The 72,089-nt window shown below is 39.3% G+C and overlaps 1 protein-coding gene across 1 annotated transcript; it reads left to right on the top strand.

Moving 5' to 3' along the window:
- The first annotated feature begins 36,890 nt into the window (after positions 1-36,890).
- MBIP (MAP3K12 binding inhibitory protein 1) lies at positions 36,891-53,912 on the top strand. Its single transcript, XM_075713041.1, has 10 exons — positions 36,891-36,951; positions 37,551-37,774; positions 42,165-42,284; positions 44,017-44,238; positions 44,341-44,437; positions 45,912-45,977; positions 47,675-47,827; positions 50,343-50,440; positions 51,778-51,816; positions 52,993-53,912. Exons 1-10 carry the CDS (start codon positions 36,891-36,893, stop codon positions 53,101-53,103), a joined length of 1,191 nt encoding a protein of 396 aa, XP_075569156.1. The 3' UTR covers positions 53,104-53,912.
- The last annotated feature ends 18,177 nt before the right edge of the window (positions 53,913-72,089 follow it).

Here is a 72,089-nt window from a genome sequence, read left to right as displayed (position 1 = left end):
AGCATTCATTGAAAGGATTTTAGGCCCCCTGATTCCATGACTTGTACAATTACATTATCTAGACATATTACTGTTACAATTTTTTTTACCACCATGGTTCATATAGGATAAATCCTTATATGAGAAAATGGTGATAGAACTTAGAGTAATTTGCTGAACTTTCATTTTTCATCCTGCTAAAGTCATAAGAGTTTCACTTAGGTATTTGGTTTTTTTATTCATACTATCAAGTTTTATCAGTTTCCTGATTTTTGTATCTAATGTTCAAGTATTACATAAAGCAACATAATGATGTTGCTTCTTTTCCTTATAAATAAAAGGGCTAAAAAGGCAAAGTTGCTTTTTTTCTCAAGTGCTAAGAGTTCCTGCTAATTAATTCTTTGCTGTGAGCTTACTCAATTAAAAAACCCAAACAAACAGCAGCAGCAACAACAACAAAACTTTGCCATAAAAAGTGATGTTTTTTAGATATCTTAGGCAGCCTATTGGCACTAATCACATGGTATTCCCAGCAATGTGCATTACACCCAAGGTATGATTTCTATATTTGCATGCTTAACAATCAGTTGTTTTCCTTCTCTTTTGGAGACCGCAGAAAGCGGGTGATATGCTCTGCTCTGGTTCTTCGTACTCCTCAACACATGCCTTGGCAAAATATATTTCAGAATTTTCCAAATGTTCCTTTTTGACATGAAACACAAGTTGTGCCAGTTATTAGTACTGTGCATCCCACCCTCTTCTTCAGTAAAGGCTACACCAGGAGAAGAAAGCAATAGCTGCAATAGAGACTGTGAGCATGGCCTTCTGCTCTTCATATCCTCTTTGGCACAGGACCAAATAACAATCCTTCACCACTAGTGGAATTAGGACTACTAGAAAGCAAAGGGCAAATTCAGGAAAGACCAGTCTCCATCTTCTACATGGTGAGGAAGTCTGTGTTCCTTAGAATGGGTTCAATAACTGATTTGAAGTCACGATCCTTTCAACTTTTCTGCAAATACAGTTGAAGACTTCAAGCTGAAATGCAAATTTCACTGCTATTTGGGTTTTGTACTGACAAGTTCAGAAAAGACCGGAAAGTCGAACTTAGAATAATTTTTTGGAAAGCCTGTGTTGTAAGATTAATTTTATAAAATAAAAATAGTGATCTCAAAAAGCTGGAAGCATTTTTGATGAAAGAGCTTTTTCCTTATGCAGTTTTAACTAGACTTTTTTTTTTTTAAATTTTTGCTCAGATTTAATACTAAATTGTGCTTAATTTCTTTCTCCATCTATCATTAGTTTTACAGCCATTTTCCACCTGTATTTGGGTTGATCCTTTCTACTTCAGCAATTTTTTTATCAATTTAATTGCACTAATACTAGTAGAATAACTCCTGCCTAGTGCTTGTCCCTGCAAAGACAGGTTCTGGCTTTATATTCCAGGACTTTTGTAAATGACAACTTTTTGTGCTAAGTGTTTGCTTGAAACTCTAGCATGGAAAATATTGAGGGGAAAATGACTCCTTTATAGCCTTATATTAGAAAGCAATGGCCTCTGTGAGCGGAATAAAGTTGCTCAGTAGGAAAATAACTTCCACCTAGTGGCTTTCCAGAAAACTGCCATAATAGTGAATTTCTTGTGAAACTCAAATTTCTATTTTTACATAATTTGGGGGTAATCCTGCCACCACAACCTGCATTTGGTTTTCAGTGAACTCAAACGCACTATCTACATGTATGTAGTACTTAGTATATAGTTCACAGTAATTTTAGCATCACCATGCTTGTGGATTTATCCTAACATCAACATCATTCTGAAAAACTTTAGACTAAAACTTCTTATGATTTCTAATAGCAAACTGATTTTATTCCAGCTTTTCCATTTCACATTGAAAACATATTTAAACACCAACTATACTAATATCCCCATACCCACTTCAGAAAAAGCTCTCTGTATTATCTCTGTACTTAAACTACCAGCTCATCAAAACTGTATACATAAGCATTTGGGTAGTGTGGCTTAGTGGAATATAAATGACTCATAAATCTGGTCAGATATGAATCCACTGTTTAATTTAAAAAGGAATTATTCAAGAGTTTAGTATTATACATCTGGCAGAGCTGAATAAAGAAAAACTCCTGGAAATGAGAACTCAATACATTATTTCTCATGCCATTGAAACAATAAGTATTCTGGATCAGTGATTTTAATACTAATTTACACGAGCTGAGAAACTGGCCATGAGGCTAGTCTGAGTATTTTCTTTTTTCTGGAACACAAGTATTAAGAAATTATTTTTGAATTCAGGCAGACAGAGATGAGTTTCTGTACTATGCAATTAGTGTTACATAGCATTCATGTTAAGTATCAAGGATATATGTATTGGTTGAAAAAGACTCTGACGAATGGCATTGCCTGATAAATAATTTTGATTTGACTCATTAAATTGCTAGCTATGTGTTAAATACCGAAATGTAATCCAGACTTCTGTTTTTGCAAAAGTAAATTTTTCCAAACAAAATAATCAGTAGAAATATTTAATATAGCAAAGGTATTTGTTAGAATCTAAGAAGTAAATAGAGAAGCTCATAATAAGCTGCAGTGAAATTAATTTTATAATTTGTAAATGTCTAAGCTAAGATAAATGCAAAAAGTAAACAAGCAAAAAAAATCATAACAATTACAGTAAATTTCAGATTTTTTCCCTTTTCCAATAATATAAAGTATTTAGTAATATAAACAAGGGAATTAACTGTTTTCCTGCTGCTGTTTTGTCCTTTATATAGCCACTATCTTTTATATAGTCGCATATCTTTTTGCAAAATTATTAGAAGGTGAAGGTGTCAAATTCTTTGCATATGTGTGGAAAATTATGCTAGATGCAGAACAAGAAGATTGTGCTTTTTAAGTTAACTACAATTCTCTAAAGTATTAACACACATATTTAATTAATTTACTATAGTTCTCCTGTCAAGTAAATGCAGAAATGTTAATCTCTTAATATTATCAACATATGTGCATTTGTACTTGTAACATTATCTTAAGCTAGCTGGTCACCCTGTACATATCTCCTGTAAACTCTGATTACATACACTGTACCTGGGGTTTTGCCAAAGCGAAAAAGAAGGAGCTGAGTCAGAGCAGTCGAATTCAGACTTCAAATGTTTCAACTGCCATTTTAAAAGGTCCTATTGTATTCTGTACTCACAATACTTATGCTAGATAGAAAAGTTGTTTGATTTAGTTTTGTGTGAAATGGGTAAAAACTGAGTTCAGAATCAACCAGCTGCATGCAAACTTCAATTAACTAACTTAGTCTGGTGCTTGGGAGTCAGGCGGATGGAAATATTTTTTGTATGTGTGTGAGTGGTTAAACTAGTAAATTAACATTATGTTGAATTAGCAAATTACTATATGGCAATTTTCATTAGTATGGGTCTTATGAACGGAGTTTTTAGTAATTTTTCTTTACATCATCCCTAGTGAAATATAATATTTAAGCCATTATCTGTCAAGCTGTGCACTATGTGGACTAAGTCAATTCCATTACATGAAGTATAACAGCACGACGTGAGGAGAATGAGGCTTTAAGTGTATAATGGGAGATCCACAAAGCCAGGCAGCCTTCCTGAACCCTGACCATGGCCTCTTTGAAGCTCAATCACCTCTAAATGTGGTAGGAATTCTCTTTAGAGTACTTTAAAGGGTGGGGAGATCCTATTCCTCTCTTTCAAACCAGCAAGAAACAGGAGATTGCCCCAGTGGATCCAGGAGTGATGGGAGAGGAGACGCAGGCCTCTAAATCAGTGCCTGCCTGTTGTCTCCTTCTTGCCCTCTGAGGCTGTAAGCCTATGCAATAATCTTTTCAAAATCTTCCATTTTTATTCTGATGCTGTGTAGTGAGGTGCCAGGAAGAGTTTGAGGATTGCAGTGCACCCATTTCTATCGGTCTTAAGTTTTCATTACAGCTCTGAAGCAGAATGCCGGTGCTTGCTTATTTACTATAATGGGTATATATTTATTCAGGCTAGCGAATTGCAATTAATCTTGTTTATGGAAGGCAAAATTAAACAATTAAGCAATCAAACATACTGTACAAATTCGTCAGAAAACATTACAAGAAAAACAAAATTAATCAAAAGGCATATGACTCCTTGACTTTGTTCCCAAGATTTTAAATTCTGTTTTGGAATAAGGGAGATCCAAACAACCAGAACACATAAAAGTTTTTAGACAAACACTTTTATAATTGCAGGATTTTAACATCATAAGATGGAATTAAACCTCTTTTATTGCAAGCAATTCTTAGTGCAGTGAACTGATAGATTTCATATCACAGTTCTGGAGGACTTCAGAGAAAATAAAACCTGCACCTTCCCACATCCTCCAAATTAGGCAAATAAACCACTCCATAATCCATGAATGCTGTATTAAACCCGTCAGAAAATGCATCTGGAAACATCTGGCTATAAAGCTGAAAAATTAAGGAAGTTGAATACAAACAATATCAGCAGTGAGAGAAATACAGAACTGTGATAGAGTCGGACACCCAGATCAGTCCTGCTGCCAAGCACTAATACTTAGGCAAGTCCTGCATCTTGTCCGGGAAGACAGGCAATATGTAAAGAGCTAGGGGAAGAATATTTTAAAATATTTCTGTGACAGTTATTTGCATGACAGATATGGAAGGGAGATGATTTTTGTTCCCGTGGGAAAAGTACTGGAACTTAAAAGGTATTTGTTGCTCTAAAAATGAATACATGTTCATAAGTTTCTGCATTTTACCAAAATCCAGACACATCCATGACCTTTTTTCCCTCTCTTTTTTGACAATAAAATACTAACCTCTGTTGAGTTTGGATAAAAATAAATAATTCTGTTTCTATCTGCCTAAAAAAAAAGTTAAGTTTTTTATTTCTTCAAAAGAATCACTGCTACTGATGTTTTCCAAAAAGGCTACACTTTGACAACAAACAAACTGCAAAATCATTTCAATTGAAAAAAGTTGATATGAGGTCTAAATATGCTTATCTATGACTTTTCATATGATGTAAATAAATACCAACATCTCCGCCCACTCAAAGCCCGGACTTTGCTGGTCCAGTTTCTGAATGTTTACTGGTGGAAGGGGCATGAAAAGAAAGCCTGGGTGTGTATGCGTGTGTGTGCACGCGTGTGCATGCACATGTGTCTGGGGGGGCCTGATCCATGCATGTAGGGGCAAATACAAATGTTTTATGGTTTGTTTTACAAAGGGGAGAGACAGATCATTTATAATTTATTACCAAAAATATCTAACAACCACTACAGCACTCCACTATGTTGCACCACCAGCCAGACTATAGGATGGATTTATAAATCCACCGCAGAAAGTACACCGATAGGACAGATGGCCCTCAAGAACCATGTAATAGGAAAGCCAGCCATAATGATGGCTCTTTTATTCAAAACTCAGTTCCTCCTGTGTCGTGGTTTAACCCCACCTGGCAACTAAGAACCACCCAGCCGCTTGCTCATTCCTCCCCCCGGTGGGATGGGGGAGAGAATCAGAAGGGTAAAAGTGAGAAAACTCATGGACTGAGATAAAGACAGATTAATAGGTAAAGCAAAAGCTGCACACGCAAGCAAAGTGAAACAAGGAATTCATTCACCACTTCCCACCAGCAGACAGGTGTTCAGCCATCTCCAGGAAAGCAGGGCTCCATCATGTGTAACGGGTACTTGGGAAGACAAACTTGGGAAGACAAACGCCATCACTCTGAACATCCACCCCCACTTCCTCCTTCTTCCCCCAGCTTTATATGCTGAGCATGACGCCGTATGGTATGGAATATCCCTTTGGGCAGCTGGGGTCAGCTGTCCCAGCTGTCTCTACTCTCAACTTCTTGTGCACCCCCAGCCTACTCACTGCTGGGGTGCTGCGAGAAGCAGAAGAGGCCTTGACTCTGTGTAAGCACTGCTCAGCAGTAACGAAAGCATCCCTGTGTTATCAACACTGTTCCCAACACAAATCCAAAACATAGCCCCATACTAGCTACTATGAAGAAAATTGACTCTACCCTAGCTAAAACCAGCACATCCTGTTGTCACCAGTCAGGCTGAAGTACTTTGTATTTACAGCTTAAAACTCTAAAATGGATTAGTTTAACACAGCATCATTTCATGACACTGGGATATGAAGGCTAGAAGATTTATTCGCTTTGATGCAAGTAAGGAAAGCTTTTATTTTTAAATTTCTACCACTCAGTGTAGTGCGTCAAACAATCAGTTTTAATATCTTTAGGGTTAAGTGCACTCTTGTAATTTAGAATTAAATGATTTTTATTAAGCACTTTTACTGAATATCTACAAGCTTTACAACTCCGCTGATTAAGGATCTGATAGTGACTGGTAAAGCAGCCACCTCCATGAATTAGGGAAGCATTAGTGAAAGCATTCTGCCTATGGTCCTTAGTGCTTAGGGAGTATTTCAAAATAAGTGCAATGTCTGTAAAATGTAGCCATAAAACTGCAAGTGAATCAATATGTGAGAAACCTAGTGCTTGCATTGCACAGTGACATCTTTTAATAGGTTGAAGGCATTTTTCTAGAGTGAGGACAGATCAGATAAAATCTCCCTGGGGTAAAACTTCAAGTGCAGAGTTTCTGAAATATTCCCCGGTGACACTGAACCATTTAAATGAAAAGCCAGCTGGGAATATCCAAGGTGTAATGGCCAGCTTGCCACTGACAACCCAGATCTGAGGAAGGCCTGGCCAAACGGCCTGAGCATGGGTCTGGGACCAAGGAATGCCCACCACATGCTGAGAGTAACCTCCTCTGCAAGGTTGTACAAGCTCCTTTATTTTCAGAGATGTTGCTCCCTCATTAACTTCAATGGGAGCCAAGAATGCACAGCACCTTTGAAAATCAAGCGGCTAAACTCACAGCTTCAGTTTCCCCATCTACAAAATGAGGCTAAACCTTTCTTATCAGCCTCATAGAGCTGTTGTGAAGATTAATTAGATAATGACTGCAAAGCCCTTTGAACATGAAAAGTGCTAAGAATTGTTGTTACCAAATGATGGCAAAGATTGGGCTATTCTTCATTGCTGTCAAATAATAATAAAGAGATGTGCTAGTCTGAGGAAAGGAGAGGTGGGAAATAAAGGGCAATAATGGCTGCTGTTGTTTGCGCATATGGTACTGAATAATCTTTGCAAGAAGAAGCCAATCTTGTGAAAAGCTATCTACTGTAATGGTGCTAGGGTTATTGACAGGTCTGGCTATAAGTGCAGGTTCCATTAGATACATCAGCCACAATGTATTCGCAGCAAATCTCACTGATGATTGCCCTCCTGCAGAGGGAGAGATAAGACAAACTATGATTGAAGTAAAAATGTAAACAGTTAAAAAAAGAAATAGAAGTCAACCACTGCTCTCCCACAGGGGCAAGGACCAAGGATTGTTGCACCTGCGAAGCAGTAATAACATCAAATGTTAATGTGATATGTGATTGTAGCACAGATACGGCTTCAAGCTCTTGCTGAAGAATTTATGTTGTTTAGTATTTTTATATGTATATTAAGTGAAGTGCACTTTCCTAGTCTGGGGCAGTGTAGGGCACAATACTGGCAAACTGAAGGGGTTTCACACAAGTCAAGTTAACAAGAGCATTCTTCAGTAGTACAAGTTATAACTTGTGCTTTTTACAGGTTTCCAGTGAAAGCCTCTGAACTAATACCGACCCTCTTAATCTCAGGGTTGTGTTATGAAGTATACATGCTACAGTTTTCTCTTTTGTATTTGAAGTTTATATTAGACCCATTATTGTAAAAACATGTTATTAATTCATATCAACGCATGATACAAATTCTTCTCTTTGGCAACTGGAAAGAAACTGAGTGATACCTCAGTGATAGAAAAGTACCTCCTATTTTCCCAGTGATAGGGCAAGTTTAAACACTATTTCAGATCAAAGGATGGCATAATATGCACCCCAGAATTTTAAAGCAATTGGCCAAAGAAGCGTTCTAAGGTTGATTTATGTATGTGGCCTAACAAATAATGCAGTTTGTGTGGCTGCCCCTTCAGTTGGCCATTAGTTCTCCTTTCCTTCCCCAAGCTTTTCTCCCACTCCCAAATAATTTTCACCCTTTGGGTTAGTTGCAGTCACATTTAGCAGAGGCATAGAAGTAGCAAAGATAATTGATTTCCTCCATGTTTAATTGGAAAAAAAATACTGTCTGGGTAGAAGAGAAAGAGTACTCATGCCACAGAGGAGAATTCATTGTCTGTTACACTTAGCAGCAGCCAGCTTATTCAGTGATCATACATGTACTAGCCAGCTAGCCAGCATGTCTGTGCCAGATGTGCTGGCTCTTCCCCAGCTGGCAGGGCAAAATACGGAGGTAGAGAACATGGAAAGAAGAATATAGAGAGCATGGAGAACACGAAGCTTTTGTTGTACTGCACATACAGGAGTTGGAAGGGAGCTGGGGAAGGAACAATGGTATCAGAGATCAAAGACACTGGAAGGAGTGCACAGCAGTGGTGTGGTGAGCTAGGTGATGTGACAGAGGAGAGCTAGAGATGCAGAGGGGACAACATGGCAGAACTGTGTTGGGAAAGATTTAGAAGACATGGAGAGAGCTGAGATGACAGCAGTGAGTGGGTGGAAGATATAAAGATATAACTCCAAAGAAAATAAGGTTTAATTCTTTCTACTGCTCATGAAACAATCTTTTAAAAATACTGTAATGCTGTCAAAGTTTCAGTGGTCTGGAAAACATCTAACACATTGGCATTTTTTTCTAATGCCTAAACAACATTACCAAAGCAAGTAAAAATCTAGTAACCTCATATTCATTCCAGACAAAATACTGGGTATAGAATAGAATGGGATCTAATCAGTAAGTTTATAAAGACAGTAGCATAATCCATTTCAGTGAATGAGTTTTCATGGAAAATTAGTGATAGAACTGATTACATCTTTTGATGAAATGAAAAGGTTCTGTTGCTAAAGGAAGTTGCTTAATATAACTGAGCTGAGATATTTTACCTTGTACTCTGACCTTCTGGTTAAAAGTGACACAACGTAAAATCTGTGTAGCATATTTTAACTGGCATGAAAAGGCTGATACAGCTAAAAAGTAATTGCACAGAGGGCATCATTATATAACGGGGTTCCACATAGATCTATTCTTAGTTCAGTGCTATTCAATATCTTTATCAATGAGATGGAAGAAAATAGAAACTTGTTGTTGGTAAAGGCTGCAGATGCCATATTCATATACAAGAAGTTAGTACGTGACCTGATTTTTAGAGGCGCTAAGCATATTTAGGCAATGAAAAAGGAGGATTTTGGCTTAGAAGCTAAACCCACAGATATGTAGCTATTGCAGTGCCAAGCTTTTAAGCACCTTTTGGGCTAAACTCATCTCAAAATGGGCTTCCTAACAGATGGTAAGAGAGAGATGCCCAAACTAGCCAGTAGAGAATGACCCTGTTCTTCAATGCTTAGGCACCTATTTCTGATCCGTCAGATCAGAAGAAAACTGGCTTGTCTCAAAACCCTCACACTGAATTAAGTGTTTAATTGCTATTTCATACAACCAAGCTGTCTAGCAGTGAGAGTGCTCACTGGGCCATGTGGGTTACCAGTGCTGAACATCCCCCTTTGGTGTGAGCAAGTTGAGAGGTTCACCTCTCATGTTCTAGGAAGGTGTCTTTGCCTACAAGTTAATTTGGATGGAGGCACTTTCCATCCTTCCTGTTTAAGGCGAGGCACTATACAGAAGTGCTTGAAAAACACCACATATGCTCAGACAAGCATTAGATGATGTAATAGCTACCACCTCTTCTGCCCTCACCAGCTGATGGTGGGAAACAGATGACCTCAGTCTTAAAATAAAATTATTCCATGCCATCACACTTGTTTTTGAGGCAAAATCTGGTGCAAGAGAAAAAATCTGAGTAGATAAGCAGATGCTCGTAGGTTCTCTCTTTCTATGCAGGTATATGCATAAAAACCCCCAGAAGCATCAGGATACTGCTCTTTTGTGGTCTATGTAGGAACCTGACCAGGGTATGCTACCAGCACTGTTGCTCTTCACAGTAAGGTTTGTTTTCCATGGAAACCAACACAGAGCCAAAAGGACAGACAAAGATGGCACATCTCCACCTGAGAGGTACGCTTCTACTTACATTCCATACCTGGATCAGAGGGTGGAGAAGTATTCCCAGCTCTTGCAGTTTAAACATAGCCTCAGAGAACAGAAGTTCCTCCTCAGTCTTCGCTGCCTCTCACTATCTTACATATTCTAATCTGTCCTCTTTTATTAATTTCCTCTCTCAGGTAAGGAATCCAGACTTCTCTCTCTCTCTCTTCATAAAACTTTCTCTAGGCCTAGGAGTAAAGCAAAGGCCTGGCACAGTCATTGCTCCAGACAGCAGGTACAAATGTACTGGAGGGAGAGAGTAAAAAAAAAATCCTAAAGCATTTTTATTAATTCTGATAATTAAGTTGGTGATAATAGCAAAGGATACCAACCCCTTAATTTGTCCAAACTACAGGTACCTAGGGACAGAGGCTGTGCAGACCTTCCTGAACCACAGATTTATTATAGAGACCCTGGGCAGCTCACTCTCCAGACGTACTCCTTTCTTTGTCTCGCTGCTGGAAGTACTAATAAGAGTGCCACATGCGGGTGTATTTTCTATAAAGTAGACCATTACCAGCAAAAAGTAAAGGGAAACTATCAATTCACTTAATGTTGAGTACCCATGAGCATTCAGATGCTGCCACTTCTGGGCACTGATGGCTACATTTGAATATCTGTAGATGCTCGTGACCTGCATTCCAGGTTGTGACTACCTCATGAGCTGGCCACAAAAGAGCTGGCTGAGCTCCTCCGTGGGGGCTGCTGCTGTGCAGGTCACAGTCCCTCTGTGCTCTCAGAGTGAGCCAGCAAGATCTGCAGCTTGTCTTGCCTCAAGGTGGCTTCTGTAGAAGTTTTGGGATATCTAAAGTGATTTTGGCTATTGTTTTCAGGGCCATTTTACAGCCCTGTTGCACTGCAAGAGCAAAAAGACCCTGTCCATATTCAGAGTACGCTCATTTATTTCTATTTGTCCCTATTTTTTCTAACGTCTAAACCAAACTGTCTTAATGTCCTTCTGCAATAACAAAATGCCACAGTAACTGTTTAGTTAAAGTGTGCCTTATTTGCATAGGGACTGCTCTATGCCATGTCTGGGCTGCAGTGCAGGGTGAGATATCCGAACTGGCCTTAAACGACTTAGATGCAGTCTAGCCATTCCAGCACAGCTGTCAGCTTGGATCAATTTTCCCTTCCAAAAAAATGCTGCCATCAGTACGAACGCTTTGTGGCTGAGCTATCTTGATCCCCCACTACAGTTGCAGCAGGGATCTAGCCTATTTATATTCTCCAGCAAACAGCAAGGAAAGAGTGCTCCTGAACTAAGAATCAGTGTGCACCCCATTCCTGTTGCACCTCTAATGTCAGAAGGAGTTGGGCTGTTCTCTGAAAAAGTTCCTCATCTGGATGACTGGCGTGCAAGGATGTACTGTGGCAAACAACTACAGTCCAGTGACCTGTACAACTCCAACAAAAGCCAGGTCTTTTATGAGAAACTGCGGAGTTTATTTCAATTTTACCTAATGTGATTTTCTGCCACTTTATGTATTTAAATACTTCTTCAACACAGAATTGAGTTCTCCCCAGCAAAGGTAATTAGTAGCTATCAGTGTGCAGTACAGAAATGTTTTTCTCATTTTGCTCCTACAAAGAGAGCACACTGTGTATCGCATTAACACTGTCTGATAGCAACAGATGACAGCTATAAAAAATCCAACAAGAAAATTAACAATAATGCTTCAAAAATCATCACTAAGGACCTGATCGTGCTAATTGATGTTTAGGATGAGTCATCCAATTAGTTCTTTGAAATAGGACTAGCTGCTGTTCTTACATTATTGAGATTGCTACTTGTAGACCTTTGACAGTATCAAGCAGTCAATGAATGCAAATTGATGACCATTGACCCATAGACGCAAAAACAATTACATGTATGTTATCTTGCATCAGCATCCCAGGGAGTGTCCTCGCTCACTGTCCACACTGCCTAGCCACTAACTGTCCCTCAAGGGGCACTTGGAGCTCTTCAACTGATAGCAAGTGGGGAACCTCAGAGCACCCAACCTGCAGAGTATTATGGATATCTGGATGGTCTACAGAAGCCCAAGCTCACCCTGTCCTACAAAACCATGAGCTTGGCCCAAACTGCACTTCACACTACCTCAAATGTCCTGCACCACTATGCAAAACAACACAGCACAAATGTTTAATCTTCATGGTGTCAGATGGCTGAGATAGGGACAACACAACTTCTTACCCCAGTAGGAGGCTCCTTTGCTTCTTTCCAAATGGAAATTGGATCAAAGAGACTACACATTTGAAAACAGCTACATCTGTGCAGAGATCATTGCCTGTCCTGGCAAGGCAGTGTGCAGGTGAGTCAGGTAAAATGCTGAGAAATGCTTCGAGCAAGGCTAAAGATGGACAGTTTGTAGTTAGGCACAAGAATAAGGTACAGTGTCACCCACTGAAGAAAGAGGAAAGCATCAAAGACTCTGAACACAGACATACTCTAAGAAGGACTGCAAACGAAATAGTCAACATATTCACCCAGTGCAGGCCTTGTAACAAGTGGACCCACAGAAACCTCCAATGTCAAGGGTCACCACACAGCTACAGTTGAGACATCTCACCCCCGGGACAGAGTGTAAGACCACTGCTAGCAAGGGGTAACTATCCAGTGCTGCACTTCTGCATATGCTGCCACAGGCCAGGAGCCTCTCTGTGACTGAAAAAGGATGGAGGAAGAATGTTGAGTGGAGCCATGAGATCAGGCTCAGAGGAGCAAGATGGGAGTAGACCAGAAACTAAGTAGAAAATGTCTTCTAGAGAGATGCTGGAAGCTTGTAGGTGGGGGGCAGGCAGTTGCATGCCTCCTTGTACATTTTCTTTGTGCTCATGTAAAGTGAATGACTGTTGCTTTAAATCCTATTTGCTGTCTGTCTTCAAAAAAAGAATTGAGAAGAAATGTGTATAATTATACACAGAATATTAATCTTCTTCCTGGTGATCTACAACTCTAGCATATTCATCACACTGGAACTGTGCTCAAAAGTATTTTCATCTGATTAAAACTGCTGATTCATCCATGCATGTAATCCTTTGCTAATAGTATGTATATAAATGGCTCTTAACAATTTGCACATCAGTTATTCTTCATTTGTCATTGTTATTTGCTTTTTCTTAAACGCTGAGTGCAACACTGAACTTTACGTTTTGATCTAGCTTTTTGGAGAGGTAAGGTGCAGTGATCTGGGCTACAGATGGAGGAAGCTAGAAATCCTAACATCTGGTTTTAGCTCTGGCCCCAACTTCCCTTTTTGTACCTTTAGATAATTCACTCCAGTCATGCCTACATTGGGGTCAATTTTACTGTCACCTTCAGTCCTGGACCCACAAATTTTTAGGAATTGTGAATACTTAAACATGATCACCAGCTATCTACCTCAGTACTGGAAATTCTGCCACGCTTCAGGGTGTGAAGTTCACTCTGACATTACTCACTATGCCATGTCTTTCTACAGTTTCTCAGAAACTCATATTGGAAGATAACTTGTATACTCTCACAAGGAATGCAGAATTTTCTATTCTTTGCTTCTGACTCTTTCTGTACCTCCTTCCTTTCTTTACTATTTATAAATGGAAGATCACCTAGAAGAAGAGACAAGGCTGCCAAATGATTCACAGCAGTGTCCCACAGGGAAACTTGGGATAAATCTTACCTCTATGCTCATCAAATAGAAATGCAATGCAAACAGCTTTGGTTTACACCAAACAGCCCGTAGATGTACGATGCAAACAAGAATTATTTGCTCATGGGGCTCAAAATGTTTGAGAATAACTTCAAGGTGAACCCTTGAATGTCTATCATTATAGACACACCCTTAGGGCATATAACAGTCTCAACACCACTCTTGTCAGAATCTTCAAAGTTGCAGCTTAGTCCCATAGGCCGGAGATGCTACGAGTTAAAATTCTCACTACTTAAACATCTCTCTCCATACATGTTCACAAATGCTCAGCAGCAGAACACCCACCTCATACCCACTTTCCCTTGTTCATATCGAGAAATGGGCGCATCCCACCTATGACTTTTGAGAAGCCTGAATTAGTAGCTGTGCTCAGAGCATGTGAAGTGCATATCTAGGAGATTGATTTTGTGTGAAACTGAGTGTTAGCCATTTGTTTTATTAACAATAAAGGCATGTACTGACCTGCTTTTTGTAGCATACTCTGGTGATTAGAGCATTTCCCCTAGGTTCAGTTCTCTCCTCAGGCTGAGAGAAAAAGCAAGGTCAAATCCACAGCTCCCAACAGCTTCACTGTTTGGCTGAATCTCTTCTTGGGACACACATTTTTCATTGGTTGTTGGAGCTGTTAAATAGCAGTCCTAAAACTTCCCCAGTCTTGTGAGTGCCTGAGGCAATAGATTTTATGATCATACTCACAGTCCCCAGTTCTCTCCTTTTTCTCTGAAAATGACTTAAGCAGTTCATGCCAGGAAAGGATGCAGAATTCTTCAGCCCACATGGAGAGAAGTTTGTAAAGGGTTATTTATACAGCTGGAATCTGGAAATCAGTCCTTCCTTTGTGTTAGCTTAGGCAGCTTCATGTTCACCTACTGTAAACATTATTCTGAGTTAATAAACTCCTCCCATGTCTTGATGCTGGGTAGTTAAAAACTTGTAATGCTTAGTATTATGGTATCCAAGCTTCTTTATGAATTTAACTACTAGGACGAAAGTTTCTATTCTGAATATGCAAATGTCTTCTTCAGTGCCTCTGAAAATTAGATCATGTATCTATCTAGTCAGTGCCTAATTTTACAGTTGATATTCAGAAATGTTTGCCCAACCTCTGTATTTTCTGGTTTTTGTTTGTAAAAATGGAACATTAATACTTAATTGCTTCTCAAAACTTTGTGGGAATTAATGCTTCTAAAGCATTTCAAGAATGAAAAGGACCACATAAACTGACAACTACTGTAATTAAGTATGAATTATTTAAAATGAAAAATTTGTATTGCAAATGAAGTGCTGGAGCAATATATTGAACAAACCACCAAAAACCTCACAAAAATTACTAACCAAAACACAAAGCTTAGACATCTTGCAGTACCACCTCTTAGCAAAGTACTGAGCATCAACTGAGCGGTAGTAATTGACCATATGAGCATGTGGCCATATTTTCATGGAAAGCATTTTCACGTAACATATTTTACCTTGCATTTGGTGCAGACAGGAGTATGCATGTGGTCAGTCAGTTAACATTGACTTAATGAGGAGTTTCATAGCGACTGCTAGCGACTGATATCTAATTTATCCTGTGTCCTTTTCACAGTAACCAGATTTTTTTCTCTTCCAATGTTTGAAATGTAGGGTTCTGTGGGGCAGTAACCACTGGTTTATTACGTGGACATAGAACAGTTAGGCTTAAACTCCTGTAATGACATATGATCCACTACAGAGAAATATCAGCGATACTACTACTACTACTACTGCTACTACTACTACTACTACTACTAAACATATTTAGAAAGGAATATGACACTTCAGGGTCTGTGTTAGCAAACTATTGGCTTGTAACTAGAGCATACAGGCTAGAGCATACAGGTCATGACAACTACAAGTATACTAGAAGCATTCCTAATACCCATCTTTTTATGCAATATTGTTGTACATGTCCTACATCTACTTTTTTCCAGGTTTTTTTAATGTTAGTTTTGAAGCACTTTAAATGAAATTATATGTTAAATAGCAAGGATGTATCTCTAACTTTCTGCTATTTTCCTTTTTAAGTATGTTCTGTGAAGACTGTATTGCAGTTTATGAGACAATGTATTAAACAAAGTGATTTAGCATTTTTCCTATTTGTAAAACAACACACCATTTTAAGAACATTTACTATAAATAACTATATGCAACCAAGTACAGAATTCAAATATGCATTTATAGTAAATGCCTCAAGTGAGTATTTTCTTAATGAAACATAGACAGTGGATTTAGTTTTGGGAAAGGGAAACTAATAATTAATCTTAATATGGTATAATAATATATTGACATTTAATAACAGCATTCCACTAATAAATAGTTACCAATATTCAGTGTTTCTTTTACAAAGTAGGGGTGTTATTACTGCAAGTTTTGCAGACATTTTAACAAAGTCATTCTATTCAGAAAAAGACCTGATGGCTGCAAAATGGCCAACATAATGTCATTATTTAAGACAGACTCTGGGAACACTTCAGGAAATTATAGACCATTTAGTTTGGATGCCTGTGGGAAGAGGGAATCTTAAAAAGCATTTTTGGACATTAAATGGGTACCATTTAGAAAAGCACAGCTTGATGAAGGATAGCCAATATTGCCTCAGGAATGAAAGGTCATGCTTCACTACCTTCTGAATTTCCTTCAGGTTATACATAATCAAGGGAATAAATAGATAGTAAGCATTTGGTTTTCATTTTCAGAGAGTATTGAGGAAAATTTTAAATCAAGGACTAATATAGTGTACTGTGATGTTGGTAAAGGAATAAAGTCAGTAATTTTTCTAAGAGGAAAACTTTATTATTCTGAAACAAATAGGAGTAGAGCAACACGGGTATTAATGATAGGGCTTTGTACTTTCATTTTATATATATTTAGTGACAATAGTAATAACAAGATCAGGCTATCCAAACCCACATCATTTAAGTCCCAACAGAGTACTTAAGCATATATATAACTCTAAGCAGATGCTGAAACAGTATTGTTAAAATAAGTGGAATTACTCAGGTGCTTAAATGATTTCTAGAGAATGGCATGCTCAGCCCCTTCTAATATGAGCTCACAGAATCCAGATTTAAAAAAAAAAAAAAAAAATCATTCATATGAAAAAAAGAAGCAATTTCTGCAACATGTTCACCAGGGAGCTAATCTGACAATTACAGGACACAGTTTTTTAAGCTCTCCCCTCTCAACACTTCTAAAATACTGAGATTTCACTTATAAGTTTCTGATCCATCCAACTTCATGATCCCATCCTCTGCAATTCATTGTGCCTTGGCTCAGAAAATTTGGTGTGCTTTAAAATATGAAAATGTGGTATGATCAAGATTTTTTCAAAAACAACTGAAAATTTTGAGTGTCTCAAAATTCTCAAAATTCTTAACTAAGATACACTGTAATTAAAGTATCTAAGATTAGTTGTGCAGCACACTCAATAGAAATATATTTTTATGATGTGGAATTATCAAATTTAGATAGAGAGATAGATATCAACCAAATTTAGAGTATTATAAAATCTGTTCAGTAAAGTTAATTATTGTATCAATTTACATTAAATATATCACTACCACAGGACCCAAGTATGTAATTATATAATACACAATATAAACCAGAATAGATTTAGCTAAAAAATTCTCTATTTTTTCCTCCAATCCTTTTCTGTTTCTTCTCCAATATCAGCAGCAGTTTGAGATTTCAACTTGAACCCAGTTTCATGCTGAAAATTGTTATTACAGAAAAAATCCTTCAAACTAATTTATAGATGACTGCAATTCTGGAAATATTATGACAAAACAGTGAATTAGCTTGCGCAACAACATTTTGCTTTTCATTTCTTCCAAGACCTATGCAGACATCTGTTTGAGACACAAATACTATAGTTAATATATTATAAACATGTTAACATCACAGGTTACTTCTTTTGAGTGTCTGATAAGAGAAATCCTAACTAGGAAAAACATGGGGGAGACTGACAGGATTAAAAGAATGACAATATGTAGGAAGATTTTTAACAATTACCCTTGATATAGCCTTAATCTGGGAATTCAAGCATTCTCCAAATCATTTGCTAAAGACAGTGCTCCAAAAATGAAGCACAAGAAGAATGCAAGATAGGCCTCTCTCTCAAAGAAGAGGTCTTGGACCTCCAAAATTGTTCACTCAGGTTCTGAATAAAGAAGTCAAGACAAAACTCGTCAATTAATTAAAGCAAACAACATCATCTCATTGCGATTTAGGATACATACAGTTTGTACAGAGAGAGTATCTTCTGTAAGACAAGCCAGTAGAGGTGGGAAAGGGGGACAAGCTTTCAGGCAGTCCATGATCACAGCTCTGCAGGGGTAACAGTTTGGTGAAGAGACTGCTCCCAAAAGCTTGCCTCTCTTTTGCAGCTACACCAGCTGATCTGATCTACCTCTTTCTCCGTGCCCTGTATCTCTGCCTATTCTTAGATCACCACTGCTACAACAGCACTACTATTTCCAGCTGAAGGCAGGGAAGACTGACAGAGGATGTTTAAATAGTGAAAGTGAAGCTAAAAGCTATGTTCAGGATAAATCGTATAACTACTTACTTTTCTAAGCCCTGCTTATTTATACTCCCATTTTAAATACAACCCGAGATTGTGAAGTTAATGGAAATGTATTCTGTGAGTACTAGTTCAACACTGTGCTCACAAGATGGTAATTAGCTTGATGCAGTACTACACTTTATCACAGAATACTGCAAGCCTACTCTAAGAGAACAGAAAATATAGAACAAAAAGTGATTTATTAGATAAATGACGCAAGGTGGATGGAGTACCAGTTTATCTCGTGGGTAGATGGAGGCTGCGCAGTTTGGGTGGCTTCTAGTGTGGAGGACAAATCGGTCATTTAGCAGATGGACCAGCTACAGGAGTCAGAGGAGGTGTTGCACTTACAGGACAGAGTGGAAGAGGAAACAAATGAGCACTTACACAGCACAAAAAATCAAGACGTTGAGAACAGACTTAATCGACACATGAAAGAGCATGAAGAGAAGAAATTATGGAATTGCCAAGGCACCACTTCCAGAAGCCCAGCTGAAAAAACAGGGTGGGGGGGAATTGGAATAGGTCAATTATAAGCCTAAAATCAATTTCATTGGTATTACTGAGACCTGAAAGGAAACTCGCATGACTGGGATGTTAAAATCAATGATTATCACTTATTTAAAGACTGAAGGGGGAGACATGGTAGTCTGGCATAAGGCTGGGGCTGGCCATCCTCTGCTTCCCTCAGAGGGCTCCCCTACAAGAGCCCTCATGTTTCTCATGTTTCCAATATCAAAGCATCAGCGGATTGCCTAGAAATACTAGGTGATGATGTCTTTATTCAGACTACTGCCTCTAGCATGTATGTTTCCATCTTGGACCTCATGGTGAGGAGTTAAAGGCGAATTATTTGCAGAACTAAGCACTAGTGGTTGCCTGGGCACAAGGGATTGTGAGGAAATTTGATGGCTGAACAGAATAAAATCCAATCTGGAAACAAATCAATCAAATCAAATGTGAGAAGAACATGAATGAAAAAAATGTGACCAATAATTGTGAGCTGCTTAAGAACATTTTAATTGATACCTCCCAAAACATTAGCATAACAAGGAAAGAAGGGCAAACTAATTATGAAACAAACCTAGCCTACAGCCAAGTGAAAGCAGCTGTAAAAATAATTGATAGGCGAATTCAGACTTCATTTAAAACAAATCGAGGAACAGAAAAGTTAAGGGTAATGGATACAGATCAGAGAAGAGAAATTAGAGCAAACTAACAAGAATTAAAACTACACAGGGTTAAATTTAAAAAATACTTTTAAAAAAATTGGGAACAAAAGAAATCCAAAGAGAGATATTGGGATGTTATTAGTTTGAAATGGCAGAACTAGTTATAATTAAACAGGAGCTCTACATCAATATTTAGATGTTGTATTTGGACAAGCAAGCTGATACATTCATATTATGATCTGATGGTGATATTAATTCTAAGAGTAATTATGAAAATTTTGGCTTAGGCCTCCTCACTGAAAGGTCTTGCCTCCCAAACAAGCGGCGTAACTACAAGGGCCTGATACAACCAGATCTCATCACAAGGCCTTGTCTTTTATGACTGGGAGACCTCTTCCATCTGTTGTTAAAACAGTGAGGAATATAAAAGCTCAGGTAGAGACAAAGCATGACCAAGTCTGACTTCAGCTAACGTGATTAGAGGACCCAGGCGGGAGGATGAGCTTGGGTTTCTTGACCCTGCTCCCACACACGTGTGCACATTTACATCTCTGACCCACGCTCCTTGCACACCAGTATGTGCACTGACCCTGCTTCTACAGACAGGGAGGACATTTCTGCTCAGAACTGCCCTACAACTGCGAATGTAGTCCTGCGGCTGGGCCATCCTAAAGGTGTCCCAGGCAGAAGTGCCCAAGGAGAAACCAGATACCAAGTCACCTGCCTTGTTTGGTAATAAGGTTCAAGCAAACATGGCCTGGTTTTGTCATAGGAACAAGGAAGCTGACAGGAATTCTCTCAATGGGAGACCCTGAATCAGAAATCTTTGACGTTGTTAATAACTTAAGGGGATATGGCAGAAATTCAGATGAGATTTTTCCCTGCAACACTGTGCGCAAGCTCAACCTGTAGTACTAGCAGCTCTTTGGGCTCTTAATTTCAGGTCTTTTCTAAGAAGGATGCCTTGAATTCGGATCAGGCCATTACATCAAGCTACTGACATAATTGATATTTGTAGCTAAATGCTTCAGAATCAGAGTCATGTATTTTCTACCTTAAGAATGCCTTTCTCAGGAACTGCATACCTAGCTCAGCAGGGACTCAATGACACCCTGCCCACATCTGGTCCATTTCAGTGTTGCTTTGGGTAGATTTCTGAAATACCATAGTCATGCTGGTAACACCAGCTGTCCAAACCAATTTTTAAAAAAATGTACTTGTTGGATCTTTCTAGAGGTCTACTTCTTTGTGGGGGATCCTTATCATCTCTGTCTGTCCTTTAGCAGCAGAATACTGGGTTTTAATGTGGGACTATGAGCTGTGCTCATCATCTTGCAATTCCATGCAGTCACATGCCTGTCAGTGGTTCTACTGTCCAAATCCATATCCATATCCATCTCCAGGCCACTAATACTGTGTAACATGTCCCGTGAGATAAAATAATAGCAAGATCCCCTGGTCATTCTGCTGTACCTATAACTCTTTAACCCTTTTCCAGCCTCTAATCGTGATTTCCTTGAAGGTAAGGCTTCCATTGATACCTTGCTATTAATAATGAACTTCTTGTTGGAAAAGATTTTGGCATCAACTGTTTTCCTTCCCTGACAACTTTTTTATCCCCCCTAATTCATTCAAAGCCAATACATGAGCTTTAGGAACAATCCTAACTACAGCTATAGCCTATGTGCAATGTAGACTATAACTCGAATGATACAGTTCTGCTCCCTGATCAGACCAGACGGAAGTATAAGCATGCTGAATACTTCTGAGAATATAAGGTTTATCCTGGCCCGGTGCATATATGCCAGTGGTAACTGTGGCCTCATGTGATCTGCATGCACAAGTACAAGATTATTGAGTAAAGGGAGAGGGTGTACATTGCTTTTTTTTCTTGCTGCTGGCTCAACCTTGTTTAGAGGCAGGTTGTTTCATTTCAAAGTGAAATAAAAATCTCATGTATATTACATTAAAATTGTCTTTAAGGTAAGGCAGTTTGTGTCTTAGCTACTTAGCATTCATCAGATGGGTGTGCCTGGCAAACTAGAACTGACTAGCTCAAGCACTGTGAATTCATATGCTTTCTGCACATTAAGTTCTGTCTGTAGAGAAGCCCAGAAAGAAAGTTAAAGAGTGATTTTCCAATATCTGTAAGGTTTGTACTAAAGAAAGCTGAAGTTTGATCAATGTCTTCATTCTGGGCAAATCAATGTCTAACGAGACTCAGTGGCTGAAATTAAAGGCTACATAAACTTAGACTAAAGGTCCAATTTTTTTTTTCATTGTTATGATAATCATTGAAATATAATACTCAGAGTTTTGGTAGATTTTTTATCTCTGGAAATGTTATAATCAAGAACAGCATGCTTTCTCAAACATACACTCTAATTCCAGAAGGAATTAATTCCAGGAAATTCTTAGATCTATGTTATGTGGGAGGTCCAGCTAGAGAATTGCAATGGTTTCTACTGGCTTTATACTATACAAACAACCTAAGAACCTGTGACTGAATAGTTGTTGCTACACCACTCCTGTTTGGGGAACAAGCATTATGGTCACAATGCTCTTTCAGTGGCAAAGCTCATTTTAACTACAGGCTAAACTATCAGACCCTAGAAAGAGACTTCTAATTTGGCAGTATCACCCATTCTGGCTCTTTGTGTGTCTTTAATAATTTCACGTTTCTTTCTAATTTTACTAAATCACTGTCACTGAATAAAGTCACAAAGAACTATCAATACTTTAGTAAATTCAGTGATTTATTTATGATAGAACATACTGATCCGGTATGTATAAATCGACCATTAAAGTCTAGTAATTCAATGATTAATGCATGACTCACATGTGTATGTCTGTCCAGATAATGCAACTGTAAAATAAGCATTCAATAATATATCTTCTTGCCCAGTATTATTGTTTTAAATAATACTGATAGAAGCCCATACATGTTAAGAAGATCGGCTATCACCTAAGACACAAATGAGGTGGTTTAGGTGTCTTTTGATCACAAAGAAATGAGATTTAAAGCAAAGTTTCAGTATTTAAAAACTGGAAAATAAGGTTGTCACAGGATTTTCTAGTTATAGTATAAGAAAGAGTGCTCAAGCACATCATGGTATGTAGTTTAAACATCTGGCTCCTTCCACTTTTTATACCAAGACTGGTACAATTTCACCTTGGAGACAGCTTTAGGATAGGGTTTATGCATGAAATCAGCTTTTCTACTTTTCAAAAGCACAAATGTGTCAGGATCTGTCACCCTTTTATCTTTGTGAAGAATGCTAGGCTAACTGAATCTGATTCTTGGGCAAATGTAAAAACTGATGAGGATGCAAGGGATCCCAACCTTTGTAAACACTGGCATAATCTGTAGAGGACAAAGAGAGGGAGAAAGAGAATGTGAGACATTGGTGAAAGAACTCGCAGTGCTTAGGAGCCCCAATTATGGGCCAAGATCCCATTTGCATTGTTTAATAACAAAAGATGGTTCTTGCCCCAAAGCACTTACAATAAATGTGGATTTGAAATTCATTTTCAAGGAATGCTAGGGTACTTGTGTGTGCACTGTGTTTAATATATAGGCAACACACTTGGAAATGGCATGTATTAGTGGAATAAAGCCAGCCTGAGCCTGTGTATTGTTAAACTCTGTTCACAAGATAAAAATTATTGTGTGATATTGGGCAAAGACATAATTTCTTCATTAATGAATTCCAATTTTTAAATGCCTTTCTACATTAGCTATAGAATTTATGCACCTGACAGTATCTGAATAAGAAAAATAAAAGATTTTGCATTCTGTCACTGAATGACCTTGATAACCGTAATAGAAATTAGAAAATATGTTCTATATTTGTTATGGCAAATGTATTGTCCAAAGTATTACAGTAATTATTTTTAAGATCATAGTAATTTAACAGTCCCTCACTTCTTCAGGTACCCTGGCCTTGGATGATTGCTTGAACCTTCACATACACATTACCTACAAAATCTTTGTATATGTTTTTAATACACCAAACTCTTTACTTTCCTTGAAATATATTTAAAGATAGTGTTGTTTAATGAAAGGCCAGATGAAGATATTTCATGGTCTTTCATGCCACAGCTGAAGTAAAATGAAACTATGTCCACTGACATATCATCCAGTGTTTATTTTACTCTTCCTTTTTACAAAAATCTTTTTGTTTTCTCATTTAATGAAAGACGTGAGCTCCCAAAGAAGATACATCTTTCACATGGAGCAGCAAGCACCATTATTTCACTCTCGTAGGCTTGGATCTAGGAACAAAATTGTCCACCACTAGACTCCACAGCTCAGTTCTTCGCAGCACTGGTAATGGATGAACTTGTCCTTGTACCTCACTACAAAATCTTTACAAATACTGTACAGCACTGCTGGCACCCTTGGGACCTTGACACTCTGTTATGCACAAACCACCTTCCTGACAGCTAGGATGGTCAGTGGAACTCTGGGAATTTTCAGTTCTTTCCCACATGTTTTTTTTTTCTCCCACTCCCCACCACCCACCCCCTTCTGTAAACTGATCTTGTGAAGCTGCTCAGGAGAACAACATTCCTCCCCAAACCTCCCCAGTTTGTCTGGATCTACAGCATTGTAATCAGCTCTAATGTTTCATGCAGACAAGGAAATAATGTTACCTATAAAACTACTGGAGAAGCACAAAGCATTCTCAGACATAAGGCTTTGGCTCCATTTCTGGTCCCTTAGTGTGCCAGTCACAGTAGGCACCATGCCCAGAACTCCCTCTCACATTTTCTATCTTCCTTTGTTCCCTAACCTATTTGAAGTTCTCGGATCTATAAGGTGCAAACCTCCTCTTCCTTCTCAAACTGCTTCTTACGTAAGCCATCACCATGTTTCTTTCTTCCTCAGATTTCTTTTCCCCCTTCAGTTAAGTTTCCCATTCTCCCAGCTCTTGCATCTGTTTGTACATGGGGACCAGCAGCATTAGGCTGGAAGAGCTCATATCTGCACTCTCTACTGGCATATAACTGCAGTATCTACAGAAAAGGGTATCTCACTGTGGTACTGTCACAGGATGGTGCATATATTGCATCATGCCACTTCTCTCCCCAAGACACCTGATTTGTGAACCTCAACTGTCAGAAAGGAGGTATTGGATGTATCTGAGCCCTATCAAGAGGGAGGCGATTCCACAGAGCTCAGAATGACATCATCTTGCTCTCCCAAACTACAAGAACTTGTTCTTCTCTCCTAGCTATCGCAGGACTACATGACCTCCTCCTTGGCTCTAAAGATTCATCTTCCTTTCTGCACTGGAGTCTGTCAGAAAACCTGAGCAGATCTCCTGCAAACTTTCTTCAAGCTAAGGTGATCATTTATGTACTGTTTACATTTATAGGTCACATATTTATATAGGGCCTACACTTTCCCAGTGTTTTACATCATTAAGTCCATTCTTTGCATCCACAGTAGCAAATGCAGGAAGTATTTCTGTCTTCTGAGCATTTACAATTAATTCAGAGCAAGACTTCCTCTGACATCTGCCTGCCAAAGTACTGTGTACTTGAGTATAGTCTAAAATTTGCCAGAGGTACTTCCAAAGGTTATGCAAGGCCATGATTCAGAGAAATGGCGCTGAACATCTATGTCAGAAAGTGAGCTGTGCTCAGCTGCGTACACTGACTCAGCTGTTACGCAGACACCTGGCAGATGCAGACCTTCAGCTGCCATCTGTACTGCCTGTATTGTGCAATCACATCCCTGTAATCTTAGAGTAAAAATGGAGAAGAAGTAGCAATAACTGTGGAGAAAGGAGAGTGCAGTAAGTTTCATATAACCTCTAATATCAAGAAGTATAGGTCACGGAGTAGTTGATTTTGCTTGCCACCAAAGCAATTTTCACAGCAGGTGATATACAAAATTATCCTAGACTCGTTCAGTTTTTTAGAATAATCGAGGAGAATTACACACACATAAAACTCATGTTATATATAGGGCAGTAACAGTCATTACCATAGGAAGTGTCTGTCAGATGCCTGCTTCCAAAGAATCCTTCAGAGACATCACAAGGAGAAGCTATTAGGTTTTTGTAATCTGCAGAGGGTAATAAATTCTGAGTGACACTATTGGTAGTTACTTTTTACAACAGCATCTCTACTTGCTGAAAACATTAGGATGTCTACTGGCAGGAAGAGGTTTTATTCTTTAATACCCAGCTCTGTATCACATGCACAGGAGCACATCCCAACACCAGAAATTTAAGACAGGGGAAAGCAACAGTGCAAAAGCAATGTAGTACAGTGGTGGTCTCCTCACACCTTTTGAGCTAAAAGGGAGATAACCAAAGGACAACTAGGTTGACAGTTCCTGCAGTTAACTCTACCTCTTGTTTACCTTCCCAACCTTTCACAGAACTCCTCAGAGCTTTCCAAGTTAAGCTGGGCAGCTCTCAATATTAAAAGGTTTCGGAAAGGGGCCATGTGGCATAAATGGGGTAAACTAGTAAATTCATTTGTACAATGGCAATCATGCCTTCAGCTTTTATAATTGGGCTTTTGTTCTCAGGCCTTTTCATATGTCTTTTCCTTAGAGGTAACCTCATGTGAGAGCTAAAGTAGTGCTCTCATAGACAGCCCTCTGCTCCCCAGATGCCAGGCACAGATTAGCCAAGGAATTATTTCTCCCTTCATTTTCTTCTCTGTATTTTGTGTTTGGTTTCTGTATCTGGTTTTGGCCAGGTTTAGAGGCTAGATGGATTACACATGTCCATTATTGTATTCAGAAACTTTTTTGAACAATATGTGTGTCAGTCCAGAAATACATGTATTCTTAATATGAATAGCATCTAGCCTTCAGGCTAAAACCAGGCTCTTCCTACATGTTAGTATATTCAGTATGTAATGTGCTAAGATTATAATTTAAACTATTCTGCAGTTCTACAAAATATTAAATTATATTTCATAACCAGTGATTGTTTTTTCTTACAGAGTTGCTAAGGTAACATGCTAGAACTTGTGGTTCAGTTTTGTTCAGTTGTTTATTACATTTTAAAAATAAAGGATTTATTATGTTAAGTTGTATTTATTTTTTCTATAACCTCTGCAATTCTCCATGGGCTTCTATGCCAGAGACAAAGGCAGCCTGGTGTTTGGGAGTACCTTTTCTCAGGGGAGACGATGTGGGGGAGAGGTATGTAGCACTAGACAGTAGATCATTAAGTGGCTTGTTGCTCTTACGGAAGACTCAGATGTCGGGGGATTTTCATCATCTGTCAAATTTCCTTTGTTTTGCTAGTACATGGTAGATGCTCGTTCCTCCTGCATGACTAGTCTAACATTTGGCACTGTTCTTCTTGTCCATGCTTGGACCAGGCACGTCCTATCCCCTTCAGGAGAAGCAGCAAGCCTCCCATGACCTGACCCTGCTGTTCTGTACTGAGGCTTCTCCTATCTTACTGCTTCTCAGGGTACCTGGCAAACTTGGGAAGTGCCTCTGTTGCATGTTAGGCCAAGCACAATCAGCTGGGCAGGCTTTGCTGCCTGTGCTTTTCACCCTGCCTATTGTGCCTGCAATTCCACTTCAATGTCATCACAATTTCTTGTATTCAAGGGCTTCTGTGCAAGCTATCCACTTCAGTATTTATTTTACTGATTCATGAATATTTTAAAACACATTCCTCTTGGAATCATACAATCCCATCTTTTAATTAAAAAGTCAGGTGACCATCAAATGCCTATAGATTGTAGTTTCATCACATGCAGGCTGCTCTGAAGACACAATCTTTAGGGAATCTCAGTTTCAAGGCTTAGGAAAGACCTTTCTCACCCATCACTTCAGTAACTCAAACTTGCTACTTCCATTGAATTCGGAAAATGGTATGAAAGCATGAAGTGCTTATTAAGTTTAATGTTTTCATTCACCTAGTTTACTGCCTTCCCATCTGCCCTTTACTTGCAGAGGACTTAAAACAAGATAGAAGCTGAAGGAAATGCCGTTATCCTGCTGTTGTCTACTTAGCTTTCATTAAGTAAGTTGGTGCACGGCTCACACTCATTCTCAAAACCAGCCCATCATCTAAAAGTATTTACATAAGACTCTTTGCATTATATACCAACCTCTGCAACATTAGTATTAACTACTGACATCTGCCAAGGCTGACTCGTAAGTGCTTTACAGTATCAATTCATCCTAAGCAAAAAGCATGTTTGAGTGCTGCAGTGCTCTTGTTAACGCCAATAAGAAGTATCAGAGCTCATATGACACCTAGCAGAAATTAGTACCCACATTCAAAGAAAAGCTTTTGTTATTTTCCAGAGTATTATGTGGACTTTATTGAGATGACTGCATCTGACACCTGCTGTAATATAAAAATGCAGCTATAATTAGCCAACTGATGCTCTCCGCAGTTTAGGTCGAATCCCTTCTGTGGGAATTATGCTTTAAAATATTCAGAACTCCAAGTGGCTCTCATTACATTTAATTTTTACTTATAATTAGGTGGTCTAGAAAAAAAATTTAGGATTGTAATAGCCCCCCGCTGAATGCCACACAGCAATGTGAAAACCCATAGATTTTTTTCCAAATAAAAAAATGAGAACAGCAGACTACACTACAGCCTTCAATTGAAGTCTGGCTTTGCTTAATTGTACTTTTTGCACTCATCAGTCTCTCCTCTTCAGAGCAAGCTACAAAAATTGCCTGAATAGCCAAAGAAAAGTTTCCCACAGTCACTGGCCACAGAAAAACACCATTGTCCTTCCTCACAGTTTGATGGACAACATTTCTATAAATGGGTAGCCAGTCTGTCAATGGTACCCTTGCTGAAAAGGCAAAAGAAGAGAACAGATTCTGCCAATATCTGACAAAGCATGTTAACACATAATCAGGCATTCACTAGTCAGGCAGCTGCCCCTGGGACCTTCATAACACAGGTGCCTTTAAGCCATTTCCTATTCACAGATAAAGGAAACAAGCAGGAGATACCTGGGAAAGGAGCAGTCTATTGTGGCCTGTCAAATGCCCATCTTCTAGGCTGCCTGCATAAAAACAGAAAGAACATAAAGGAAACTTCAGCCTGAGCTGCTAAATTATAAAACAGCAAAATACTCCCCATCTCCATAACTGTAATCTGCATTTAAATAATAATAATAATTTTAAAAGAGTGGCAAAGGAGCACCGTGCCTTATCAGAGGTACCTTCTTCATTCTTTTTCCTGCATCAAACCGAGCAAAAGATCTGTCATGTCCCCAAGGCCAAGAACTAGAACAAAGCCAGCAGTTGTGGTCCCAGGACTATCACCTTCACCCACTGCATCTTTGGTATGGTTTTTTCCATGCCTAATCTGCTCACTTCTTCACCCAGCTGAGGTTATTAAATTCATCCTTTAACTGAGGAAATTGGATTTTCTGATGGACCAGTCTAGTATGACTAAAAGTTGATTAAGATGCAGGACAAAGACTCTTTCCCTCTTTTTTACCAACTTTACCTTAGCGAGCCTAACAAACAAGTGACATTTCATAGTCAATGCTACCTAAAGGCCACTAAATAGAAAATCATTTTAGCAGTGAATAGATCATGATAAGGCAACAGGTAGCTTTATGCAAAAGAAAACATTTCTCTTTTGTGATGGTGCATAAACATGCCTATTTCATACACTCAGCATATTAAATGCCAAAATCTGTAGCCCCAAGCAGGAACTCAGTTTACATTCAAGTAATCTAATTGATTTTTTCATGGTGATTTTAGTAGCATTGCCTGTGTGTTTAAACGCATGAAAGAAACTGTATGAAATTCTATGGAAATTCCTGATGGAAGCACCTGATGGAAGCAATATCGAGAACAAAGTTTCAGGAGATGTATCACAACCACTGGGATTGCCCTGATGTTGTTGGGAAGCTCCTGCAGGTGATGCGCTGTCTCTGAGAACATAACTACTGCAGTGCAGCACAAAGCACTTGCAGCAGAAGCCAGAATATGGCATGGTAAGAACAAGTAAATATGGAAAGCTCTTCTGTGCACTTCTTTATGAAACAGTGCTGATGTCTTGCCTTCTCCTCAAGCCAAAATATTCCAAGGAACACAGTTACGATTTCTCACAATTATCATTCTCTAGCCAGATCTACTTTTTAATACAGGAGATATATATATAAAAAAAAAAATGTATATATATGAATTTAAAACAGGAAAGCTTCTGAGCTTCTGCAATAAAGCTATTCAAATGGAATTCATAGCCATAATGAAATTAAGCTGAAGCCAAGAATTAAAAATATTTAGGTAAACTGCAGTATCATAAAATGTAAATGAAAAAATATCTGTGACCCCCATTGTCATTTTTTCTTGATCAGTTTTGAGAGTTCCATGTACTACAAGGTTTCTTAGCACTGACCATACCTGTGCAGCTGAGCTGGAGTTACACTTCTCAACATTTAAAAAGGACTGCTTGTTCTCTGTTGAATCAGCCTCAGGTCATTATCAAACTTACAACCTAGGCCCAGTCTTGCAAAGGCTTTTACACACAGGCTTAGCTTTATGCACATGAATAGTCCTTTAGAATTCATTAGAATGATTTGTGCACAAAGTAAGCAGGTGCATGACTAGCTTCACTGAAGGATTGGGACCCAAAATGTCAAAGACTCCATATTCCCTATTAACAAATGCCTCTTCTGCATTAGAAAAATACTGACAGTGTAAAGATGAGTGTGATCTTTTGTTTTGTCCGTTTACTATAATACAATGGGGATCATTCAAATAACTTCATAGTAACTTTATATCAAAAAAGGGCATTATGTATTTACTTGTACAGATCTGGAAGTTGAAGAATACTGCAGGTGGTATGAACACAGAGTGATATATCCAGAGGAGCTTAAAGGATTTAGGTGCCTATCTTATATTGTAATATGGATATATTAACCCCTTAAGGCTATTTTGACAGGCTCAACTCAACTACATAATATAGGTCCCTAATTTCAACTATCAGTCCATGAATCTCGTATCTAAAGCAGATCTGGATCTGGTTCCTGAAGTCAAGGGAGGAGCCTGCTAGGATACTGAATGATTGATCAGACCAATAATGACAGATGTGGTCTATTAGATGATAACTGTCCAGCCACTGGGGTATACAAATTTATAAGCTAAACTGCTGAAGGTGGAGGTAAATTTAAGTTTGAGCAACTTAACAGTTCCACAGAAAAGGCTAGGAAGACCATACTTTTAGAAAAGGACTTGGCTCCCAGCTAAGCTGTGTGAAAAGCTTGTACATAGCACAGCTGAAGAACCCTATTTTAAATATTCTTAAGCATCCATCACTATTATTTCTTTTAAAATAATAGTCAAATTATACTAATAAAGATGCAAGCTACAGCTTTTAAAATCAAGCACTCAGCAATCAAGGAATCCCAAAAGTTAAAGTTTCTCTGAAGTAAATGTGCTATATTCCTGTTTCCCTGTTAAATATAGATTTTCAAGTATCCCATTAAACCTGAGTTAAATATATGATATGTGCAGCATGTACATATTAATGCAGTGGAAAATTATTAGTTTTTAGACTATCTTCAGGTATGAGTGCTTAATTTCACAATGCTTGTGTCAATTTACTGACAGTTTACAGACAAGGGAAACACTGTGAGCGCAGACACCTACTCTGCAAGACACCTTGTACATTTTCATGTGATAGTCTCAAAATGAAATTATAGAAAGGTTTATAATCAAACCTTACAAAGTAACTATAGAAGTCTGAAATTTGTGAACACAGAATAATTATAATAATAGTTCACTGACTTCTAAGAAGAGCTGTTGAGCTGGGTCTTACAGAGGTCAGTTCTTGATCCCAAATTGTACAACTGAACTGAAGAATTTTGTGTAGAGGATGCTAATCATATTTGCAGATGGCAGCCAGAAAGAGAGGGCAGGCAGGAAGATAAAACATAAGTATTGTGTAAAATTACTAAACAAAGACATGAACAATAATGAGTAAAGTAAAGCAAAGCATAAAGCAGTATTAGAAAATGTCAAGGGTAAAAAATTGCTGGATTCAGGTAAGAAGGGCCATGGGTCTATGTGCACGCCAGGGTAAGGACACTAAACAGAAAGTGGTAACAGCCTCATGAAGATTTTGCATTTTGATAGGAATGATAAAATTACTGCAGGGTATTAATATACTGGGTTTTGCTCTTTTAATGCAAATACATCACAGCTGTATTTTCCACAGGACATTTCATACAAACCCCATTCCAATTCTGTCTGAATGTGGCTTTTTAAATTTTAGTAGAGTGAGAGAAACACCAAAAGGTCAGCAAAGACATTTGCTTTGAAGGCCTGCTGCTCCTATTGGATGATTAGATTTGCAATTTAGAGCCTTTATTTGATGAAGTTAATAAGCATATGGCTACATTTTAGGGAAGCAGGCTGAGTTTTTTCAGCTGGGGTAGTACTTCAAATTAGGCACGAGCTTAAGCATCCTGTTGAACCAGGACCCATAACCTTGGTTGGAGTGATGCCTTTTCCTGGATACCCAGGTAGCAACAGAAGTGCTCTTCTTCTGAAGTTAATGCTTGGAAAAATAAACAAAAACTTTTATTCTGGAGGGAACTTTGTTATGTCTTATTCTGTTTTAATCCAATGGGTAGGATACTATCAATTTTCTATTTATAACCTGAGATAATTTAGAGCAGCACTAATAATCTGAATATTAAGGAAAACGATATTTACAGCAGTCAGTGCCAAGCTGCACCACTTGCCCAGGGCTCTGGCCAGAATTCAGGATATTTTTTTTATCTTTGAAGCTCCAAATGATTTCAGTTTAAATTTTTTTCTAAAGTGTTGTCTCTTTTGCCTTTCCATGTGCTACAGCTAACATAAGCAGAAGTACACAGCATGAGCTTTTCAATTCAGGAGAAAAATCTGCTTATACATTACACAGGCTCCTTAGCTCAGCACTTCATTCTTCAGCACAACGAACCTCAACCACTGGTACATTCTGCAAAGTACCCACCTTTCTCTAGGTGTTAGTTAGGGACAAAATTAAAGTTTAAGTTCAGAAATTATGTTAATGCAATATTCAGCAGAAGAAATAGTCCTAGTAATATGACAGTGGTGACCAGCAAACATGAGTTGTGTCAATTTATTAAAGTTTACTGTGATTTTAAAGTGCTTAAAGGCACCTAGATTTGAAAAGAGGTGCACATCTTTATCATTTTACGAACCAAATACAAAGGAGCAATAGTCCAAAACCAAAAGATAATACTCTTCATTTCAAAATCATTTTCACTCAAACAACTATATTTGCTATCAAAATACTTAGTGGTTTTGTGTTTATATTTTTCAAAGTGGTTTTGGGGGGAGAGGATTTTTTACACCTCAGAGATCCATTTCAGGAAAAAAAAGCTGCAGAGGATTTAATCTTACCATGATAACTCTATCCCTGAATGTTGAAAGCAGTTCCAGATTATTCTCTCCGTTGGTAGTCACATCATTAAAATATCTGAAAATGGCCGTTACTGCCAAGTTACACATATTTAAATCTTCTGATCCCTCTTCCTAAACTAGTGTCTCTATCTCCGGCAATCCACTTCTTGCCAGTTTTCTACAAATTCCCTCCAAATTACCAGTATCTTTCCAGCAATGAGAGCTTCCAATATTTTATTGTTTCACCAGCTTTAGTGAGCATGCCATGTAATTTCCTCTGTCTTTATGGGAGGCCTGGATCTACTGTGGCCAGCTTCACTGCCAGAGGCGATTGCAAGTGTATTCATTTGTACTGTGCACTACATGCAGTGAGCATATAATCATCTTTTGGAACCATTCTGCTCTGGTCTGTGTCTTCCATTAGATATGAATGTTTAACACAGTTTGTCTTATCTGTATTTGCACATATTTTTCCCCCTTTGTTCTCATGTTCTCATTTTCTCTATGTTCTCATTTTCTCACACGCTCTCATTTTTCTAATCTCTTAAATCTCTTTGGATTATTTCTGGTCTGTTCGTGCTTGCATAATGCATTACATAATTTAATCTGTGAAATTTCAGGTGATACCAAATTTATTCAGACAGCAGCTGCAACACGGATCAAGGCCTTCTGAGATACTGAAAAGTAGGAAGAAAATCTGTGCCCTCTTTACCAATAGGAATCATTACCATTTCTCTAAGAGAAGACATTTGCCATCATCAGGAAGAAGGCCAAGATCCCATCTATTCTTAGTAAATAATGGGTGGACATCAACAACTTCTATGACCTGGTGACCCGCCTAGTGGATGAGGGAAAGGCTGTGGATGTCACCTACCTGGACTTCAGTAAAGCCTTTGATACCGTCTCCCACAGCATTCTCCTAGGGAAGCTGGGAGCTCATGGCTTGGACAGGCATAGTCTTCACTGGGTAAAAAACTGGCTGGGTGGCTGAGCCCAGAGAGTTGTGGTGAATGGAGTTAAATCCAGTTGGTGACTGGTCACAAGTGGTATTCCCCAGGGCTCAGTTTTGGGGCCAGTCTTGTTTAATATCTTTATCAACGATCTGGATGAGCGGATTTGAGTGCGCCCTCAGTAAGTCTGCAGATAACACCAAACTGGGTGGGAGTGTTGATCTGCTTGAGGGTAGGGTGGCCCTGCAGAGGGACCTGGACAGGCTGGATCGATGGGCCAAGGCCAACTGTATGAGGTTTAACAAGACCAAGTGCCGGGTCCTGCACTTTGGTCACAACAACCCCATGCAATGCTACAGGCTTGGGGAAGAGTGGCTGGAAAGCTGCCTGGCCGAAAAGGCCCTGGGGGTGCTGGTTGACAGCCGGCTGAACATGAGCCGGCAGTGTGCCCAGGTGGCCAAGAAGGCCAACAGCATCCTGGCTTGTATCAGGAATAGTGTGGCCAGCAGGAGCAGGGAGGTGATTGTTCCCCTGTACTCGGTGCTGGTGAGGCTGCACCTGGAATACTGTGTCCAGTTTTGGGCCTCAATACAAGAAGGACATTGAGGTGCTGGAGCATGTCAAGAGAAGGGCAATGAAGCTGGTGAAGGGTCTGGAGCACAGGCCTTATGAGGAGTGGCTGGGGGAACTGCGATTGTTTAGCCTAGAGAAGAGGAGGCTGAGGGGAGACCTTATTGCTCACTACAACTACCTGAAAGGAGGTTGTAGTGAGGTGGGTGTTGGTCTCTTCTCCCATGTAGTTAGCGACAGGAAAAGAGGAAATGGGCTCAAGCTGCGTCAGGGGAGGTTTAGATTGGATATTAGGAAAAATTTCATGGAAAGAGTAGTCAAGCACACTGAAACAGGCTGCCCAGAGAGGTGGTGGAGTCACCATCCCTGGAGGTATTAAAAAAATGGGTAGACGTGGCACTTTGGGACATGGTTTAGTGGACATGGTGGTGTTGGGTTGATGGTTGGACCGATGATCTTAGAGGTCCTTTCCAACCTTAGTGATTCCTAGTTTTTACCTTCATTAAAAAATAATCCAGCCACCAAGCCAGGAAACATGAAATTATTACTCTACCCTTAATTGGTTTAGTGGTGGACTTGGTAGTGTTAGGTTAATGGTTGGACTGGATGATCTTAGAGGTCTTTTCCAACCTAAACGATTCTATGATTCTATGGACTCTACAGACTACTTCATGGTCTTTTGCCTACTTTTCTTGTAATGATCACTGAATAAATAATGGTACATCACATCCACCCTCTCTTGATACCCTCCATGTTCATTCATTGTCCCTTATATTTCCATGTATATGACAGCATAACCTCCAGTATCTTTCTGACTTTTATGTGCTTATCTCTTTTTAATTTGAAACGTTTCGTACCCCAAAACAATCTCTTGCTATAGGTAAAGCTAACATCCCCACAAACAGAGGAAAGATCTCGGGTCTCTCAACTAATAAAGCTACGTCTAGCCATTGTTAAAGTAGGCACATACCTCCTCCATCATTCCAAGAAGTGGAATTTATCAGGTAGCTGAGCATTCATCACTTGAAGGTAAAACTTGGTTCAAATGTCTGTACTTGATCTACCTTTGCAGGCCATTGGAGATTCAGTCAGAGCAAATTGCCTCCTCTGACACTGAGAAGCAACAGTCAATGCCAGGGGGTTACATCTGTGCTCCATATTCTGTTCTGGCCAGAAAATTACTTCCATGTTTATTCAGTGTTATAGTGCTGGTGAGGGAAGGGGAACGGAGATTGTATTTTCCTTTACTCTTGAAAGCTTCATGGTTTGATACAAATGAGGTGATTACGTTTTGCAGAGTTGCTTCAGCTGCCTGTCCAGAGATAAAACTGCAAGAGGCAGGGCAGGCTGACGCAGCGAGTCCTTGACCACGAGCTGGAATTAGCACTGTTGGACAGAACTAGAAAATAAAATTTCACAATCTTTCTTACCATTCATAACTGACTACCATGTTCTGTGTATGTGTTCAAGATGTCATTTGGCAAAAACAGTATCTTTGCAGGAACTTAAGTAAATTTCTCTACATTTCAGAGCCTCCAAATCAGGAACATATTTTGCAGAATGCTTTTCTGGATCCAGTGAGTGGTTCTCATCTTCTGAAGCCAGCCAATTACCATCTAGCTCACCTTATATAAAATATTCTTGTGAAACGCAGCTCTCCATCAAATATATTTGTAATCATTAGCACTGGAGTCCTTTTTGGAACTAATCTTCCTCTGGAACTACGCAGGACTTTCTCTGCTTAAGTCTTCTCAAATATTTAAGTTGGTTGCTGAATGGAGACACCGAATACTGTGTCTTCAGTTTGGTGGGATTTATTTTCACTAAAGTAAGGTAAGTTTTATTTGGATACTTTAGAGAGGAATGCCTTTAAAATATCCCCCAAAATAGCAGTCAAAGAAATTAATCTGCCTTTCTAACATTTTTAAGAATGCTTTACCACTCACCATTTCCCAATGGAATAAAAAATAGCGTGTGCGTGTGGCAGGGGGGAAGAGGAATATGTGAGAAGGTTAAAAGATCAAAATAAGGGTACCAAAGGAAACATTGGGTAGAAAACTGTCCTAGGAAAGAAATCAAGTAGATTGCCTTAGAGGAAATACAGTCTTGCAAGCCCCATAATCAGAGTACCCTGACAAACTTGCTCCTTGATGAAAAAACAACCTTGCTGTAACCAGAAGAGTCAAGGCTTTGAAGAGAAGCATGTATGAATGTAAGAAAGTGAAGGTATAACCAGAAAAGCACAGTGAAAGGAGTCCAGTAACCTGATATACTTCCATATTAATACATGTTTTCTTTCCCTCCATGAATGAGCACTCAGTGGAGGTACTCCTATAAGCATGCCTGCGTGCGCCCATGCTGACAGCTCTGTGGAGGCTGCTGAAGGACAGGAAGGAGCCAGGAGGCAAAGAAAAGGGTGAGGGCGCAGAGTGACCTCGCAGGGAGAGGACGCCCCACAGGAGCTGCTGCAGTCCAGGGTTCAAACCTGGTGGTACCACAGGTGCCAAAGCAGCACAGAGGCAGGCCTACACCCCCGGGCCAACACACTGTGTCTCTGTGACTACTGAGGTGGCCCTTTTACCTGCTAGCTGCAATGGACCCGAGCCGAGAAAAGCTTCAGGGTCCCAGAGAGGTCTGAGAAACGAGCAAAATCTAAGATGTTTTCTCAGGCTTGGGAAACAGGCCTGCTCACGGCTGGAGAGACAGGTGCTGCAGGAGAGGGTCCTCCGCGCACCACAGCACGGAAACCCAGGGGGCCAGAGGAGGACGGGCAGAGCCTGGCCGGGACAGCCAGGCCTGAGGTTGCCTCCCCGCCCCGGGCCGTGCTGCCACAGCCCAGCAGCCGCCCGCCGCCGGGAGGGCGCCCAGGCCCCGCAGGAACCTGCTCCCCCACAGCGCGGTCGCGCGCAGCGGCCCGCCACTGGAAGCAGGCGACCCGCGGCGCGAGCCGCTCCCCGCACCCAGCCCCGGCCTCGAGAGCGCAGCCCGCGATTGGCTGCCGTGCCTGTCCATCAGCCCGCGGAGGCGGGGCTGGCGGGCACGGCCACCCGAGCGTTCGTCATCGCGGAGCGACGGCGCGGACGTTGCCGGCGGCCGCGGCTCGGCCCGGTGTCATGGCGGCGGCGGCGGCACCCAGCCCGCTCCAGCCCGGCGGCCACGCTCCGGAGATGGGCGCCGACCCTGCGGCGTCGGAGGTGGCGAGCAGCGCCCTGCGCTCCCTGGCCGGGCTGGCGGGGCAGGTGAGTGCGGGGCGGGTGGAGGGGGAGGCCCGGGGCAGGGCTGGCCCGGGCGCCGCGGGCCCCGCACCACGCCCGGCTCGCCTCGCCTCGCCTCGCCTCAGGGCCCGGGCAGGGCGTGCTCCTGCTTCTCTCCGGCCTGCGGGGCCCTTCTGGGCTCCAGGGATAAAGTTCGGCGCCCGAGAGAAAAGAAGCCTGCCACAAACGAGGGAACGGCCTCGCGCCTGGGGGTTGTTCACGCCTGCCCGCGGGAGCGGGGCAACTCCTGTCAGAGCCGACCGCATCCCTCCAGGCCTGGGCAGCCCCGGGGTGCGTGGCCTGCTGCTGCATCTCGTAGTCGTGGCCGTGCCTTTGCCTCTTAGTGACGGGATGTCTCATGCCACTTTGTAGTTTGACGGATGATGTCTTCCATGAGAAACTGCAGTCTGTCTAATTGCTGTATCTTAACAATTAAGGATTCTGAATTGAAAAGCTACTAAAAGGTTACTGTATATTAAATCAAAATAAATGATCAGGAGCTTGAAGTTAGCTTTGCCATGGCAATAACATACTATGAAACACACAGTGTATCCTAGTGGGTCAGAATTTTAAAGCAGCTTTGCTCTGTGGTACTTAAGTTGAAACACCTACTTTAGGTTCAGTAATGGCTATGAATTATTTAACAGATGTTATGGTAGTGGTGGGAGGCCCTTATCAGGAGAGGATTTTAGTAACAGCTTAATTATTACCATAAATAATTTACAGATTAATTCCTTTTCCACTGTGGAACCATATATGCAGTTATGTGAAGGCAGTAGAAGCATGCTCCTGCTTCTGAAATTAGACAGCAGTTTGAAGGTTTGGGGCCAGATGATGAGTGATATCTGCAGGAGATAATGTAACTTAGTTATGTTATGTTTATGTTAGAAAAATGCTCAGAAATGGGCTCTATGAGATACAGAGGTAGTTTAGGAGTAGCTGCTGACTGATCTGAATTGATTTTTTTAGAGCATTCATCTCATTTGAATGGAATTGTGTATTATATTTGCTTCTCACCTCAAACTCTGCTAGCAGTTGTCTCCATTTTCAAACAAAAGTCATCCAAAATTAAGGGCCTGAAAATTCAGGTGCTGACTAGTAAGAGTCTCCGTTTTCCTATCTCTGAAGTGATTAAAAACTACCCTAGCTTTTGAACAGGAGTGCAGTGCTAAACAACTTGATGATCATACACCGCTGATTCATAGGATGACTGAGACAGGAAAACTATCTGTGTATTGAGGATGAAATATCCCATAATTCTTTTTGGTGAAAATTCTAAGTGTAATCCATGAAGAACTAGTGACTGTCATTTTATCCAGATTTAATACTGTCATTTATACTGTTGTTCTTACAATGTTAACATGAGTGAAAAGTTGAACTCTCGTATTTATGACAAACACAAAGAAGAATAAAGTTTCCTAAGCTCTTAACTAGGGTACTCATCACAAGTTTAATTAATTGTTTTCAAAACTACATTAAACACTCTAGTTTCTTGTTCAGTAGCTTACTTGTTCTCCAAAGTTTGCTCTATGTCTAATGTGTCACTGGAGAGAGCTTAGTGATTTTTAACAATATCTGGGTGTGCACGGACAGTTACGAGAGACCAGTTCAGAGTTGCTGCATCCTCTCAGTAGAGTTACTGTAGTTACGGTTTGGAGTAAAATTGTCTTCATTGGCGTTTGGAGTGTATTCTTTCCATGACAACAAATGCATTTTACTGTGCGCTGCACTGAACTATGAGTAGGGGTCTGGTTGCTCCATCTTAGCTGAGAAGGCCCTTTTAATTGCTTAGTCATGATTGTTTCCAGTTGTTGAGTTACACTCTTTGTCTGCCAGCCCTTGAGTTCTGGTAGATTTAACTGTGGTGTTTTAGCAGCTTACTGACTCTAGCAATCCATCTTGCATTTTTGACTGAAACTACTGATTCCCTGTTTCCCTTTTATAGAGATGAGTGAACATGTGCTAGATTGTCAGCTGTCACAGTTTGTGATCCATCATAGTAGTTTAAGTTGGATTTATGCTAGTAGGTTGGACTGTAAACAGGAATATTTCTGGCACAGGAATTTTTTTACTAGAGTAATCACTTGCAGCACAGTGACTAGGAAGACATCTGGGGATAATAACTCTTAAAACCAATATGACTGATCATGAAAAGTTCTTTAAACCTCAAGTGACAGTCAGTGTCTTTCATGAAACAATTTCAAAGGGCTGAAATGACTTATGATCCTGTAAATGGCTGCAGAATAGACTGTGGACTTGTAAATATACCAAGGCTTTGAAGTTACCAAATCACAGAATTTATAAACCTGCTTGTCACAGTTCTTATAGGTAGAAGCGTGTGAAACACTGAGAAAACTAATTCTGTTGTACTAGAAACCTGTTTGGATGCAGGAGGTGTTTATTCTTTTACTTATATTTAAAAACAGTGTCCATGAGTTTAAAATATCACTGGCCTTTAAATTATCCTAAGTCAGAAGCTTTATTGTTTTTGTGCATTGAACCACTTGGACAGGAATCACACACTATGATGTGAAGGGACACATCAGCTCATGCCTTTTGAGAAAGGAGGCTTATTAGGCAACTGCAGTAGGACTCCTATTTTGGTTCATTACAATGACTTACATCTATGCCTTTTTTACCCTGTCAGTGGACTGTAATGTAGTGCATAGCAGATGTTACTCTAGAAACTTTGGGAAAAAATAGGTGCTTCAGGTGATCACACGTGCACAGTGGCTTAATTCTTAAAGTGAAGTTTTATTCTTACTAAATTCTAAATACATTCTTGATTTTGTAAGGTGTTCAAAACTAGTATTTCCTAAAACAGTACTTTTCCTACATCCTGTGTAGTTTAAGTACCAAACAGGAATAACCATTTGTGTGAAAATTATCTAAAATACATTATATATCTAGTCAGACCATCTCCTTTGCTATGTAATTTGGAATCTAACACTGGATTTGACAACGATGTTCTTTAGTCAAAAAGGAAGGCTCAGGCTTATAGTTCTTTACATACAAAATTGTGTTAATGCTGGGGTTTAAAACTGACATAGAACAACTTAGTATCCACTGCTTTGCCCTCAGAGTGATGGAGGCATTCTTGTGTTTAGTTCTCATTGTTTCCTCATACACTATGTGGTGGATTCAGGAAACGAGTGCATGTGCGTTCTGTGTTCTTGCCTATAATACTTGATACAGTTAGTAGATACCATATGTTAAATGTCACTTTTTTCATCTGCCTGAGAGCTCTTTCTCTTTTCCTTTTTCTTTTTTTTTTTTAAAAAATGGAAGGAGTGAGATGTATGTAGACATGCAAACATGCATATGACTTGGGAATTCTGTGTCTCAGAGTACCTGTAGGTCCTCTTGATTTTAAACAAGAGTTGTATCTGTATTTAGAATTTGAGGGATCATTTATGGGTTGTTTGGTTGGAGGACAACTTACTTGGCTTTGGGAAATGAAAGTGCTCGTTACTTCAAGATCTTGAGAAAAGTTCTAGTGTAACAAAAATGGCAAAGGTGGGTGTGAAAGTGTGTTGTTCATTAGTGTTTATTAACAATCAGCTTTTTATTAGAAAGTGAAAGTTTATTTTTAGCTTATAGAAGATACATAGTTCTTTTAAGTAAAACTTCAGATTCACTATGTGTGTTTCTCTTTATTGCTTTGGGAGTTAAATATTACAATTCCTTGGCAAAGAGAATAGACTGTGGCAATTGTTATTTTGATCTGAATGCATAAAAGAGAAAATAGTGTGGTTTGGAAATGGATTTGATAGTGGTGCTGTGTAGTCTAGAGTTTGTTTAACCTTGAGATTTTTTAAAGATTTGTTTTTTAAAAAAACTTATTTTTAATATAAAGCCTCCTTTGGATTAGCAGCAAGTAAAAATTCAAAGAATGTGGCATGGTGCAGTATCAAGACCTTAGTCATGCAGGCATAGGTAGCCTTGCAAATCTCAGAATAAAATACAGAACCTACAGGAGACTGCCATCCTGGGTGCATGTTTCTTCCTACTGGTGGTTCTATCATCTGTTAAAAGAAAAGATTTGAGCGATTAACATGAACAGTATGTTTTTGTACAATAGTTAATTGAATCGAGAATTGACTAAAGTTAAAGATCAAATTAATACAATGAAAGTGTGATGAAGTAGTAAGGAATTTTTAATTTTTTAATATACTCTGCAAATACTAGCTTACTTTGAAAATGACAGCTGCTTGAATTATAATTGATGTCAAATCTCTCCAATGTCCTCATATAAAAATGGGGTCTGTATGAGATTGAGCATAATTGTTGTCCTGTAGAAGTCTTGTATACTTTTGTGACGTTAATACAACATAACAACATAATTTTTTATTGTGTTTGTTTTGCCCTCTTGAAGCTTAACCTTGGAGACGATATCGTGAAAGTTGTAATCGATTGGAGCAAGCTTCAAAGCACATCAGCACTTCAGCCAGCATTGCTTTTTAGTGCACTTCAGCAGCATATTTTATGTTTGCAGGTAAATATTTCATTGGACACATTTGACTAGGCAAAAGTGATCAACAACTGAATGTAGTTATGTTACCTAAACTGAAAAAATTCAGTCGTTTTGATCTTATATTGCTATGTCCAACAAAAAAGAATGCAAAAGTATTATGTGCTTAGGATTCCACTGTGCTTCCATAGGTACTCACACTTAGGAATTTTTCAGATTAGTGGTGGGAATAGCCACTGTAGGTGAGCAGGCTGAATAAATGCAGCCTCATTGATTTCTAGACTTGCATTGTAAATGTGATACATTTCCATCTATGGTGGGTTATAATTAAGCAATAAGACACGGCAGGTGTGTGTCATGCTATGATAATGATTCCATGCGTTGGGTGAGTTTTGAGGCTCATGGAGTGCTTTCAGTGGTTCAAGAAGTGGCATTATCCCAGCATGACACATCCTGGAGTGTCTTACTGCAATTAAATATATTTTCGGCGTAGGTTTTTTTTTTTTAAAAAGAGTAATTTCTTTGACATTAATGTCTCATCTTGCCAAGTAGCCAGTCACCATTACTGTCATTTCTTTTTAACTATTTGAAACTTTCCAATCCTGCCAAAAGTACATGTAATTTAGTTGCATGGCAGGGAGGGTGAGCTGAACAGTGTTTTGACCTTGATAGTTCATCTGTAAAAGGTGGGGATTTGAATACTTGTTTTTTGCTTCAGCTAGTCAATGAATTATTTCAAGTGTGTAGTACCAAGGGGGTGAAAAAGGAAGTGCCTGTATTTGCTTGTCTGTAGGTAAAAGAAAGACCCATTATGTTTTTCAGACATCCACCAAATCTTTGGTGTGATAAACAAAAAGAGAAAATATGCAACATAAAAGCAAGTAAAAATTACATCCAACTGTAAGAACGCTGCAAGTAGGAATTTGATTCCATTTCAGGAAATGTGACTGGTAAAAATCATGTTGTCTTTAAAAAAACCCCAAACTTCTAGAGGGAAAATAAGCAGTGAAGTTCAGACTAGATGAAACTGGTAAAAATTAAACAAGGGAGTGTGACATATATATATACACACACATGCACACTGAGGTTTTGTTATTACATCCTGTATAAGAGTTATTGCAGTAGCATAATAAGCATTTATTTTTGCTGCTACAAATGTCAGTGCATTTTCTCATTTAATTTCATGACCTAAGTAGATAATCAACCATGTCAAGAAAAGCATGTGTTCAGGATAACGCCTATATATTTCATGTCTGTGTTCTCTCATTCACTTGGGCAACTGCAGTTTCAAGTGGAGAATGTAGTGCTGTGGTGATAAAGTAAAGGCTTTACAGTGTGAAAGCATTGGCTTTCATGTTAAGGAGGAAAAATACTAAGCCTTACTGTTCTGAGTAGGCATTTGAATGACATGTTAATTAAGTGGCATTGGTGCCAACGATTGAAGCTTTGATTTAGCTAGTAACAGATGAGTACCAGGCAGATTTTCACAGAAATTTGGGAGTTTTTCTATATAAACCTCTAAAAGGCACAGGTCAAAAAGGCCAGAGTCATGGTGTGCACAGTATTTGGAACTATAGCTTTTTTTTAAAGCTTATTTTATTACAGTGTTCCATCAGAGGCAGATGTTGTAATTCCTAAAATTATTTCAGTTGGTCTGTTTTAGAAATAGTAATAGTACTTGGCTTTTTGCTTTTTGTTTTTGGAATTTTTTGGCTCTTTTTTTATTTTACCCTAACATAATGCTTTCTTTGTTCAGCCTCTTTTAGAAAAACTCCAGTCATTGATTAAAGAGGAAAATATAGGCCATGTTGAACCTGCAGGTAAAACAGAAGGCCAAACTTGTGAAACAAGTTTAGATGTTTATGATGGTAACTGTCAGACTGAAGAAAAGTATGCAAGTTACGACTTGGGAGATCTGAAGGATGCTCATATTAATTTTGATCCAGAGGTGGTCCAAATAAAAGCTGGAAAAGCAGAAGTAAGTGATTTACCTAAATTAAAAAAAAAAAAAAACAGACCTTTCTAAATTTTAAATTTAAAGAATGAAATAGATATATGCCATCATGTTTATTACCTGCAGATTGACAGGCGGATATCAGCCTTCATCGAGAGGAAACAAGCTGAGATCAATGAAAATAATGTCAGGGAATTTTGCAATGTTATTGATTGTAATCAAGGTAACTGGCTAGCCAGACTTTAATCTTCATAGCAATTTAAGTTGTGTTTTTAATTTTTTTATTTTTCAAAAGCACTATTCTATATTTAAAACAGAACTTTATTTTAAGAGTAACTTTGTTTTAAAGTTAAGAACTTGCATGTGCACTGCAGATGTCAGATAGACAAAAAAAGAAAGTAGTCACTGGAAGACACTGTTTAATGCATCCCATACAGAAAGATTATAGTTATTACTGTGTTCATTTTAAGAACTGTGATCTTAAATCAGATGATTTTGTAGCTATTGTTTCCAATGTTTTAGCTAGATGATCCCTCCAAAGTCAACAGAATTGCAATTCAGAAATGTCTTATGAATTGCGTATTCAAATTGAAGTTAATTTAATGCTAGTTAAATTACAAAGAAGTATTTTTTGCAATCAATTTGAATTACTAGCTACTTAGAATAACTTTTTCCTTTCAACGTTATTCACACTATTGGTGTTTTTAATGCACCAACTGGCACAATTGGCTGTTTCTATAACCAAATAATCTTAAATCCATCTGGTAGGCTGGATCCCATTAGCACGATCAGTAACTGCGTAACCAAATGCGTCTTAAAAGTGAAGACACTTTTATATACATAAGTAGTACGGAGACATTTTCTAAGTACCTGTGAGCCCAGATGTACGTTGTCTCTGTGATGTACTTATTCTTTTAGAGAGCAAAGCTTATTGTTCCGTAAGCTTTATAGGAAGAGAGTTTAACTCCTTGAATATCAGTTGGAATGAAAATGACATCTGAAGTCTAGTAGAATATGCTAGATAGTAAAATACTGATTCCTAAAATTGTTAATTACGTACAGAAGACATGATGATAAGACCTTCCTTTGTATGTTCAGGCTTAATAATATATGTGTAAAGCTTTGGTGTGTATGAACAGAGATTAAAATATAAACATTGGAATAAACTAAGATGGTCTGTACCGTAGGTTTTTATGGTTAAACAAATTAAAGAAGTCACAGGAATCAGAATAAATGCAGGAAGGTGAGGAAAGACTGCTGATGAGTAAACTAGACCAGTCTAAAAATAAGAGGAGAACAGTTTCAAAAAAGGACATAAAAACAAAATAACAGTGGTAAGCAGGGAAAAGACTTCTGTACAGGAAGAAAGAAATAAGTTACAGAGAAACAGTGAAAAGAAAGAACCAAATAAAATGTAAATTGGAAGAAATTTGGTCCTGATCAAATAAACTTTTATATACATGTATGCATACATTTATATAAGTGACTTATCTAATTAAAACCAGTAAGTCCATGCAAGTGTGTGAAACTATTAAGGAGCAAGTGTTTATAGAATGAATGAAGTATTTCTGATGTTTTTATCATATGAAATATTTTAAATTAGATTTGTTAAAAGCCTCAAAGCTGATGATGGTTAGAATATTTTAAATTATAAATACATAATTAGGACCTCACTTTTCATATTATTATTTATTTAGAAAATAGCTGTGCCAGAACAGATGCAATTTTCACACCCTATCCTGGATTTAAAAGCCATATAAAGGGTAAGCAACTGTTTTAATACCCATTTATTAAGAATGTCCAGATAGAACAGCACAGGTGAATTTTTGACTTAAAAACTTTTTATAGAATGGTCAAAAAATGCAAACTTAACATATTTATTTTTGACTCCAGTGAATACTTTTACACCGTGACTTACTTCTCCAAGGTTTTCAATCCCGTAACTGCTTCATTAAGCTGATGGTTATGCACTAAAGACCAAAACAAAGTAGCCTGTTTTCATTGTCTGAAAGGAAAGATGCAAAAGATAAAGGAGGACAGAGAAGCTGAACAATTTTTAGCTTTTCTTCTAAGGTGAAGCCAGCAGTCCAATTAAGGAATTGAGATTAAATAAGATTATCTTCTATTTTTCATTAGGTGGTGTAAGTATATTGAATTAGAAAATAGTTTGGGGACACAGTAGAAGTTCTGAGACACAGATTTATGGGAAGTGACAAGCTGGGGAACAAGCTTACCACTGCACTTGCTTTTGGAAAGGAGTAAATAGTGTAGAAATGATTGTCCAACAGAAGTTACATATAAAAGATTGCCTGTCCATCTACTGCTCTCTACTCTGTGTTTAAAAACAAACAAACAAGATCTCCAAAATGAGAATGAAAGTAACCCTCTCTTCCATTTCTGAGAGTGGTAGTATTCAGTTATCCACTTCATATTGGTTCTAGAAACCTATTCATTATTCTGAATTCTAGAATTTAGAGTAATACTGTGAAGCACGATGTTAGATATAAGCATTAAAGGGTCTGGTGAGCTAAGAGGGAGATGGGGAAGGGAGTTTGAGTTTAGAATATTTCATTAAGAACCCCTTTCAATAGTCACTTTTTTAAACTGAGTGCTAGTTTGTAACTTGGATGGTAGCATATTACAGGAAAAAAGAAGAGTTTGCACTTCAAGTAACTAAAACCCGAACAGTTCATAACTGAAACGTGAATAACACTTAGGACTTGGAAGTAAAACCAGCATAAACTGAAGCAAGAATGTAATGTGTGGCCTTTGTGAAGTACTGAGTAAGAAGGTGTGTGCTTCAGTGTCTGGCATTGCCAACATAGTCTTTTAAGTCTGCAGTACAGTGCAGTAGTCCTATCAGGAAGGACTTGAGAAATGACCGTGATTTAAAGAGAAGTGACCAAAATCTTCTGATGAAGACATGGTTCAGCAAGGGGAAAAGATAGACCCAGAAGCATCTGAAGGGTCATTAAAGCTGTTACCCAAATAACAAAAATTAGAAGAGAACTTCCTTGCTGAGATTTGTAGTGGTTCTTCTAGTTGTATACCTCCCCTCATCTTCATGTATTTATGATGCTTCCTGTAATACTAGGTCTGGCCTTTTCTTTGCATTTACAACAGCTCATGCATGCAACTGCTGACGTAAGTATAAGGTTTTCTGCTACTTAGCAGCAGCTGATGACAAATTCTTGGTACTGCCATTCTACATGAATGTATGAGTGATTCTTTTACTTTGCATATGTAAAGTCCTAGGGTTTTGTTTAGTTTAGTTACTTGTGCAAAAATAGGAAAATACTTTTACTTGAATATTCAGTCTTAATATGTGTGGGACCCTTCACATGAGAAACTAGTGTGAAATTGATTTAACACTGGCTTTCGTATTGTGATATTTTGATTTAGTTAGATGTACTTTGTGTTTCATGTGCATATACGTTAAATTTGTGTTCTCTTTACCTAGTTTCTAGGGTAGTAAATACATATGGACCTCAGACTAGATCTGAAGGAGCACATGGGTCCAGTCACAAAGCCAATGCACCCATTCATGATTGTGGAAACCAAGCTGTTGAGGAGAGATTGCAAAACATTGAAGCACACTTACGGTTACAAACAGGTTTGTATCATGTTTTAATTTTGACATCGGTATGCTAGTTTGTACTACAGTTATCATTACTGTAGTAAAACTGGACAAATCTATAAAAACTGTGGCTGCAAAAACAGTGGATAGATCCACTGAAGGGTTTAGTCACCCCAGGTACTACAATCTAATGTTTAGGTTCTTATGCCCAAAATGGAACCCAGATTTATGCCCAAATTAGGATGCTGAGTTAGTAAATCTACATTTCACGTGGTGGCAAATGAGAGAGAGGCGCTTCAGAATGGGATTTAAAACAATCTGGAATATTTGGAGGTAGGGGTTCTCTATAGCCAGTGGAATCCTTCTGCCTTGACCCACTGAACCAGAAAAGCTGAGGTTAGGACTCAGTCCTGCTTCATGGACACCTTGTGGGCTGGGGATAGGATGAACCCAAAAGACAATGTGAAACCTTTTCTAAAGGTGGATGATTCTTGATATACAGTTAGGTGAGAAGCTTATTTCCCAGAATGGAAGCTCATTGTCAATACTTCCCTTTACCCATGCAAACATGAGTCCACACCTTTCACTAAAAAAAAATGCTATAGCCACCAGGCTACTGACTTTTTTAAAGTAGTTGTTTCCTCATCCCAGCCCCAGTTTTCTAGAATATAAATCAGTGAGGCACTTATCGAGGAGGAATCTGTATTTTTGCTGAAAAATGTTTTCAAAACGGAACAGAAGCCCAGATCCTCACCTAATAAAGTGAATGTTCTACACATCACGCTGCAGACACACACTGACTTTTTTTGTCTTCTGAATACCGAATAGATGCTAATCCGTTCTCTAAGAATATGGTGAACATTGACTAGATTACTAGATTCCTGTGAATGCATAATGGATCAAAGTCCTCTGGCAGCAAGAAGAGTGGAATAATCCTAGATACTGTTGACACAGCAGTCAGATGCTTAGCTGTATAGCTGTCTCAAAAAGAAGGTGTTTTTTGTGCATGGAAATAGAAGTTGCAAGTCACTGGCCAGCATTAAGGTTACAATGTGTAGTAGCTTTGGAGTTCATGCGTGTCAGAGATAATGATTGGGGGTAGCTAAGGAGGGGCCCTTGCTTCCAGGTTGTGCCTAGAATAGGTGACATAATTTTGTTTGAAGGAACAGGTCAGCTAAACTACAGTATAGGGGAAGAGGATGAAAGCTTGCAATTCCAGCTCAACTCCTGTCCAAATCGGCATTCCTGGGGAAGGTCTCAAGATCATTTGTTACTTAGCCCAGCAGCTGTGCAAAAAGTATTCATCTGAGCAGGTAACCTGCCTCAGCTACCTGCTTGACGGTTTTTGTTTCTGATGACTGAAAGAGTTGTTCTTGACTCACCTGCTGTTTTTCAGAATGGCTTCTTCTAGTGCTAGTACTGCTCTTTCCTCTTTACATTAAGAGGCAGCAATATTAAGAAGAGCGAGAAGTTAGCCAATTTAATTAGTAGCTGCTGAGTGATGAGTAGAGAGCAGAACTGAAGGAGTAAAGCTACCCACAAAATTGTCTGTCTGAAGTGAGGAAATAGATGAATGGCAAAAAAACCCCATTAGTGCTTATTTCAGTAGTTCATGGGATAGAATTGCCTTACCTAACAGACCTAGAAATAAATGGAAATGAGTGTCAAGAGAAGTAGTAAAAGTTTGCTGAGGCCTTGGTTGTCACTACTGTTCAGAACCAGACTATCATTTTCATTGGGATAGCCATAGTTAGTTGTGATAAACAGTGATTTCAGTTTATAGAATACTCTGTAGCATAAATAAGATGCTTTCTAAGGCCAATCTTTTTATCAGTTCTGTTCTTACATGGGGAAACAAGCCCAAGCTGCTGTAGTATAGCAGCAAACAGCAAATGGGTTGAGGTGGGGTTTTTTTGTTGCTGTTGTTTTTGTGGTGTTTGTGGGTTTTGTTGTTTGTGGGTTTTTTTGTTTGCGTTTTGGAGTGGTTTTTGCTTGGTTGGTTAGGTTTTTTCCAAAGCTCTGTTACTCCATTCCATACACGCATTCCCCACCCCTGCTTCTCCCGTCTGTGGCCAGGCAAACGCGGTTCTTTGTCAAGTGCAACATATGACTGTGCTCTAACCTCTGATGCTCAGTAGAGATAGGTTTCCTTCAGAACAATCTTAGATATCAGTGCTGAATTCGTGTGTGGTCTGCCATCCCATCTGCTCCCTCCTGATGCTGCTGTCAGTTTTGAAGTGGTAGCATTTGGTGTGTGACCAGTGTATTGTAAGAGTGATCATTAGTTGTTCCAGGGACCTTGTCAGACGTACTTCAGTCACCTGCATAAAGTTGTGTATTGCCTTCACTGACTGCACTGGCTTATCAATCAGGTTTTACCCTGAATTATATTAATTACCCTTCCTTTTTATCATCCCATCCACTCATTTTGTTTCAGCTACTGGTTGATAGCTGGACTCGAAGAATTCACCTGTAAAACTTGCAATCTTTAGTTTAAAAAGTTATTCAAGCACTTTTCCTGACTTCTTTGTATTTATACTGGTGTATTTAGGTGGTCCTGTACCAAGAGACATTTATCAAAGAATTAAGAAGCTTGAAGATAAAATCCTCGAGCTGGAAGGACTGTCTCCTGAGTATTTTCAATCTGTAGTAAGAAATTATCTCAACTTCTTTTAGCATACCTAAATTCATTTGTGACTTTTGTGCTTAAATCTTTGATGTAGAGGCAAAAAAGTAAGGAGTTAGGGCAGATGCTTTTGGTAGACAACTCTGGCTTGGTGTAATGGTTAATTTTCATGTGGTTGATCTGTATAAGTTCATATTTCTGCCTAATTTCTCATTTGAAAGAAAATAGTATTTGTTGGGGAAAAAATTGCAGCCACACGAGCTTAATGAATTCGTAAGAAATGTATTATAGAGGTTGGATTTCTCGCCCCCACCTTAAAATCTGAAGTGTTTCTAATGACAAGAAAATTGACCAAAGTTTTGATCTTGATAAAAATCATTAATGGCTTAAATCAGATGAAATCCTTTGGGCTTCTGTACATGATGTGATTACTAAAGATCAGCTATGTGAAATCACTGTTCCAATAGGATAAGAGAGTAAACCCTTTAAAAATTGTTTCATGTGATTCTGTGACTTAGATTTCTTTGTTGCTAGTTTTCAGGCAGAGTTCTGTCTCTTTCTGAGTAGTAAACCTTATCCTTCATTCACCAAAGGAGATAAGGACAAAGAGAACTTTCGTTGTTAGTACATCAGGCTCTGCTTGGCTATGGAAGTTTCTTGTCCATTATCTTGCTCTTCCTTCTTTCCCCACGTAACAGTAAGAATGCCTCTTACTGTTGATCATTTACTGTTCTGCCTTGGAGAGCAGCCAAGGAAGAGTCAGCATTTAAAAATCAATAGCGATATTACAAATTTTTGTTTCATTTTTTGGTTTGTGTTGGAGAGCAATAAAGTCCTTTCTTTGTGAGGCTATTTCTTCAAGTTGCTGGAAACTAGAAGTTAAAACACACACTTTCATAAACTGAAATTTCCACAGAAAGTGCTTCAGGATCTTCTCTGGAATGGGGATCTGGGAAAAAATTGTGATGGTGGCAATAGTAGTATTGTACGGTAGTGAGCATTCTTTTTGCCCAAAGTTTTGCATAAATATTGGTTTGGATACAGGAAAATTTTAGGGAGAAAAATATTGACAGTTTCAAAAGCTGAATATTGATCTTGGTTTTGTCTGAAGGAAGCTTCAATTAAGTTGATAGTTGTTGGCTGCCAAGTGTGGAGAAGCTTCAACAGCTTCTGACTGCTCTCCAGTAGTATTTCTCGTGATCTAAAGTACACTTAATTATAAAAAGATTTCTTTAATCCATGGAATGGCAGTCACTATTCTTTCTGTACTTTAAAGACTCTTGTCAGTGTTGTTACAGAATTACTTGTGGTCCTCTGTCAGTGCAACATTAAATCTGTTTTGATTATGTCTTTTCTTTAGAGCTGTTCTGGCAAGAGGAGAAAGGTTCAACCTCCCCACGTAAGTGCTGTTAACCTTTGTTTACATTAAGTTTAGGATGTTTTGAGTGAAAAGTAATCAGAAGTTCTACAAAGCAAATATCTAACTTCTCAGAAATAGCTGCATCAGTATTGGATAGCTTGCTGGCAAAGAACAGGTGGGAAGGAGAAAGTAAGGTAATGGGTGTCACAATGAAATGAGTCTTCTAAGAGTCTGTACTAGGGTGGGTTGGTTAGTGTTTTCACCACTTAGGAGGATGATAGAATAAAATAAGTCTGTAATGATGTTAAGCTAGGAGTAACAAGCAGTTTGTGAGTTCTGATCAGCCTCCTAGTAGCAGCTTCTGGTTTTGTTCTGTGGTTTCATGTTTCTTGTTGTTTGGGTGGGGTTTGGTTTTTTTTTTTTTCCTCCTTTATTTGCTTTATTGGTTTATGAAAAGACAATAAAAGTAGAAATGGCTGGCTCGGGAGGTGTTGCAGAAAGACCTGACATTATAGCAGATAGCAACCTAAGTCAGTAAGACTTGCTATTTTCACACCACCATCACATAAGGGAATGCATTAACAGTGTATCTTAGACCACAAGAGAGAATTTCTCATCAGTGCAAGTGAGACCGTAGCTGGAACACTGTCTGCTACTAGGGAGAAACAGATGGACTGGGGAGAATGCTTAGAATGGGATGAGGGCCATCTGACACTTGAGGAAGTAGGCTTGTTTACATGAGGAAAAAAACCCCTCCATAGGGTGAAATATTTTTATAAAAAGGATGGTGGCCAGTTCTTTGTGTAAGAAGAGATCAAAAAAAATTGCCAGGTTAAGTGGGCACAGAGGAGATTGATGTTGGGCAATAGGAAAAAAAAAAAACCCTTCAGTTGTAAAGCCAGTTTCTACAAGATCTAGATAGTCTCGCCCAGTCTTTTACCATCAAAGGGTTTTTGGTTTTTTATGAACAGGTTAAACAAGCGTCTAATGGAAGTGGCATGGATGTATTGATCCATGATTAGGACTGTCAGTTTCTTCTAAGTTTACATTCTTTTTCTTTCAAGTTTAAATAGCCGTAGACTAGATTCAGACAATTCTGCAAAAGTATTTCTATCATTTAGTGCAATATGCAGTGACCTCAAGTATCAAGTGCTAGGCCACTTCTCTAGCAATTACAAGATGTAAATGATTGTGGTTTTTATTTTGTTCTTTTAGCAGAACTATTCATTGGCTGAACTTGATGAAAAGATCAATGCTATAAAACAGGCATTACTGAGGAAAACAAAAGAAAGCAAGTCCAAGGAGGCTGAGCGGCTTCTTCGATAAAAAAAAAAAAAAAAAAAATCTTTTCAGAGTCCTCATCATGCTTTACACATGCCTCAACCATAGACCTGAGTAGTGTTCATTGGAGATGACTTTAGCAATGGAAACAAAGCATGCATGTAAGCTCCTTTCGGATGATTTTGAAAGCTTGCTTTCAGAAGAACTCATTTTAAACCAGTCTATTAATGAAATAGTTACTTTAAAATAAAGAATGTTTTAGGAGTAGCATTCTAAGAATCCATTCCCTTCTGTTATAAAGGAGGATTGCAGCATTGTTCATATGTGGAAAGTCTTAGCCTGCATGCAGAAGCTACATTTCACATGTAATTCTTGATGATTGAGTATTCAAAAGGGCTATCTTTTGAATACTTTTCCTTTAGGTAGTTTGCATAGATTTGTGAAATAAAATGAAATACTTCCTCATAAGTAAACTGTCTTAGGGAAAAAAAAAAAAAAAAAAACCAAAACCTTGTAGTATGCATGCTTATGTGCATTTTTTTTTCCATATTTGTCACTGTTTCCACAGCTGTTAGAAATGCAGAAAATTACATTTCTTTTTAAAAGATGGCTGTGGAAATCCTGTATGTGGAAATAGACACACCTGTTCTTCACTTCCTCAGTGCACTGTAGGAATTCAAACTTCATACCCTGCTAACAAACTTAATATGTTCTAAAGACCACTCCAGGGGAGGTCTTATGGAGCATGCCAGCAGGCAGCAGCTTCCCTTCCTTGCATATGCATGCTTACATGGCTTCGGAAGCATGGATGCTGGGTACATAGTTTAAATTAAAGTCAGACCTTTGGCCACACACTGGAGTGTGATTTTGCTTGTTTTGTGGTTTTTTTTTTTTTAAATAAACCATTTTCTGTTTATACCAGTTCTTTAGTTTCTTTGCTGTCTCTGTCTTTATTCCAGTTTAGCAGAAAAGTAGCTGTTACACAGGGAGTCTTTTATGTTAACTGCTCTGCTTAAGCCAGTCATACCACTGACGTCCCTGTATCAGTCCCCGTGACAGGTGTTATAAACACTACTGACTGGACACAGTCTTGCACTTTGAAGAATAGCGGGCATTTTCTGTGATTCCGTGTTCTTAGACTTAACATTTGTTGCAGCAACTGCATCTAATGCTTCTCTGAAGGTGAACCAGCAGAGGTGGGAGATAAAGCTGCCTGAGCTCTGGTCCTAGCTCCGGGAAAGAAGACAGTTATGATAGTTACCTGTTCAGATGCTTAGTGTCCACCCAGGAAGAGATTAACCCAAGCAGTCATGAGTGCCTCAGATACAACATTGGATACAAAGAGGTGCTTCTGCCGTTGAAGACTGCAACCTACCTGTGTGTAGGAGAGGACTGCAACCTACCTGTGTGTAGGAGAGTTACTCAGATCACGTGCTACATATGAGTACAGTATCCTACAGAGACTACTTTTGTTATGCCAACTGTTGCCATTGTTGAAGATCCTAACAGCTCATATTATGAGGGGTGTTTTGGTGAAGGAGCATAGTGAGCTGCAGCTTTTACCTCAAGTAGATAAGCTTTACTTGCTGTCTACAAAAACTTTTTTTTTTTTTTTGTACTGTATTCCGAGAGCCATAGCTTGAAAGAGTACAATGTGGATGTAATTGGGCCTAGCACCACACACCTCACAGTGGTACTTGAAAGAGTGGTGGGAGGTGGCTGTTACAACTGGGGACAGGAAGGGTGACCACAGAGGTTTAGCTATTATAAAGCAGTAGCCTCTACTCCTGCATCGTAATTCAAGTACTGGTGGGACGTGCTGGCTAAGTCTACTGCATTTGCACTGTGCAATTTTTTCTGGAAAATTCTGTAGTGAAGTGCTAGAAGATATTAACCTGTGGCAGATACCTAGGTCTGAAAGATTTGTCTAATATTAAATTATTTGTTGTTAGTTTACATTAAAACAAGTGCATATGTGTATATATATGCAGGAAAAAAAAAAAAGAAAACCAACCCCTTCAATCCTCATCTGGAGTCACTTCTTGGAATAAATTGCAAACACTGCTGATTTCCTCAAGGGAGACTGGTTACAAAAAGACTGCATTAGCAGTTTCAGAGTGGCTTTTTCTGTAGTGAATTGCCTGCTACTTGAAAGATCTCTTGCTATGGGATTCTCCTTCTCCTCTTTCTCAAGATGGCAGCAACATAGCAGTTAAGGGTTGAAAGCATAATGAAGATGCATTGTAACAAGACAATAGCTAAGGAGACAGCAGAAGTACGCTGGATGGTAATTTATTAGCCCTATATACTTTATCAAATAAATGCTGCAGATACACTTGAAAAATGTCAAGGTATTCATCTTGCTTTGTTATTAGACCTTTGCCATTCTTTGGTTTCAAGTTGGTAATTTCTTGTACGCTTAATGCCAATGTGCATTTCCTGTAAAAATTAATTGGAAAGATAATCTCTGCTCTGAGTTGCACATTAAAAATAGTTGCAGGTTTCAGATGGCTGCCAAGCTGTTGCAAGTTTCCCTTCCTCTGCTATATGACTTCTATGCATAGAGGGATGGGGGAACAGAACATGGTTCCGGTATTCAGCACTACTGGACTTACCAGTTTATCCTTCCTTGCCTATTGTCTCTTTGGGCTTTACCTTCTACAACTAACTTGGACTATTATTGGACTCCATATGGACTATTTCTGCAGAAACAGATGTGCTACCCAGTGCACTGCACCCTGGTAATAAAGGGGATGCAGAATAGACCTCGTACACTATCCATTTTCCAGAACTACCAGTTAAGCCGTTTTTCCTCTGTGCCAGAAGCGCTACAGTGCTGATCAGTGGGGCTGCAGCAGCTGAAGAAGTTTGAAAGGTAACCACAAATGAAGCAGGGGACGCATTTACTGTTGGCATGTCAACACCTCAACTGAGACCTTTTTACTGATACTGGGCTCATCTACCCTCCCTTTCCTCCAAAAGGACACACAAAAGTGTTCTTAAGAACATAACTTTATTTCTTTATAAAACATCATCTTTTCCTTCTCCCCTTCCAGCTAGAGCTAGCAGTACAATGTAGCACTGAGGATACCTTCCCCCATACGACGTTTTCCTTTCAGGCTGCTCCTGGCATCCAGAAAGGCTGCCTCCATTTCCCAGCACTGATGTCTCTCATGTGTCTTTGATGTCTCTTACGTGTTCTCAGTGCTATTACCTAAAATCTTTTGCAACAGGCAGCTTGGTGTTAAACGCTTCGCCTAACCCCATGTAACATGAAGTATGCCCTTAAAGCATGAAAGGGAATTAACTGTATTAAAGCCATTTTATGATAAAAATGCCTTAAGGCAAATAGAGTCCTAGAACAACAGCAAGACACAAAACACCTTTTGGTGTTCCAAGAGGACCTTTTTCATTGCAATAAGGCAGATTTTCTAACAACAGAACACCAAACCATCTCATGTGAATACTGAGAGCGCTCGGTGATGATCAGCTAGGGCTTAAGGCACTAGAAGGAAGCAGCTTCCAGTTGATGATCCCAGGCTTGGCTAAGCCTCCACGTTTATTTTGCAGAGAGGTACAATGGCCTGAGCATTGCAAGGAAATGACACCGTTCTTCAGATAAAGGCTCTTGAGTCAGAGATTTCAGATGGAAGTGGGAATTCAGTAAGTTTAGCCCAGCATTACTGGCTGCCTTTCTTTGGTATTAGAGCTCTAGCAGAACCGTGCTCATGTTCGCTGAATTTGGGGGAAAGACTAGAACAAAATGGTCCTCCATCATGCTTTAAGAAAGAGGAGAGAACACAGCTGGGCAAGTGCAAATTCCCATGTATTGAGAAGCACTGCTGTGGCTGCTGCTACTACAGCAACATTTCTCATTCCTCAAAGGGCCAGGTTTGAATCCGAACCAGACAAAGGAGTGGTTTGGATGTGCACGCTCACTCCAGCGAATAAATTACTGAGTGGATAAAACTACACAGAAGCATTTTTATAGGTTACTTAAGTGACCAGTTCACCATCCTCCAGCATACATAATCCCATTAATGTTAAAGGTTTGCCTGTGAAAGGACACTTGCGCTTTTGGGGAAACTCATTCGACAGCATAGCGAGGGCAACAACTATTGTACTGCAACAAGCGTTCTGCCTGGCTGTCAGTCCAGAGCTCTTCAATTTGCAAGCAATTTGAGAAAACTATTGCTGCTGGGTTTCCTGCAAGATGGTATCTCAGTCCATGAGCAAGCACACTGCAATAAAAATGATAGATGTGGAGCAGGTTCGTCATTAAATTAGGCTCACAAGCAAGCGTACTGTTTGTTAAAAGTCCATCTCGCCTTCAACATGTGAGCATTTGAGAGGGTGTCCCAGCTCCACTTTTCCCTACCACAGTCAGTAGTGGAAATCCTGTTGACATCAGTCATGCAAGAATGGCATAGCTGGATTCTGGGATTTGTTACTGGAGTCACACAAGAGTATGAAAACTGATTGTCTTTTAGGACTACCCTAACTTGGTAGTAGCCAAAAGCCACCTGCATTTGCATTACGCAATGGTTATTTTGTATAGAAGGTTTCCCTGCTGAGGAACTCTTGCATTGAACATAACTGCAACCCATTTCAGGGTGGTATATCACAGGGTTCAGATGAAATTCTGTGAACATTACCCACACATGTCCAATCTATATATATTAAAATTACATCTAATTACAAATAGCATTGCTTAATTAACTTACCCAGAGAAGGTTTACCATTGTTCTAGTGTACAGCTATTCCACATTATCAACACCAACAAGCTCATTCTGCTGTAAACTGGCTGGAAAAGAGAGAATGACCATGGTATGTCCTGCTGGAGAGAGATAGCAAAGCATTCCAGGCTGCCAAGGCTCTTGGCTGAGCTGCATCTCTTCTGTCCTGATGTTTTCAAGATGCATGTTTCGAAGGAAATGCTTAAAATCTCTGTAGCCAACCAGGAACTGAAAGGATAGCTTGGCTTCCACTGCAAGAAGTCAAGACAGACTTGTATCCCAGCTGCAATACATAAAATTTCACAGATAAAGCGAGGCATTCTTCTTATTTATGCTCACCTGAGAGCTGATGTAGAGATCTTTCAAGGTTTTGCCAGAGTCTGATAGCCCGTGCTTCACACTTAACCTCAGCTATTAAGGGCTTACAGTTACAAGATTAAAAAAATCCTACAACACTGTAAATTTGGCATTAATTATCTGAGGAAGATGTCTAAGAACATCCCTTTTAAGCCAAGAACATTGGTCTCCCTTAGGAATGCTTCACATTGCTGTTTAGCACCTTGCATGAGGGATGTAGTAAAACATTGGAGCTTGTGTTACCGTGCAGTTCTGCAATGTGTGCATGATCCTTTTCTTTGCTTCAAGCTCCCCTGAGTAGGGAGCGATTCATCTCTAGGAGACTAATTTCTTACAGTTGAGTGCAGGATTTTAATAAATAAACCCCAAAGTGAAGTGCCCTTTTGAACAGCCCTCGTATCAGCAGGTAATATCAGTAATTTGGGAAGCTCAAACCATTCACCATTCCACCCAATGTATTGTGATCAGTGCTGGATTTTTTATTGTTTTTTTAAATACATCATAAGTTATCTCTTTTCTTTTAATAAAGACCTTACAGCACCACTGGGAAATTATAACCCCAGAATGCCAAAGATACATAACTTGAAGGAGAAGTAGTCAAAATACTGAATAAAAAAATATTTTTGATCAACGAGTTTACAAATCATTTGCACCAGTGAGAACAAACAAAACATTTTCTGCAGTAACACATGCCAAACCATCCTATCCTGAATGAAGACATGGGGAGGGGGCTTTGAAGAGGGAAAAAAGTCTCTAGAAATTTTCCCTTACGGATACCTTTTCCCTTCCCCTTTAAAAGCAAGTGTTTCTCCTAACCCTTCCTGCTGAAGACTTGCTGAGTACTTAAGACTTCTGTAGCCATAGGAATCTCTCTACCCTGATTTCAGTGTGCTATAACATGAACCCATATAATCCTCTCACAATTGCTTTTATCTCAAAGCATGGCACAAAGTGGCTGAAAACTACCTGCAGCCCGGCAGGTTGCTGAGGATCCAGGCAACCTGTGTAAAAGCGTTGGGCTACACATTGCCTTTGCTGCCAGCATTGCTTTAGCCCAGATAACGCTTTCTTATGGCTAGGAATAGGATTTGCTGTCCTGGCAGATAATCTATCCCACCCAAGAGCAGTCAGACCCAACTCAAGTGGTCTCCAGCAGTTGAGTTTTCTTGTCATTGCTTCCTAGGATATATGGATTTGATTTCTCCTGACTCCAAGGGCTACCTGATGGGGGAGAGGTGGGAGTATGTACCGTAGAAAGTCTAATGATAGAGAAACAAAAAAGAAAAAGCTCATTTAAACAACTACCCCTGTAGATCTTCTAATGAAACTGCCTTGTCATGGACAAAACACTTAGAAGTAACAATGAAAAGAATAGGCATTGTTTGAAGCTATTATTTAGAAATCATCTAAATTTTTAAAGGTTAATTAGTGTAATTTACCCATCTTGGTTATTAAAAAGGGTTATACATGAACAATAAATGTAAGAGTTCAATCCATTTTATTTCCACAGTTGATTCATCCACATCTGTTTAGCTTTTTATGACCATCTAATTGATTTGTAGAATTCTGTCCAGTACAGCTGGGCTACTGTTCATGACTACTTTCATACCATTTATATTATTGTTGCTCTGATTTTTATTCAAGGCCAAACAGAGGGGAATATAAGAGTGTGATGTTCACCTAAACATAACAATGACATTAAATTTCTATTTGGCTCCGAGACAAGAATAGATTTGTGGAGACAATCCACTATGAATACAAATAAGTTGTTTATACATAAATATAATAAGAGTTCTTACTTAATTATGACCTATTTTACCGGTTCTACAATATGCTCTGTTATTATGAAGTTTTGTAGCAACAGCCAGGCTAAATCAATTGTCACAAACTCATTTGGCTCAAAACTGGAATTATACCCCTGCTAACACTTGTGAGAGGATAAAAGATATGCCTCTGTAGCCTGTTCTGTGATAATTCAGTAAGTCTGTATGTAGTCTATCTCATATAGCTGTACATGTATATGCTACATTATTTTAAACACAGTTTACACATACAGATTTTTGCATTTGTGGACACCCTCCCACTTCCCTTTGAGTTGTCAAAATGAACAGAAGCTGGCTAGACGTTTCCCACCAAAGAGTCTCCTCTCTTGCTGTGAAAACACATAGCATGAGCAAGTCTTGACCAAGCATTGGCCTGTAAAGCTAGCTCTTGCTCTGTTTCTTTTCTGAGTCTTCTGGGTATATGGGGAGTTTGAATAAGATGCACTGTAGTTGTCTTTAGACGGAAGAATTGTTATCAACGCCAGGCCTTGAATCATTGAAATCATTCAAAGAATGAACAAAGTGCCCTTAATTACCCAGTAGTACCACCTCTGAGATATGTAGTCGGAGCTGCATGCATGTAACTGTACGTATAATAGCAAGAAAGCAAGCTGTATGCAGAGTTAGTGCAGTAATGAGAGGTACACTTTTCATGCCGGTGGTTTTGTACACATCATACTGTAGATGTTTGCTTAAGCACACCAGCTGCTTTGCTTGACCACCACCATTTTGTGATCAGTCACAACAACCACCAGTAACAAATCTGAAGGAAAACTAGCAAGGAATTTTACTAACCAGATGCTCCTCTGGCCAAGAGGGTATGTAGTATCAAACAAGCTCAAATCCTGAACTACAGCCTTTGCACAAAACTTGTGAAGGAAAGAAAATCTATGGATTGTTGCCTTCATGTATGCATTAATTTTTCAGAATTTGGTGTCACCAAATAGCATCATAAAATGGGGGAGGAGGGCAGAAAGAGCCGTCTGTTTAATACAGACTAAACTACCATTGTGGGAAGGTGGCCTGTTCAGGTGATACAGCTAAGCAGATTTTACTGCCTGTAACTTCTGTCACAGGGGGCAACAAGAAACATCATGCTGGTGTCAGTTATCTACCACAGCTTAACATGAGACAGCCAAATACAGGAATTCCTCAGTGCAGTGGAAAATCTTCACTGACACGTTGCAATAGCTTACGACAAAAACATTTCATACATTGTGGGGATGAGAGAGATCCTCCTTTAGGGTGAACACTCACAATTCTTTGTTATTACATGTCCCAAGACACTGCAAAATTGAGAAGTTTTGGAGTATTTAAAAATCAGTATGTTAAAAGTTGCTGATGCTGATTGCTTCTTACCTGTGGAGAAACAGTACTGATACACCCTCCAGCACAGGTTGGGGGAAGCATCAGTTCAAAACCCACACTTACAGGGAGTGTTTCATCTCTGCTTTGGTTTTACAACAATAACACCTATGAAACAACAAACTGTTCTGGCCTGTGAATTCCACTTTAATACAGTAAGATAGCATTTATTTATCTGGAGTTGTCTTGCGCCAAAGTGTTTCACTGAGTGCCTCTAATGCAATTACAAGGCAAGCAAGCAGCGGAGAATGAGAAAAATAGGTATAGCAAAGGTGAAAAGCTATTTCAAATGCGATTTGAAACAAGACAGAGAGTCAACAAGAGACAAAATAAGGTTGTTCCAGGTGGTGGAGCTGCAGAAGAGAAGACACTTACCCAGTACAGATAGCTGTGAAGGCAGAGAAGAGACCAGGGTGATACAAGATGGGCCAAAGGAGAGTGTCAGAGACTGACCTTGCAGGATGCTACACAGAAGGGTTGTTAGCACAGATGAGATGAAAACAAAGAAAAAGGAGTTGGACAGGAGAGGAAGGAACCAATTCTGGTTACGTGACTCTGACAGGCTGCTGCTGCTGCTGAAGGTTACACAGACACCAAGAGGTCTAAAGGGTATCAGGTCATTAACTGCATAAAGGAGAGCTGTTTCCGTGCAGAAGAAAACCAGACGATCAGTCCCTCAGAACATCTCAGTGCAAAAGGTGTTTCTGACTCCTAGTGATGCAGAGCTCCATGATTCTGTCCGCAACAGCTACAGGCTTCAGGAACTGGTTTTCTCTCACTTAATATCAATGTTGTGTCTTATAACCAGGGTTCAGGGCTCTTGGACAATTAACTGAGGAAGCAATTGGCTTCACAATCTAGTTTTTAGGGAGATTGTTATGGTCATTTTTGTAACTCCACAGATTTGATTAATTACAAAATATTTGTTACATCCTTTCAATTTGTCAGTCACCCAGAATCTGCTGCAGGACAGCAGTGAATTTTGCCTGCTTCTTTCCTTCTAAGGGAATAGATTTACTACAGCAAGAGTTAGAAAAACAGGTTTACCTGGTAGGAATCACCAAGCACATAGCATACCTTCATGGCAACAAAGAAACCCTGCCATCCTTCCACCATCCAACGCTCCTCACCATATCCCAACATGTTCCTTATGACTGCAACTGCTTTGTATTTATTTTAGTTGTTCCCATTCTTGACAATTTAGCTATGCGATCACTGCTACCTTTGCCACCTGCTTTCCCTTGCTCAGATTACTGCCCTCATCCTCCCTTTACCTACCATGCTTTTCGTGATCTTCTCATTATTCACTGCTCTGAACATGTGGAAAAGCCCACTGGGATAAGGGAAGTCCTTGGACTGCTGCCAATGGGTCTATGTAAGGGTGACATGCAGGTCTCTGTTTTACAGCAAGGCACCCTGGTTTCATGTGGGGTTCTGCAGCTGACCAAAAGTCAGCAAAGGCTTGAAATACATGGGGGTAGAAACACTGAAAAACAAATAATTCAGTTAGACTAATCACAAACTTCTATGTTCTGGGGGAAAGGATGTTCTCATGGTTAGAGTTCTCTGTTGAGATTTAGCAGGGACTGGTCCAGTGCCTGCCACATCCACAAGTTACTGGTGAAGCTCTGTGCAAATCATTTGATCCTTCCACGCCTTATCACTCAGTTCCTTGTAGGTAAATGGGGATCATAAAGACTGGCTGTCTTACAAGTTTGCTGTCATGATATAGCAAGAAATGTTCGGGATGTGTTTGGGTCCTGCGCTTAAAATGGTGCTATCGCATGTTGTATCTGGGACAAGAATAAGCAGACTTTCTAGTAGGATCTTGCTTTAATAATGCTATAAAGATGCCTGAACTATACCGTGTTCTGCTGCTGCAAGACTTTAGGTGAACTGGTCCTGCAGCTGAATCCAAACAAACACAGCTTTACAGCTGCTGAAGTCAAAGAAGTTCAGGCAGAGGTACGCTGCTGGTGGTTTTGCCATGAAATGTTGTCACAAGCTCCCTGAACCTTCAGCGCACTTTTGCCAGGCTCTGCTTTCCCCCGCGGGTCCCTGTCTGCTGCAGGTTTCTCATCCTCCTCGGCCCTGCTCCCAGGCCAGCCCCAGCGCTTGGCATCACTGCCTGCTCACTGCCCTTCATCCAGGTGGGTCCGAAAGCAGGGGCAAGACTTAAACTGGGAGACCCTTCCAAGCAGCACAGCAAAACTTTTGTTCTGATTAGAACCTTTCCATGTGTGGCTGCTTAAGAATTTATAGTTATTTTGTTCCCTTTTTTTCCCCCCAGAGGAATCAGTAAAAAGTTTTTTTAAATTCCGTTAGGAAGACATCAGTTCTGAAAGCATTTCTTTCATGGAAAATGAATAACTACCCAGTCAAAAAACACTAGATGTCTCAAAGAAAAAAAAAAGAATACCAACCCCCCCATATATATACTATTTCTATCTGTGTTTATTTCACTGAAATAATGTTTTCAAATTGAAAGGAATTAAGGGGTGTGGAAAATATTGAAAAGTCACGAATCAGTTTCAATCAATTTTAATTCCAGTATAAGAAGAAGTAATGCCACTTGTCGAAAACAAAGCAACTATTTCTGACAGCTACATTTGCAAGAGACTTATTGCTGTCTGGAGAGAGGTAAAGCTGGATGCTTCCCTGCTTCTACCTCCGCATTAATTGACTTTCAGGGCTGTTTGATTTATTCCAGTTTCTCTGTGTCCTGCAACTCCTACTTTTCTTCCGTTAAGCCAGCACTGCTATACAAACAGATTTTTTTTTTTCCCAGAGTTTTAACTTGAAACTTGGACTTGTGTTTATGAAAATATATATAGATGTTTTGTATAAGTACTTTTCTTTAGGAAAGATATGTTGATTTAAAACAGTTGTTAGGAAATTTTTGAATGATAATAAGGCTAGAATAAACCTAAAAATAAGGATAAGACTAGAAAGATCATCAAGTCGCACTTTTGTGTCATTGTACTCTTTCTTTTACGAACTGACTTTTTTGGCCTGTGTGTACTTGGTGGTTAAAATAAGCTGAAGTCCTCCTACAACACATATTCCTTGTTTAGTACCCAACAAGCATTTTGGCTGGTGGTTGCCTAAACCATTTACTAACTGATTCCTCCTGAAATCTACGAGGGTTGTGGATTTTAAATCCATATATTAAAAACTTGAACAATTTTACCTTTGCTGCTACAAAAAAAAAAAGCAGAAGCCGGCTTCCTTTAGAGGAACACCATGAGGAGCCACAGCCCTCTGTGAAGCTTCATTTGCAAGGGAAACACCCCAGTGGGTTCAGGAACATGGAAAGGGAGACCATTGAACATTGGCTTCATTCAATAACCTATTGAACGCTGTGGTTTTCCATTACTGATTTCAAGTTTTTGAACTGAAGAGGAAAAATTCACTGCTCAGCATAGCTGCCACCTTGCCTAACTGCCACCTTACTAACAGGCAAGACTGTGTCTGTACCGAAAGGTTGTTTTCTTCTAGACCACGCTGTCGTCTTTGGCAGCAGTAGGACTTGAGGGATGTGAGTTTCCTCGTGCATGTGCTGGAATTGTTACCAGCAGTGATCAAAATATCTTTTTTCCTGTTATAAGCAACTCTGAACATAGATGTTTTAAAATTAAAACACATTAATCTTTTTTTTTTTTTTTCATATCTGCAACATCTCTTTCTGTAAGTCAGTTTGAAGGAAGTAATGTTTTCCACCAAAAATTGAATGTGAAAGGAAGAGGTTAACAGGGTCTCGTTGTAACGAACAGGTTAACAAGGGTCCAGTTTCAAACCCTCATACCGCACACCAGGACTGCCTACAAACACAGGCCTCATCCACACCCCGATGGATGTCAGGAGCCCTGGACTCACACAGGTGTTGGAAAATACTCAAGATGATAGCAGTGGGAAAGCCTGGAATTTTTGAAATTGGCTGGGGATGTCAAAAAAGTAAAAAAAAAAAAAAAAAAAGTGCTGTGTGCACTGCATTTAAACTATACAGTAGCAGAAGAGGATTTGACTTGGTAAATTAACAGTTTTGAAGACAAATTCACTTACTATCCTTGAACAGTGAGGTACCATTGTAGCTCTGCATTTTCTACAAAACATGCGTTTGACACATTTATTCATACACATGAGGGAAAAAGGCTTGATCTGTGCCCATTACTTGTGTGAGTAATTCCTCGCAGCGCAGTGAGGGCGGCTGTAAAGGCTCCTTGCATCATTAAAGACTCGTAGGACTGTGCCCATCTTTTGTTACGTATGTTGAGACTGAGATCACTGTAACGAGGAACTTTCACAACTTTTAAAATACCGAGAAACGAGGTTTTTATCTTAGATTTCGCCCCTGAAGTCCATCATTACCGGTTAACTAACCTCTACAGAGAGCCCACAATGCAGAAGTATATTTTCAGACATTCAAGAGCCTGTCAACGTGACACCCAGTCTTCCAGGCAAATTCATTAGGCCAGAATTAAATACTTACTGTGGAGGAAAATATAGGAAGAGAAACTTCAGCCTTTGTCACCCATACTTTTGTTAACCTAGACTTTGCCAGATTTGCAGCATGTCACAACCGGTGCTTGCCGGGGCCATTGAGGCACCAGGAATGCATTCGCTTTGTGAAGAAGTAGTTTCCGCTTGCATGTGACAAAGCAGCTAGCTGGCTAGTCAGCCTCAGTCAGTGTCTATTTATGGCAAAATGTCAAAAAAGAATGTCCTGCATTTGTGGCTCAACAATAATGAACATGGCTAAATCTGAAAATGAACAAAGGGAAGTGAACAGCTTTTTAAATCCTGAAGAACATTCGATTCTTGGTGTCCTTTTTGTTCCGATTGTTTGGGCTGAAGGCTGTGAAAGGACCACCTGTTGGGCTGCCATTTTGGGATTGTGCTAAATGCAGGGATTGCATGAAAGAACACTTTCCAAAATAACCTGGTATTATTATTCACTTATTTTATAGTAAATCTGCATTCAAAACCTGCAGGAAAGTATAAGGCTTTTTTTTTCTAAGTGAAATTTAAAGCTTTAAGTTCTCTATAAACGCGCTTACTGTGATGCATGATTTTATAGTGACAATCATGATACTTTAAAAGGAGCTCAATTAAACCTTTGATGCAGCAATAAGTTCCTCTGTAATAGAAAACTAACCTTTTGAAGTAATACATATAAGATGAAGGAGAGATTAATTTATACAGGACTGAGTATCTCTGAGGATTAAATTAGTAAGGACTACTTGCACACAGTGTAACTTAAATATTTATTTTGCTCCTGGCATGAACTTGAAATTTCTAGTGACGCAAATTTTTTTTAATGTCTATAAGAATGTCCTTGGGTGTAATTTGCTTTTGCTCAAAAGGCCGCATTGAATTGTGCTGCAATCTTGCTGAATTTTGAGAAAGTTTACCATAAACCAGTATAAACATTTAATTTAAAAATATGAAAGCTGTATTCATTTTTTAAGTGTTTTTTTTAAGTGGTTTCTTTGTTTTGTTTTGTTTTGGTTTGGTTTTTTTTGTGAAAGATACTATATACAGTCAAGTGACAATGATTATTTACATAATAAAATCAGGAGAAATGCTGCCCAAATTAAAAAAGAAAAATTCATTTGTGTTTTATAAATATCAACCCATCCAACTGTTAGTTTTTGAGGCAGATGAATTCATTTGCACAGTTTAGTATCGTTTCATATAATACATAAAAACTTCCACCTGATTCCAATAAACATGCCTGTTAATGTATTAACAAAGCAAATACTTTCCATGAGTGTTAAATCAACTTTGTTTACAGCCAACATTAATAATGCTTGAAATTAATGCTGGAAATATGTTTTCCAAAGTATGTTTTCTTTTTACACACGCTACTAGTTATGAAGTTATTTACATAATATTCCATATATTACCTCAATTTTTCCGATATATATATACCTGCATAAGCTTATTGACACAGGTATGTACTTACCAGGATGAGCAATGAGCCTTCTCTGTGTGTATCTGAGCAGACGCTCTCACCTCATGCTACACAACACCCATTTCCAAAAATTTTATATGAATTTTTGCTGGGAAAGGACTTCACCGCTGGAGGTGGGTACACAATTAAGTGGAGGGATAGCAAAAAAGGGAAGTCTACAAGAATAGCTGAATATATTTCCAGCTGCTTTCACCAGTTTCAATCGCAAAAGTTATAGCTAAAGCTCAGGAGTTAAATCTCTTGGGTTTTGCATATTTTTCATCCTCAGAAAATGAGCCATAAATATGTTGGTATATGCAAGACAGACTTTATTTCCTAGAACCTCCCCCCCTGTATATTTTATACTAGCAGAAATGTAGCTAATATATCACTACTACTACTTTTTAAAGTTAAGACATGATTTTAAATATATCGCCATGGGTTAAAGTGACTCTTAGAAAATAATAGTTTTGTTGGTCAAACAAAATTACTAGCCAAGCAGATTTTTACATGTGGATTGAACTATATTTCCTACGTTAAAGAAGAATGAGTTTTTATGTGACTATCTGTTCAAAGGAGGAAAAAGGTGAAGTAGAACAGCATACAATGCACAAGTATAAATTAATGTCTGGGTTTATTGTTCACCGTGCCATAAAGAGTATGTACTACACACAGCTATTCTATTAGGGAATTATGGAAACTGAGGCCAGCGAGCAAAAATTACTTATGTCTGAATAAAAATATGTATCTTTGGGAGAGATACAATATGTTTGGAACCCTGAGGGTTAATGAGAGGTAAGCTGGTGAAGGGGGGAGAGGAGATAAGGGAAATAACAGAAGCTGAATAGATGAAAGAAGTGATTCAGTGGGAAGCATTGTTGATCACAGCTAGGTGTCAGAAACAAACCAGAAAAATGGGAACTGCTTTAACATTGGCAGGAAAATAATATATATAAAAAAAGAACTTATACCACATACTAAAAAGAAAGAGAAAATAAGAAACAATAAAAGGCTTTCAGGCTTTCTTTGGGATGTGTCAATGAAAAATAATGCAAGCAAGCAAGAAAGCGCTGAAATGGAATCCTCTCTGAAGGTATCTTTAGGAGAGGGGCTCATTGTCCCATCCTTTTCATATCAAGAATTTAATTTTGCATTCTCTTTGTCTGTCTTAAGATATACTTGCAGTTATTCTACACTGGTTACTTTTTCTTTCTTTTCATCCACTTAGATAGTCTACACTGGCAGAGAGACAGCCAGAATGGGAGAAATCTAGCCATGAATTAAATCATCTGGCTGTCCCTTGCCAATGTGATTTTTGCCTAAAGCTTGAACTGTACTCAAAAGCAGTGTGAAATCCTTATTCCTGAATATTGGAGGGAACTGCAGTGCTTCTATTTCTCTCACTTTCCATTCCTGTTTTTAATGTCTGTTTTTAAAGAGAAATCATATCTATCTGCAGCATCCAGATTTTCTTATGGGTATGCTACACGGGGTGCAGGTGTACCTTACAGAACTTCATTATCAATTTACCTATTTTTCACTTTAGGCAACTTGGAAAAAGGTACCAGCTTATTTTCCCTCTGGAAAGACCTACGCTAAAATGTTATTAGCAGACCATTAAAAACCCCAAAATGCCATTTGCTTTTTAGTGCCAGGGACATTCCGGTTCCTACCTACGTATTTTGTTTACACCCATCCCCCATGAATTCCTAAGACAGTTTCTCTCATATTAAGCTTCCTTCTGGTGCCCATAGCAACACCATCTAGTACTGAAATGTTCCTGCAGGATTTGCAGGAGTCCTTTCAAAACAAGATGCTGATTCTGCAGTTATTGCACACCCAGTTACTTATATCAGATTCATAGTCTGAGCCCTCGGTTGTACGTGGAAGGCAATTCAGCTGACCAACGACTGTCCTCATCATCGTTAGGGACGAAACATGTCACATATGTTCTGGTTTGTTTGGGTTTTCTTCCCATGATAACAACCAACTTATTTATTTTTCACATTTTACTTAACTGTGTGAAGACATTGCGGAAGGTGGCAGCGTTTGGATTTTAAGACGATTGTGCTGTTTTCTTTTTTACATTTCTCTATGTGCAAATGCAGTGACATGAAAATTGGCCTCTGCTCTCTGCTAGGTGGCTCGGGAGCCACTTTCTGATCTTGAGAGCAATGGTGTGAAGAGAGAAAAAGTACATTTGGTTAAAAAACAAACTGGGAGAAGTCCATGGGAAGCCCCAATGGCTGGCTCATGCAGGCCAGGAGCTTTTACGAGAGCTTGTGTGCCAGGAGCCTGGGTCCCTTGGGACACCTGGTAGGGGACGGAGCTGCCCGTGTTGAGCTGGACCTCAGCAGGCACCACAGATGCACGCGGCGGGGTGAAAGGGAAGGGCCTGTGCTATTGCCGCTGTCCTATCTCCCTGTGGGCTGTGGGATTGAGGAGGTTCAAAAACGGTTGTGGGAGCCGGTCTGCCTCCATGCCTCTTCCCTGCATGCTGGAGGTGCCAGCGGACCCCTAGGGGAGTGGAGAGGGCTGAGGAGCTACCCCAAGGCATGCTTGGAGCCTCTTAGCCCCCTGTTCCAGATCTTCAGGCGGAAGAGGAAAAATGCTGCTCCCAAGCATCAGAAATGTGCCCATTGTCAGTACCAGTCATTTATATGATTTTGGCTAAAAAAAAAAAAAAGGAAAGGACAAGGGTAGTGATTGATACTATGCGCCTTGTTTATTCACTTTGAACATGTAATTTCATTTAAATTCTGTGTTGTGCCACACTGCATGCTAGGAAATGTACCCTAGGATATTTTTAAAGCTGTAAAAGTTCAGTAAATGGAGACTTCCCTGCAGGACTCAGCTATTAAATCTTTGCTGGAAAGTGGGAGCCACGTCCATTAAAAAAAATCATATTCTGGTGAGACTAATCACGTCTTTGTACTACTAAAGTACGCTTGAATTCAGATGTTAATCGCATAAATATTTGGCAGTTATATGTCGTGTAGAACAAACGCCACGATTTGGCAGAGTTAAATAAAACCTTATCTCTGAACTTATCTTGAGAACGTGGAAATATTTGGGACATGCATTCAGGGTGAAGCCAGAACATTTGCCGTGGTGAGGCAAGAAGGATCCCTTCGCTCGCCATCATTTAGCAAGAGAAAAATTCACCCGCAGCGCAGCTGCACCTACCCTCTGCTGTGCACCATGGCACGGGCTGAGCTCTGCTCCCCACTCGGAGCCAGGTGCGGCCTCCCTGCCTGGGGAGCCAGCCAGCAGCACTCCAAGAAGGAGCTGAATGTTGCCAGAGGACATAATATAGACATAAGGTTTGGGCCTTTGTACAGAAAGTGTGCAAAGGATGGAAAGAGCCCAGCCAGCCCCGCTGGTGCTCTGACAGATGCCTTGCATCGTGGTGGCAAAGAGTCAGATTCAGGTGTGCAGGAGGCTTACGCTCTGAACAGAAAAACAAGATCTGGACAAAGGGAGAGCTTGAAACACCTTTGGCAGGGATGGGTCACAAATCATCCCCCTGTGAATTGGCTTTAGCAGAGTCATTCCAGAGCAGGAGTAAAGCTGTGCAAACAGTGTCCTGAGGTGCAGCATGGGCCCACTTCTTCCTTGCAACTAGCACACGTGCTGTGCAAAAGGTGTAGTTCTGCATGACTCAGATTTTAATTTTAAGTTTAATTCCAAATTTACATCTTTTTTAAAGAAAGAAAAAGATCTTTATGAGTCAAATACCCTTTACAGCTTGCCAGGAGACGTGAATGACTTCTAATATTACTATTGGACAACTGTATTTTTATCTGATGTCATTCTTCCTACCCAGCCTTAAATCCTCCATTACTGACAATGAACTCCTTATTTGGTCATTGCTATTCTTGCTCAAGCAAAATCAAGATCTCAGAAAATGCCTTTTGTTTCAGGGATGGCAACCTGGTGAGCATATCTCGCTCATGGGACAGTTTCTTCCACCCTCCTGGGAATACCGCTTGGGCAGAGGAAAGCAAAATTGGGGGTAATATCATGTGTGTTGCAGGAATGGAGGGTGGCAGGGGGGGAGGGAAGGAGGAATTTGCAGCCCAGCTTGGATCTGGAGGATTTCTTTGATCATTTGATCAAGAAATGCTGCATTAACATTTCTATGCTGGACAGGCTCAGGGTACCAGGTTGGAATTAGAAGTGGCATCCAAACATACCAAACTGGGTGATCCCAGCTGGCACAGACAGGACTAGATAGGAGTTTTAAACAATACAGATCAAAAAATCTGGGCCAGTGCATTTGTTTATGAACACAAGGGCTAGAAAAATCATTTTTACAATTGATATATGCTGAATCTTAGGTTTTCATCTGGGGTGGGGGATGGGGGGAGGTGGGGTGTTGTGTGTGGGTGTTTGTTTGGGGCTTTTTTTTGGTTTGGTTTGGTTTGGTTTTTTTGTGCTCTCCTTTATATCTTGTTATTAGGGAGTATTTCTTTTATGCAAAGGAATCCTGATGCTACACAAATCTTCAAGGAGAAAAATTTTTCTTGTCATGGGTTTTAGGTAGAAACTGCAATCTGAAAGAATTGTTTATCCTCCATTTCTTAAGAAAACTTTGCTTGTGAAGATACATTAATCCTGCAAAGTTAACAAATCAGCCAGTTCACACCAGGCTGCATCTTCCTTGTATTTAAGATTCTGTGGTTTGCTATTTAGATCTCAGAATGGTCCAAGATGTGGGACCTTATTCATCACTGCATTAACTTTGGTTTATGCTTGTGTAAAGCTGTTGCTTTTGAGTTAATTTAAATTAATATA

Source organism: Pelecanus crispus, chromosome 6 (assembly GCF_030463565.1).
Source record: "Pelecanus crispus isolate bPelCri1 chromosome 6, bPelCri1.pri, whole genome shotgun sequence".
Taxonomy (NCBI): Eukaryota; Metazoa; Chordata; class Aves; order Pelecaniformes; family Pelecanidae; genus Pelecanus; species Pelecanus crispus.
Note: the sequence above shows the minus strand (reverse complement) of the source record. Positions and strands in the feature narration are given on the sequence as shown.

Coding starts and splice junctions, on each gene's coding strand:
- MBIP (XM_075713041.1), top strand. CDS start 36,891: ATGCTGACAGCTCTGTGGAGGCTGCTGAAGGACAGGAAGGAGCCAGGA. Junction 42,285..44,016: donor AGCATATTTTATGTTTGCAG/GTAAATATTTCA, acceptor TTCTTTGTTCAG/CCTCTTTTAGAAAAACTCCA. Junction 44,239..44,340: donor TAAAAGCTGGAAAAGCAGAA/GTAAGTGATTTA, acceptor TATTACCTGCAG/ATTGACAGGCGGATATCAGC.